Genomic DNA, 70,436 nt, shown 5'->3' on the forward strand with positions numbered 1-70,436 from the left:
TGCGGACTAAAGGGTCCCAGGTTTGATTCCAGTCAAGGGCATGTACCTTGGTTGTGGGCACATCCCAGTAGGGGGTGTGCAGGAGGCAGCTGATCGATGTTTCTAACTCTCTATCCCTCTTCCTTCCTCTCTGTAAAAAATCAATAATATATATTTTTTTATTTTTTTTAAAGAGCTCAGCGAGTCCAGGAGGCAGCTGTTCATTCCCCTTTATTAATATAGGCAGAAAAAACAAGGTATAGTATTAGAGACTTGCCCGTCTCATCTCATGCAGTGAGGTGGAACAGACTTCGTGACATTCTTTCAAGCCAGGGCCTCCTCCCAAAGATGACCCAGCCTTCCACACCCACACTCCAGACCTGCCTAGGCCTGTCGTTGCTGCCCAGGGAGCTAAGGCTCCTCCCCAAACAAACTTGATCCTGTGGAACCAATAAACCTGGCTTTTCCTCTGTGCTCTTTCTGTTTCATCCTCTTCTCCCTTTCCCCTGCTCTCTGTCCTGTCTTCTGCAGGTCTTGGCTTGGTATCAGGAAAGGGGTTCCATCCCATGGCCTCCCACTCTGGGGAGCCAGGGCTCCTGCCCTGTGGATCCTGTGACATGGTTTTCCGCTCCTGGGCCCTGTTGGCCACTCACACTCAGCGTTTCTGCATTGGCCGTTTGACACGGGAGGTGACGCTTGGAGCACAGCCCTCAAAAGCCTCGGAACCACAAGGTCCCATGGTAAGGGCCTCCTCCATGGCCATGGCTGGGTATTCAAGCCACCCTGACCCTCAGGATTCCTCATCCCACATGCTGTATCCAGGTTGTGTCACAAGAACACCAGGGCTTTCCAGAGCAGGGAGCCAGCAAATCAGCTTTAAGGAAGCTAACAGAAGAGGTACACTGGGCGCTACCCACGGGCTCAAAACTGAGCATCCTCCCCAAACCTATAGATCAAGGTCAGATTACCCCTACATGGGGGTCGCGGGTTACTGTTCTCTCTAGGTGCAGGGCCTGCGGCTGTACTTGGAGGAAATGCAACCCTGGATAACAGCAATTCCCAGGCAGTCCGTGGAGAACGCCCCCAGCCAGGGCCCCAACTCCGCGGCTGCCGGGAGCCCCAGCGAGCGGCTGCGGGCCCTGCAACGGACTCACACAATGCGCGTGGCAGAGACAGAGGCACAGAGCCTGGCCCTGGAGCTACGCGGTGAAGGTGAGGGGAAAGGATTGCAGGGAGGGGGACGAAGTACTCGCCCCTTGGTCTGAGGTTGCTTGAACCCATTCTCACCCGGTCCCTTAGAACTGAACCGGCGCCTCCAAGGTTTGGCCCGCAACCGGGGCGGTAGATCACGCCTATCAGACCTGGAGCGGGAGCTTGTAGACCTGCGGGCGGAGGCCGGGAGGACCAGGGGAGCTCTGGAGGTGCTGGGAACGCGCCTTCAGCAGCTACAGCCTGAGCCCGGGTGAGATGGGGCGCAGGAGCCCTGAGCGCCGCACGCGTCAGCTAGCAGGCCGGGGTTTGGGAAGTCGGGGGGAGGGGGAGGGGGAGGGGGCAACGCGGACCAGATGTGGGTTCGGAAGCAGGGGGAAGAAAGCCCGGGTGAGTTCGGGATGGGGCGATCGGCCGCAGGTGAGGATCATCATTAACAACGTCTCCCCGTGGGTCGCCCCCAGCTCCAGGACTGGGCTGAACTCCTTGCAAGGGGCAGAACTCTGCTGGCCGGTGCTCCAGTCCAACCCAGGGACTCTGGCTGCTGAGATTGGGTGAGGTCCGGGCCCGGGGTCGGGCGTTGGGCGAAGCACTGGGCAGTCTTGAAAGGACGGTGTTGCCTTCTTGTCCCCTGCTCACTAGGGCCCTGCGTGAGGCCTATATTCGAGGTGGGGGTCGGGACCCCGGCGTTCTGGGCCAGATATGGCAGCTGCAAGTGGAGACATGTGCTCTGGAGCTTCGACGGTCACGTGCCCACAGGGGTGAACAGGAGGGGCCAGCCAGGAGGGTCTCGCGGGAAGCGGTGGTCTTAGTTTTGGAAGGAGAAAAGGGCGGGGAGGGAGGGAATATTTGGCATGGGAACCCCCTAAGCAAAAGCTCTGAGAGAGAAAACCTGGGTGGCCTTTGAGGCAGTGACTAGGATGTTAGCTCAGAAGTCCACCCTCTCCGGGGAGTCCTAAGGGCTGAGAGCTGCTCAGAACTGGATTAAGCTGGTCACCAGAGGTCAAAAGTGACAGGTCAGACTTGTTCATCACAGGAAGGCGGGCAGGTTCCACATCTGGGAAACTTCTAGCAGTGGAGACCGAAAACCGGCGTCTGGAGGCAGAAATTCTGGCTTTGCAGATGCAGAGGGGTGCAGGCCGGGCACCCTGGGGTCAGTGAGCATCCCAGTCCCACCCCAGGCTTAGAGGAAGGTGTTAGGCTATGCATGGGGAGTGAAAAGTGTGTTTGTGCCCATCTGTCTGTGTCCATGTGCATCTCCAGGTGTTTGTCTGTGTGTGTGTGTGTGTGTGTGGGGCGGGGAGGTGGTGTTGGCTCTCAGGCAGGGGTGTCTCAGTCCAGTTACTTGTTGCTTCCTGCTCAGGAACTCCCTACTCTTCCTCTGCACCTAGGGTCCAGAGAGCCACAATTTGTGGCCAGTCCCAGCCTACGCCTGAGAAGGGAAGATCCCCCATGCCTCCCACCACCGGTGGCTCCCCCGCTGCCTCCCCCGCTGCCACCGCTTCCACACTCCACAGGCGTCCTATGCTTGGGTGGCACAGAGAAGACTGTGAGGACCCAGGGGTTGGGTGGGGGGCAGCTCTGCTCTGTGTAGTTGGGGAAGCATAAGTACCCAGGAAGCTTTCTAGAGTACTCAACTCTTCCCCACAGCCACAGCTTCCTGGAGCCATGACCAGGAACCTGGGCCTGGATCCACACTTTGTCCTGCCCACAACTGATGTTCTGGGCCCTGCTCCCTACGACCCTGGGTGAGGCCTGTTCCCTCCTTTGACATCTCTGTGACTTGGGTCACCACTGCTGGTTACGGTCCAGCGAGTGTTGGGGAGCTGACTAGGGGGGTGGAGGGAGGTGGTGAGGAGTGTGTGTGGAGGCTCACTGAGACCTGTGTTCCCAGGGCTGGCCTGGTCATTTTCTATGACTTCCTGCGGGGCCTTGAGGCTTCTTGGATTTGGGTGCAACTAATGACTGTCTTGGCCCGAGATGGACAGGATACAGGAGGGACCACAGCTTTGCCCCCAGCCCTTTGTTTGCCCCCTCCTCCAGCTCCTGGGCCCATGGGCAACTGTGCCATCCTTGCCAGCAGGCAGCCTGTACCCAGGTCAGTAGGTGGGAATTGACTTTGGTGCCCCTTGCCATAAATTTTCTCATTTGTATACAGGGCTACTGGCTCTGAAGGCCAAGTTCTAGGAAGGGAGTAGAACCAGTTCTGGCTTCTGACACCTTTTTCATTTCATTGTTTTAGACTACTACCCTCACCATCACTATCCCTGCTCTGTGAGTTACAAGCCTGGCAGGGGCTGGCAGGGGCTAGGGCACCACAACCAAAGGCCTGGGCCTCACTGGTGCTCTTTGACCGGGACCAGAGGGTACTAAGTGGTCGTTGGCGTCTCCCACTTCGGGTCCTTCCTCGGGATCCCAGCCTTAGCCTTGGGCAGCTGAATGGAATTCCCCAGGTGAGTGTGGAAAATGGAGACTGGGTCAACTCGAAGGTATGGATACAGTATCATTTCACCTCTCCACAGGTAGGTCAGGCTGAGCTCTTTCTGCGGCTGGTGAATGCAAGAGATGCAGATGTCCAAACACTGGCAGAGATCAATCCAGCCAGTGCCCACGAGTACCAGTATCCACCGCTGGTGAGGGCTCAACTAGAGCTAGGGTCACCGTGGGTGTGGTTGGTGTGGTAACAGCCAGCCAAATGCTTTCTGTGGCTTGTGACCCTCACACACCCAGTAGGTAGTATGTAAACAGATAAGGAAATCAGAGCACAGTGGGGTTAACTTGGTTCAGTTCGTTGAGATTCTAAGGTAGTCCAGTCCAACTCCAGAACCTGTGCTAACCTCTACATAAACCTGCTTAAGATCTGTCTTCTCCATTCTACAGGTGCCCAGCTCAGCTTCACTCGAAGCCAACTCCCTTGCACCAACAGCTGGCTTTGTTGACCCCCCTCCTCCTGCAGAAGAGCCCCTTGACAGCAGAGTCAAGGGTAGAGATGAAGGTTTGGGCCCCACAGCTTAGACCCATCCCCACGGGCTGAGTCCAGAATGTGGGTATGAATAGCTTAACATGTACAGAAATAGGTCCTAATTGAGGCCTATTCCCAGTAAAGCAGAACAGCTTTACTACTGTTCCGAGGGTCTAGAAGTAAAAAGCAGATGAGCACAAAATGCAAGCTCCACCTCAAGGCTAAAACTATTTGGCCTTTCTTTACCTGTTTTCCCTTTGTAAAACAGATTGAGAGGATTAAATATTGTCAGGTATTTGCAATATCACCTGGTATATAGGAAGTTCTTTGAGAGGTGACTAAAGGAGCACTCTTTAATCACAGCCGTTTTGCTAAAAATCAGTTTTATTGGCACACTTCATTCAAATCCAAGTTTTGCAGGGTATCCTCCAGGAAGCATTGCAGGCTCTCAACAGATCTTGTAGCCATATGTACTTACAGGGTCATGGGCATGGCCCAAACACAAGATTCCTCCCAATTAGGGTGTGTCATGTGAGAAATCTAGCTGAAATTTGATAATGGACCTGGCCCAGACCTGTGTCCACCAAAGATCAAAATCCTGGATGTAAAGTACATCATGACTGTGCCCTCACACCCTCAAAGCTTTAGGACTTGCAATAGAAAGGCATCTTCAGGATAGAGGTTCATGGCTGAATTCTGCAGCCACAGGTTACTATAATCAGCCCAGAGAAACTCCCCAGCCATTTTATTACTTAGAGAAAATAAAAACTCTGAAAAATGGGGTTTACTTGGGAGTCAGTAGAGCTCCCTCTGCCTCCAACATTAAGCATCCAAACAGCAGGTTGTAACCTACTGTACGTCCCATGCAGTCAAGTAGCCTGGTAGGTGGTCAGATTATTAAATCCTCTTAGGTAATGGAGAGCAGGCCCTGTTTGTAATCTGGAGCCAAACAGTGCCCAGTGCAAAGCAGGTTCTTAAACTAAGAGTCAGGTTCAGAGTAAAATGCAGCTCTGCCAGTCTCATACTAGCACTGCGCCCTGGACATCACTGAGGACCTAAATGGGATGGCTTTAGTACTAGATCCCCAAGCAGAATTACTGCCTTTCAACCATAATTCCACACAGAAATGGTCCAGGAAGCCCAGGATCCCCACTCTAAGATCTTTAAACACAAGTCCAGACCAGGAGTGATTTTTTTTTTCCCATCATCTTTATTTGAGAAGTCAAAACTGCAGATGGGTAACAATTCCAAATGTTGATATAGTTCAACCTTTCTGTACAGAAAATAATATAACTCAACCAGCCAGCCTCCCCAGATTCTTCCAACCACACCCAAAGTGTCCATCATGGTCAGTCCCTTAGCCATTTTCAGTCCAGAAAGCTCAATTCTCTACAAGCAGCATACCAGTTTTCCTCAAGAGCCATGCCCCCAAGTTTTCATCAAAGTTTTTTTCCCCCAGGACAGGATTATGGCCCTTGTTGGAGTAGGGGAATAAAAGACAGGTACCAGGTACGACCCAAGGCCTGGCTTAGAGGCTGTTATCAGCTCACAGAGCCCATCACACAGTATCAGCACCAAAGAGTAAGATTGTCACCAAGTCTTGTTTTTGTAGCCCCCAACAAGGGACAGCACCACCGAAGTTTGCAAGACAGCTGCGTTCTGTCAAGTATTTAAAATGGAAAACATATAGCACCATTGGGTCAGCAGCCACACTTGATTTGATCACATCTACATTAAATAGATAGAAATTTGGATTAGAACATTCAACAGAAGGGGGGGGGGGATACTTTTAGTCACTATATAAAACCAACGTGCTTCAAGGCACAGATTCAGTTAAGTATGTAAGAAAAAAGCCATCAAAGCCTCAACCTTTGCATACAATCTTTATTGAAGTTATACAAAATCCCCCAAAAGTGAAAAAATACATTATATACAAAAACACTTTCCCTTGGGAGGAAGGCTCTTTTCCCTCTTAACATGCAGTGCTTTCAACTGTAGCTGCAGCCTCCACTGTCCCCTCCATTGCTGCCCGGCTGTCAGCCTGATTCTCAGCCTGGAAGATAAACAGGGAGCCTGGGCATAAGTGACCCTTGTTCAAGCCATTCCATCTTATACAACTGACTAGGCCTCAGTCAAAACAAGTCCCCTAAACTCTACCTTACTCCCCCACTAAAAGGGCAATGACCAAAGAATAAATCCAACTTCTTAAACACTCTGTAATAGGGCTGACAGAGCCAAGGTTCATACATTACATGGAAAGAAGCAAGCAGAAACGACCCGAGGTCTTGACAATTAAGCCTTCGCATACATTCATAGTGGTGTGTATATAGGTTCCACTGGCCAGTGAGATGTCCTATATATAGTCCATACCAAACTGTTTCCTGAATAACCTCATTGTTTTTATGAAGGTTACACTCAAGCAATCCAAACAGGCTCAGGGTGGGGAACATGCACTTGGGAGGACTGGTTTCCCCAGGCCCTGAGAACAAGGGGAAATGAGGCAAGAGTCCAAGCCCTGCTTTAACTGCCCACCTCCTCCTCCATGTTTTCAGAAACTTCATTTCCACTGGAGACTGCATCCCCACTGCCTCCATTCACCTCCGGCTCTTGTTTGGCTTTCTTTGAATCATCTTTCCGGGGACTCTCTTCCTCTGGTTTCCGCTAAAGATATAATTGTGAAGTCTTCAACAAACGTGTTTAATGTTTTTAAAAGGAAATTTCTTTAACACCCCTCTCCTTTCCGTGTGCAAAGATGTGCAAAGATCCCAAACAGGGGTCATAGCTCTTAGGGTCTTTCTCAACCCACAGGAAGTAAAGCAGAATAAACTGGTCTGTCCCAACATACCAATTCAGCCTCTCTAATGGAAGGGTGGGGTAGGTGTGAGTAGTAGATCTGAACAGTAACCAAATCACAAGTTTAATATACTAAATTTGAATCAGGAAATAAGGAGTTAGACTTTCTCACAAGAGAAAACTATTGCAACCAAAGGCAAAAGGCAGACTCACAGGAGTTCATCAGAAAGTCTGCTACTAAATGACTTGAAAGAAAACCTGCCAGCTTCCTAACAGGAGCCAATCTGACCAATCCTCCTCAACAGCTTTCCTGATGAGTCCTTGGGCCAGGTGAGTTTTGCTTTAAGGGGTACGCAAGGGGAAAATATCTTTTTAAAAATTGACTTTATTTAGAGAGAGGGAGAGGAAGAGAGAAACATCAATTTGTACTGATCTATTTATTCATCCTTTGGTTGATTCTTGTAAGTGCCCTGACTGGGGACTGAATTAGCAACCCTGGCACAGTGGGATGACACTCCAACTGAGCTACCTGGATAAGAATGAAAACTATCTTTACTTGCAAATCCTTATTACCCTTTGCAAATATCTTTGCACCAGGAAAGGTATTCCTTGTGTATTTGGAGAAAAAAAAAAAAAAAAATCACGTAAATTTACCTTCTTTCTGACAAGGTGGGAAATATCAGTCACACAATTTGATGAGGAAGCACCATCTGTTGACTTTCTACTGGCAATCTGGCAAAAAGGAAGCCTTGGTTAGCAATGAATACCTACATGAGACAAAGAGTGAGGTCTAATATTAAAAAGACAAAGCAAAACAAAAACCCAACAAACCTGAATACTCACCATGGAGACTGAAGAGCCTCCTACACTAGGAGTGAAACCTGAAGTAGCGCTCTCTACCTGTGAAGATGACAAACTGCAGTGGGTCCCAGGATAGAAGCCATCAGGTCACCCACAGTCCTACAACAGGTACCCACCATCAAAGCAACTGATTAAGACCTCAAATAATAGTGGCCTCCATAAAGCAGCTACACTGTCTACCCCCTCTGCCTATGCCTGTTACCTGCCAGACCCAACCTGGGGTATATAGGCAGTGTTGAAATTAAACCAAGCCCTGGCCGGTTTGGCACACTGATTCCTTTTAATACACATGATAATGTGTATGAGAAAAAGAACTCCCCCCATTTTTCCATTGTCTACAAAATTCAAAGCCAGCAAGATTACTAAGAAAATGTAAATATGTTACGACCCAAAGTCTTCAACCAACGTGTTTAATGTTTTTAAAAGGACACTTCTTTAACAACCCTCTCCTTGCCGTGTGCAAAGATCCCAAACAAATGCCATAGGGTTTTGATTCCCAGCCAAGGACATATACCTGGGTTGCAGGGGAGTGGGCAAGAGGCAACAGATCAATGTATCTCTCTCACATCAATGTTTCGCTCTCTAAAAATGAATGGGGAGCCCAGCCGGTGTGGCCCAGTGATAGAGTGTCAACCTATGAACCAGAAGGTCACAGTTCGATCCCCAGTGTGGGGTGTGCAGCAGATCAAAGATTCTCTCTCATCACTGCTGTTTCTATCTCTCTCCCTTCCTCTCTGAAATAAAATAATTTTTTTAAAAAATGGATGGGGAAAAAAATATCCTCAGGTGAGGCTTAACTAAAGAAATTAAACCAAATCCTCCATATCCTAGCATCATCCTGACACCCTAGCACTGAAAGGCAGAGCCAGGCAATCTGGGATTAAAAGCCTTCAACACCTCACTAATCTATACACAGGAATTCTCAGAGATGGACACAATAGTTTATAGTTCTTAAACAAATACTATTTGTCTTACACCATTAGGAATATCTTTACAGGTACTATTTTCATCCCCATTTTACACATGAGACAACTAAGGCAAAGAGATGTAAACACTCATGGTCATGTATAGTAAATAGCAAAGATAGGAGTGAAACGCAATCTGGTTCCACAGTGTATTGTCTTAAGCATTATACTATCTGATAGGAATATATAGACAAGTTCTCACATCCCTCTGACTTCCAACTCCCTGGAAACCATGTTATACCTAAGATTCCTAGCCAACAGAACACTAATACCACAATGCCTTCAACAATATTGAACACTAGAGGCCCAGTGCACGAATTCAGGTATGGGTGGGGTCTGGCCTGTTGGGAGCGGGAGACAGCTGGAGGTTGGCCGGCCCGCCCCATCAGAACCAGGCTGACTGTGGGGAAGGGCCGTGGGTGATTGGCTGGCTGACCCTGCCCCTGATCAGGGTGGTGAGGGCCCACTGGGGGCGGGGCCGGCCGGAAGAGTGGCTGCAGGTCGGCCAGCCCTGCCCCCTATTGGGATGGGGGACAATCAGGGGCAGGCTGGTCAGGGGGAAGGGCCGCAAGAGGCGAGGGGGGGCAGCTGGGGGGGAAAGGCCTCAGGAAGTTGGCCAGCCGGCCCCACCCCCTGATCCAGCCAGTTCACTGGCTGCAGTGGGTGTCATAGCGACCGGTAGTTCAGGTGTTCTGGTCGCTGGCTTTTTATATATATAGATATTATCAAAACTTGAAAAGGAAACCAAACCAACCAGAGTTGCTTTCAGAGCCAATTCAGCTACATTCCCACTATGCTGGGACTCCTTTGCATCTTCTATCTTCTCTCTAATTTCAGGTAGCAGTTCCTTCAGCTCCTCAATTTCTTTCTCATATTCAGTACGTGATCCTTCAGCCTCCTTCATCTGCTCATCTAGTACAGCTACAAAGGTTGAAGTGATCAGTAAATTACCACAAAAAGATTTACTTTTACCTTGTCAATTACTGGATGTATCAAAATCATTGTGAAAACAGCTGATGCTCACTCACCCATTCTCTTCTCAATGACTTCAATAGATTTGCCGAACTGTGCCACTGCCTCATCATACTGAGAGTTGTACCCATAGGCCAAGCCCAACTGGTAGTGGGTCTCTGCAAGGAGACGGTCATGGGCTTCCAGGTACTGCTCTTGCAGGTTTAGGCAAGCCTGGAATTCCTCCACAGCTTGGACATAATTCTCTAATGAAGAGAAAAACAATAGCAAGAAAACGAACAGCATTTAATACTATAATACTTCTAAATTTTAGACCATTCTGGAAGAATGCTCCCCCAATTTACATTTCATGACCCTTGATTATAAAAAAAACATCAAAATGACTAAGACTTTCAGTTAGAGTGACTTTTAGGAAAGACTCTTCACTGTTCTAGGGACTATAGGGAACCCAAACCTACTGTTCTTTTCAAGCCAACTGCCCAGACTTTGTGATCAAGCTCAATTTACAGGAATTTGAAAGAGACTGGGTGGGAGTACCTTAGGGGAAGAGTAAAATGGAAGATGTATTACCAGATTCAACACTAACTTCTCCAAGTTTAAGATGTGCCTGTGCAGCATAAAGCTGAGCTTCTTTTGTTTCTTGCCTAAAACGAGGAAGTATGATCAGAAACCGTTAACAGCATTTGTCCAACCATAACTTGGTTCTATTTTCAACCACCAACCTCCCAATCTGAGCCTAGAAGGACCACGAGTTTTACCTTTTAAAAATGATCTTTGCTAAATCCAGCATATCCCAGGCAAGCTCTAGGTTCCCAATCTCCTCCTCTTCATTTTCTTGAAGTGACTAAAGTATATCCAAATCATCAGTATTAGGCAGAAGCACAAAGATAAGCATCTTAAATTACAAACCTAAATATATTTTAGTATGGCCTAATAAAAACCTGACATAGGATTCGAAATTCAGACTTCCCTAAAACCTACAGTGTGGGTCTTAACAATGAGATACTGGGCCCTGTCCTCATAGACAGAACCCCATGGAATCAAAGGGATGCCTAGACATGAATAGCCACACATATACTAACTAGTAAAACTACACCCCTACAATAAGGAAGCAAAATATATTGAGCAAATGATTACCTTGTTTTCAAGAACTGAATCATTTGGTGTTTCTTCAGCCTTGTCATTTTCTTTATCCTCTTCTTCTGAGCCCTCAGTTTCTGCAAGCAAAAATTCCTCAGTATTGAGAATACTACAGTATCTTTTGACTAGTCAGAGATTCCAATAAGCATCTGTGAAATAACTTATATTCTGGGGTAGGACAGGCCAAATGCTAAACCAAACCAGCCAACATTTGAACTGGTTGATATAAGTAAGGCCAGTGATTACAGTCTAATTCAAATCTTATCTTATAGTGTCTACAGTTCAGACCTTCAACAATCAAATGCTAAGTGTTTATTTTCTAAAAGTTGATCTAGATCAGGGGTGAGGAAGGTCTGGCCTGTGGGCCCGTGTAAGGCCTTAGAAATCACTTGGTCTGGCCTTGCCAAGGAAACTGTAGGCAGGACTAGAAACTCAATAAATTTGTTTTTTTTCATAGCAACATAAATTTATATTAAGTGAATTATATTAAGCAAATGATGTTATAATGGCCCTTGGCAGAAAAAAAGATAAAAGGTTCCCCACCCCAGAGTTAGATCATCCAGAAGATGAAGACAGATTAGCTACTGCCTCTTGTTCAATGGCAACAAGTTCCCATCTACTCAGCCAGAAGCAGTTTGGAGGCATCTTCAGCCAGTGTTCCTGGCATCTTTAAGCTCCTTTTTAGATAATACTACTAAAAAGCTGACAAAGTACCAAAAGTTAAATTCTCTAGTTCATTCAGAGCAAGAATACTGAACAGACTAGCTTTTCCACAATGGAGCTGTGGAGAGAAAAGCATAGCCTTTACCAACTCTCACCAATGAGCATGCCACAGACTCCAGCCAGCTTTAGCATGTACAGAATTTGAGTGAAAAGTACTATAACCAGTTATTTTACTCTAGCAACATGTTAAAATCTGCAGCCATATTGACACATTTTACCTAGACATACACTCGCAGGTTGATAACCTATAAGGACTGCTAATAATTAGCTCTAAAAAAGTATGTAAAGTTCAGAATGCCATGCGAACTTTAGATAACAAACAATTCATAAATTGTGTATAATGTGCTACCACCTCTTATATCTTTCACTAATATTGTTAACACCAGTAAAGGAGCTCAAATATTTTCTCCTAACAACCTAATGTGAGCATCTTACCTAATAAGAGAAACATGCAAATTAACCATCACTCCGCTACATCCACAGCCAATCAGAGTATGCAAACTAACCCAACAAAGATGGAGGTTAACCTTTTGCACTCGGATGTCGAGTGTGACTCGACACTGATAACATTAGAATAAAGGAATCAAGAAAAAAGCAAGCGAGTGCAAGGGGTTAATTTGCATATGCAGGCACGGAGTGAAGCCTGCTATGAGGGGAAAGGGGGGTGGCGGATGGAGCTACTGGAGTGGTGATCCAGACAGAAGCAAGGACATGCCTGCTCCTGGGCGGCCAGGGAGCAGGGACGGCTGGGAGTGAAGCCAGGGGCCTATTCTTGCACAAATATCATGCAATGGGCCTCTAGTCTATAATAATAAAAAGGTAATATGCTAATTAGACTGGATATCATTCTGGACAGGGCTGCGAGGGAAGCCTGGGTCCCAGGTGCCAGAGGGAAGCTGGTGCCGGCACCAGGGGAAGGAAGGCCTACTCTTTTTTTTTTTTCTTAAAGTATTTTATTGATTTTTTACAGAGAGGAAGGGAGAGAGACAGTTAGAAACACCGATGAGAGAGGAACATCTATCAGCTGCCTCCTGCACACTCCCCACTGGGGATGTGCCCACAACCAAGGCACATGCCCTTGACCAGAATCGAACCTGGGACCCCCGAGTCCACAGGCTGACGCTCTATCCACTGAGCCAAACCAGTTAGGGCGGAAGGCCTACTCTTGCACGAATTTCGTGCATCAGGCCTCTAGTGTAAATATAGAAATGAATTGATTTTAGAAAGGAAGGGAAACACTGATTTGTTGTTCAACTTATTTATCTATTCATTTGCTGCTTATGTGCCATAACCAGGAATTGAACCTGCAACCTCAGCATATTGGGGTGATACTCTGAGCTACCTGGTCAGGGCTAATTTAGTACTTCTGAAATACAAATACCCATCATCACACAGCATATTTTTCCATACTAAATTTCCAAGTGGTTTGTGTACTTACTTCCCTCATGCTAAACTAGATGAGTGGTTTTATTGACTTGACAATGAAGTCTGTCTTCTAATAGATTATGTAATGACAGGTTGTAAGTATCAATGTAGCCTCTTAACAGACTTTATCTTCTCAATTTGCAGGAAAAATTAACGAAATATTTGTTCTTCAATCTGTTCTTAATGATCTGGTATCTGTTCCTACTCATACCAGAATGTTAGAAGGTGACATCTAATTTGGTATAATATATCTTAATTTTTTTAGTTTTATATTAAATTTTTAAATTATAATCCTTACAACAGTGAAAAAAATACTGGTTTTTCTCAAGCAATCTGTACTACCTTCATGGAATGATGGAGAGGAAGCTAGGTTAATAAGAAAAGCCATTACTTTAAGACACTTTCCAACCTGGTAACCAATACCCAGGTATTAATATAAATGCCCTGAAGTCCATCAGAGAGCTGTTAACATATTTTCCCAGATTCTCTGAAAATGGAATCTTGTGGTATGCCTATCATCTTTCTGAGAAAGGGAGACACTATTTTATATCATTTTTCTGATCTTGTAGCTAAGGCAAAGTAAAGGCAATCTGATTCTTGAGCTATTCTAGCATTCTCACAGGATAAAGTCAGATAATCACTACAGATTGACCAGTATAGTCCATGTGAATGTGGCCAAGCTTTATGCCTCCAATATTAAAATTCTATTAACTTACCACCAATCATATTTAACATGACATTAGAAGTAACACCAGACCAATATTCTTTATTAGGGGTATGCACAGCTCAAGAGGTGGTAAGAAATGGAGTCTTAAGAGAAAACCACAAGATTTCTGCAATAGTGTTGTTACATAAATTTCTGATAAGAGGTGGTTAAGGGAGAAGATAAAAGTTACTTTCCTCAGAATGAGGCTGCTTGGGAAGAACAATACATGCAAGTCAGATCTAGGGTTGGATTCCAGTGTTATGACTTACACTGTTTGACCCTAATCAATTAATGTAACTCTAAACCTAAATTTCCTCATCACTACAACTGAAGTAATACTTATTACATAGCATTATTTTAGAATAAGAGATATGTATGTACGGGAGAGCTCTTAACAACATGTTACTTATGATCCAACTGAATAGTTTCTGAACAAACTGTGGAGAAATATGACATCTCTACTGTAGCTTATAACACAAAGTCCAACTTTAAGAGCCAGCAGAGTTTTTTACTATTCTTGCTCACTACCATTAAAGATCAAGACATGGGAGTTTTTAAAAATTGAGAAATTCAGTTCTGTGCTTTTCCTTAAAGAACTTCTAAAGCTCATGAACAGTCCAATGGTGCTATCATTTAGAGCCAAATTCACTTCTGATTACCATGCTTGTGCTGGCTGGAGTGCAAGGACCTGCACATAGGTACAAGTTTATTAGAATGAGCTACAAATATTGATAATGGGTCTTTAAAAATCTTAGTCTGTCAATTATATGATTAATTGGTATACATTTGTGGTTATTAATACCAACGTTAGATGAACCTTATAGACAGTAGAATCCTCAAATCATAGTACAACTTAATTCAGATGTGCCAATTATATAATTACTAATTAGAGGCTTATACATGTTGGTTAAGTTGAATCAAAAGTAGACTAAATAATACTATATAAAGAAAGCACCCACTTAATAATGTTTAAGTAACAAAAATTTCAGATGGGCAACCAAAGCAAGCATGAGGGGAGAAAGTAGCAAGAAGGCCAATGAAGTTTTTGTTATCTTTTGGAAGGGTCTAATTCTAACTAAATTAAAGAGGGTTACCAAGAATTCTTTCACTCTGGTAATATAGCCTTCAAGAGTGAACTTGAATTTAAATGGCATGCCTGCTTAAGTGTACCAGTTCAGTGGATTCTACTGCTCTAATCCTGCTTCCTAAAGCAGAAAAAAGGAACCATGTGAACAGCAAGTAAAACAATTCAGAGGCATGCAAGTGAACATCCATTCAGCATTCTCTGCCAGCCTAGCCCACTATTTCCCTACTGATCCCACCCCCATCCAGCTTTACTGGCTAGTATGGTACAAGTTACTAATAGCTAGCCAAGTCTCAGAAATCAAAGAAGGTCTATTTTGCAGTTAGTAAAAGCGTTAGTTTATAAGCCAGCTAAAGAAGTCTTGCTTGCTTTTGATTTAACTTGCTCAACTTATCACAACCTTTTTAAACTACCCCATTTTCATTTAGCCCTTTCCTAATCCAAAGGCAGACGGAAAATCCTGAATGGAAGGCTGACTTTTACCCATGATTAGTGAGTCAAATCCAGAATGTACTCCACCCACTGCAGGTCTTGTATATCCCGGTTACCTTCACCCTCTTTCATCTGTTCTTCTCTCTCTTGTGTTTCTTCGTTAGCAGTTATCTTAACTTTGTCTTCAGGGGATTTCTCAGTACCCCCCTGGGCTACCTTGGTCTCAAACCCATTTCCAGCTGCCCCAGATTCTTCTAGAGACAGCTTGGTCTCCTCCTGGTTAGGAACCAACTCTGCCCTGCCCTCTTCTAGTCCTGAGCCAGCTTTTCTTTCTGTTAATCCTTCTGCATTAGTCTCTGGTTCAGGAGTCTGATCTCCTGCAGCTGACAGTCCACTGACTGTACCATCCTTAGAGAGAACTTTGGCCTCCTGCCCAGGCTTCTCAGAGGCTTGTGACCCATCTTTTGCAGCCTCTGTTGTTAACTCTGGTGACTCTTCAGCAGGAGGCATTTCTTGCCCTACCAACTGCTCAGGAACAGCTTTTCCTGGATCATTTTTAGAGGCAGCTACCTGCTCCTTTGGCTCATCCCTACCCACATCCACCGGCTTGACTGTTGAATCTATAGGCTCTGCTTCTACCTCCACTGCAGTGGCCTGCTTTTCTAGAGTCACAGTGGGCTGCTCTTCTGAAGCTTCTTCTGGCTTCTCCTCTAGGTTCACAATTACTTCTTCCTGTTTCTCCTGACCTTTTTCGCTATACTCTTCTTGGATTTCTGTTACAGAAACTGATTTTCCTTCCTCAACATCAGGTGTTTCGTTTTCTGGCTTCTCAGCAATGACCTCAGCTTCAATCAGTCCTTCTGATGCTGCTACTCCTTTTGCCTTTTCAGTGGTTTCAGTTAAGTGATCTGGAGTTGATTCAACTTTTTCCTGTAGTAACTCTGCAGGCTCACTTATATCCATATCTTCTCTTTCACCCTTCTCCTGTTCAGTCTCCTGTTCTTTATCAATTTCAGGCTTTACCAGAGACTTGTCTTCCGTTTTTTTTGCTTCTTTTTCTCCCATGGCGTCATAAACCTGTTCTCTCAACTCTTCCCTTGCTTCCTCTACATGGTTAAAGAACATGAAGCATAAACATGTCTTCGAGTTTAATGATAAAGGCATAAATGGAAACTAAAACATTCCCTTTAAACCCTTCAAACAGCCTGGCTTAAGTTTTAGCAGATGGCCTACAAATTATCTGCCCCTTTAAGAAAAGCAAAGGTAAAGTCCCGTCTAGCAGTGCAACTTATTGCGAAAGAAACCCAAGCTCCCTAAATTAGCTTACTTGAGCATTCTGAATATCAATTAGGTAGAGATGCCAAGCTTTACATTCTCCTCTAAACATTATAGACCTCCATCTGATTGGCCAAACTCAGCTTAGAAATTTAAATTTAAATTTCTGACACACAAAAAATGTAAAAGAGCTCTGAAAGCACTGCTATTAAAATAACCAAGTGGCAGAGAGTTTTTCAAAAATAAGTTATCCTCTGCTACTTCCACTGAAGTCTCCACCCGATGCAGGTTATCACCCAGGCATCTTATAGATGATCCAGGATAGGAAGAGCCTATCTCCGTCACTTGTACACAAGAAATATATGTTGCATCTCCTGAATGCCACATGCAACTCCACATACCATCTATGTTATCATTATTTTCTACCAGAGATTCTTCTTCTGTTTTTTCTCCTTCCTCCTCTTCCACATGCACACCTTCCAGGGCATTTCCCAAAACACCATTCTCCATTCTAGGAGAAAAGAAAAAAGTACTGAAGGTATGATGATTAGAATGTAACAATTTATGAAAGACCGAAATTGTAGTCCTATATTATAAAAGCAACAGAAGAGTAAGCAAATGCAGAGACTATAAAGTAGGTGTTCCTACAAAACTTCTATACATTAAGGCTGGGAGAACAGTGAAGGAAGTATACCCCTTATCCAGCTACCAAAAAGTACTGGTGACTCTTACATATTTCCCTTATAATAGGGCCATATTTCCCGAGCTTCACACCCCTGACATTTCCTTAAATGGGAAAAACCATTCTGGCAAGATTTTTATGACAAATCACCAGAATGTTCTACAAAACTAGAAAACTTACTAAAACTGATATTAAATAGATCATAGATAATTTGCTAGTTTCACGTGCCCTCAATGTATTTTATCCTGGTAACTAATTTCTGGTGGAAACCACACAACACCTTGACAACAATTAAGACTACTTATAAGTTTTATTTGTTAGACATATTCATTTGCTAGTGTTTTCTGACCCCAAAGGCAAATCTTAAGTATAATTTTACTCTTTGCATGCAGTACCTTTCAAAACTTCCATCAATATTTCATGCGGCCCCTAATTTCCTATTTCTTAGTAAAATTAGTATCACTTAGTTCATGTGAAATCTCAAGCTAGTAACAATCTTAGCAAACAAAGTAAAATAGACCATTGCGGTGATACAAAACATTCTAATATAAATTGTGGCTCCAAAGACATACCTTGCCAACTCCAGAAGAGATTTCCCATAGAAAAAGAAAGCTTCTCCACACTCATTAGCCGTCTCTCCATACTTTTTACCTCTATAAAGAGAATAAACATCCAAGATCTGAATTAACACCTACTCTAAAACATTTATTTCTAGTTCTTTAGTTATGACATTCTTCCAGTAACACATTCTTATAGGAAACCAGTACTTCCCTCTCTTGCTTTCCCGTCAAGGTCAAAGGGACCTTGACCTAACAAACAGTGCATAAAATTAATGTTGCTCGTTCTTCAGCTATATATATTATATGTTCTAAATGACATCAATTTGCTACAGTTATCACATATAATCTAAGAGCTAAACTACATCAATAGGGATTTCTTCTGCTATAAGATCGGTGTCAAAATGGGTCAAAGTAGTTAGTTAGTGGACTAACTACTAGTCAGTGGGACCTAAAGGATGAGTAAGGCTCATGGAAAAGTATCATGATATAGTTAAGAGCATTTTTCCTCTGGCAGAATGCCTGGAAAGTTAATCTCACAGTGCCATAGTTTTCTCACCTGTAAAATAGAAATGTTAAGAATGCTCAAAGAGCTACTGCAGGAACTGAGTTAATGTATATAAAAGCACTTAAAATAAGGCTTAGAAATACAGATTTATAGATAAGTTTTAGCTATTATCTAGACAGGGAAGCAGGAAGGAGAAAAATCACTCAAGTATGATAAACGGGAAGGAGGAGGTACTTTATGTCAAGAAACCACTTTCAGCCAAAACCGGTTTGGCTCAGTGGATAGAGCATCGGCCTGCGGACTCAAGGGTCCCAGGTTCGATTCCGGTCAAGGGCATGTACCTTGGTTGCGGGCACATCCCCAGTAGTGGGTGTGCAAGAGGCAGCTTATCGATGTTTCTAACTCTCTATCCCTCTCTCTTCCTCTCTGTAAAAAATCAATAAAATATATTAAAAAAAAAAAAAAAAAAAAAGAAACCACTTTCATGTAATAAAGGATTGGCAGAAGCCATGAAAATAAGGCCAACTACCAGCATTGAGTCTAGTGAGAATAACTAAAGAAACTAAGCAGGAAAAAAAGAAAAGAACCTAATTAAGAAGTATTGTGAAGAAAGTCAAGTTTAAGGGTAGTCTGCTTCATGATAAGCATTTATTTTATAAGGAAGGTTTCTTCAACTCAACTGGATATAATCGATGTATATAAAAGGTTAATATGCTAAGTGTTCCTCCAACCATCCGACTGGTCACTATGACCCGCACTGACCACCAGGGGGCAGACACTCAACACAGGGGCTGCCATGAAGCACAATGGCCATTTACAAAGAAATGGCACCCGGACCTGGTGCCAACAAACCAATACTTGGATTCCCCCAGGTGTGACACAGGCCCCTCCATCACCCCGGAGAAACACCACACCAAATCGCAGCCAACGTTCCCGAGACCCCATGGCGCAAAATGTGGCCCCCAGCCCAGAAACAGTCACTGTGGGTGTCAGGTAATGACATCATGTAGCAACGCCAGGCTTCCTCTCTCTAGTGACTAGCATCCTTGGAATTTCTTCAGCCCAGGAACACGACTTGCTTTATAGCCAGGTACAAATATTTCACTTTAACCAAATGTCTGAGAAGCATTTTCCCGTGCCTCATCTCATTTGATCCTCACAGAAGTCCTAGAGTAGGTAGATAGGAGACTCGGTAGAATCCTATTTTCTATTCATTAGTCAGAAAACAAAGATTTAGAAAGTTTAGAAACTTGACCCCACTGAAAAGAAGAAATGGTGGAACTTGAAAATGACTCCAGGTTTTCTCACTGTGCAGAATATAGTCAAACACTGCTGCAGTTAAATATTTTACCCTTTGTTCTCCCTGCATGAACTACAATCATAATCTGCTGTGTGTTGATATTTACTGCTGTGCTGCTGACAATTACCTGAAAGAGAAGTTGGGGTGCTTCACTGGGATGGAAAAAAGTTTAGCTACATCAGAAAGCAGGTCTAAATGAAGAAGAGAGTAGGAGGATGCTGCACAGACATGCTCCCAGGAACACGCTTGAATTACAACTGAAATGCAGAAAGGCTTCCTGAATAATCAATGGAAAACTCACAGGAGAGAACCCTGATACCCAAGGACCAAAGGTGGAGACCAGAGAGAGACTGGTAGGAGGGGCGGCAGTTCGAAAGGGCTGGCAGGGCACATACAGATGGCAACTGAAGTCCTGCAGAGGTATCTCAGCTGTGGGGGGGTGCCACTGAGAACTCTGGGATCTAATCCCTAAGTTGGACTCCCCAGCACAGAGCACCAAACTGAGGAGGGTACACATGTAACATCAAGCTGTGAAAAGCAGTGGGTTGCTGTCTGCCAGGGAGTGGTGGCTGAAAGTTTGGGCACCCTCTTAAAGGGTCAATGCACAAAAATTCCCTGTGGAGCCACCCACCTTGTTCTCCAGCAGAGGACTGGACCTGTGAGAGCAGAATCCAGGACTGGGGACTTGGGGGATGGAGCTCAGAAGGCAGATACCCCAAGTTTTCTGGGCTGAGTCATTTCCTCACACAACAGAGAACATCCTTCCCACATAGACACCTGCCTTGCCTGAGGGGAAGACAGTCCACACACCCTATAGGAAAACACCTTGCCTTGAGGCTACTTAACAGATTAAAATTAACAATTAGCCTCCAGGCAGAAGCAACTGCCCACCCTGTTGAAAACTTGAAAAATCAGTCTGAGGATAATTCAAGTAGGAATCCTATCAGTCTGTAGACAGAGGCTGTCTCTGAAGGCTTTAAGTCTTAGCCTGATCCAATTAGTCAGAAACAGCCTTTAACACTGTCCTGCACTACAGATTAAGAGGTATAGAGCTGTGGTCGGCAAACTGCGGCTCGAGAGCCACATGAGGCTCTTTGGCCCCTTGAGTGTGGCTCTTCCACAAAATACCATGGCCTGGGCGAGTCTATTTTGAAGAAGTGGCATTAGAAGAAGTTTAAGTTTAAAAAATTTGGCTCTCAAAAGAAATTTCAATCGTTGTACTGTTGATATTTGGCTCTGTTGACTAATGAGTTTCCCGACCACTGGTATAAAGGATCTACCTAAAATATAGTCACAAATCCAAACAGGCAACCAAAATGAGGAAACAAATGGAAGAGCCAGCGAATGAATTCTCCAGAAACGATCAATGAAGCAGAGATAAGAAATTTATCTGAAACAGAGTTCAGAGTAATGAAGTTAAAAATGCTCAACAGTATGAAAAAAGGTAGAGTAACTATGAAAAAAGAACAGTCTGAGATAAAGAATGACATAACACAAATAAAGAACACATTGGAAGGAATATACAGCAGATTAGGGGAAGCTGAGGCTCGATCAGTGAATTAGAAGACAGAGTTGTGAAAGTATCACTCAATTAGAGAACCAAAAAGAAAAAACAATTAAAAAACAGGATGACAGCTTAAGGAAGCTGTTGGACAATGTGAAGTGTAACAATATTAAAATAGAAATGAATAGAGAAGGTGTTTGAAGAAAAAATGGTAGAAAACTTCCCTAACCTGGTGAAGGACAGTCACACAAGTTCAGAAGGCACAGAGAACCCCAAACAAGAAGAACCCAAACACACCCATGCCCAGACACATCATAATTAAAATGCCAAAAATTAAAGACAAAGAGAGAATCTTAAAGGCAGCAACAAGAGAAAAGAAAACTGTTACCTACAAAGGAGCTCCCATAAGGCTGACACCTGATTTCTCATCAGAAACTCTACAGGCCAGAAGGAAAAAGCATGAAGTACTCAAGGTAATGGGAAGCAAGGATCTGAGACCAAGATTACTATATCTAGCAAGGCTATCATTCAAAATAGATGGTCAAATAAAGAGCTTCCCAGAAAAAAAAAAAAAGGCTACACAAGTTCATCACCTGCAAGCTGGCATTACAAGAAATGCTTAAGGGATTGCTGAGAAGAAACAGAGAGAGACCTAGCCATACAGAATTAAAATGGCAATAAGTAACTATCATAATAACCCTAAAGGTAAATGGATTAAATGCTCCAATCAAAAGGTGTAGGGTGGCTGAATGGATACAAAAACATGACCCAACTATATGCTGTCTATAAGAGATCCACCGCAAACCAAAAGACACACACAGGATGAAAGTGAAAGGATGGGGAAAATTTTTCCATTCAAATGAAAAATAAAAAAATAAAAGCTGGAGTAGCAATATTCATATTCGACAAAACAGACTTTAAAAGCATCATGCTAAGGCCAGCTGGGTGTGGCTCAGCAGTTGAGTGTTGACCTAGGAACCAAGAGGTCACTGGCTCAATTCTTGGAAGGGGCATATGCCCAGGTTGCAGGCTCGATCGATCCCCAGGGTGGGGTGTGCAGGAGGCAGCCAATCAATGCAATCAATGATTCTCTCATCATTGATGTCTCCCTCTCTCTCTCTCTCTCTCTCTCTCTCTCTCTCTCTCTCTCTCCCATCCTCTCTGAAATCAATAAAAATATATTTTTAAAAAACTGGACTTAAAAGAAAAAAAATTCTTAAAAAAAAAAAAAAGCATCACGCCAAGCAAAATAAGCAAGTTGGAAAAAGATAAATATCATATGATCTCACTGATTTGTGGAATATAATGAACAACATAAACTGATGAACAAAAATAGAGCCAGAGGGGGTGGGGGAAATAAACTATAATAGAAGTAATCCTGTTATTTGAAGATTTTTAGTATTTCCTACAACTCTTGTGATATCATACTGTTAGTTCAGTTTTGGTAACATTATTATACTTAAAATCTTTTTATTCTTAAAATATTAATGTTTCTTGCATGTAACACTATCATATTTAAAATAGTTTTTCTTGAAATAAAAAAAACTGGGGAAAAAAGAAAGCTGGTCTAATTAAGCAAGTTTATTTTATATCTATAAATGGCTAACTTGACTAGCGCGTGGGCAATACATATAAAGCTCTCGCTGGCGCCACTAACACGTGTATGTTTTGATCTGTCATTGCGATCGTGAATTTAGTTGACACTTCTATTATAAAAGGTGAATAGCGATATTAAAATATTTCTTCTAATTAATTTTCTTTCAATGTGTATGAATCCGTGCACCGGGCCACTAGTGTAACAATTAGCTAATTAAGAAAGCTGAGACTTCCATTGCTACTGGTAATTATATCTTAGAAGGAACTAGCTCAAACCAAGTCACAGGCTGAAAGGCTAATGCTTGAATGAAGATTTAACTTTCTCAGCGTATAGAAGTGCATTAAAGCCTTTGGTTAAAATCAATCCATTTTGAAGCACTAAAGCTAACCTGTTTCCCCAAGATACTTACAGATACACTAGAGGCCCGATCCACGAAAATTCTGCAAGAGTAAGCCTTCCTTCCCCTGGCTGCAGGCACCGGATTCCCTCCCACCTCGGCTTCGTCGGGAAGGATGTCCAGTCTAATTAGCATATTACCCTTTTATTATTATAGATTATTATTATAATAGATATGATCAGCTGGTGGTCATTACCAACTTCCTAATAGAACAGATAACAAAGTGATAAGAGTAAGAAAAATCCTGTGCTAATAATAACATTAATGTTAGGGTGGCCAACCATCATGGTTTACTTGGGACTGAGTTTCTCCAGATACAGAATTTCCAATGCTAAAAATGGAAAAGTCCTGGAATTAACCAGGACAAGTTGGTCACCCTAATTAGCAATGACTAGAAAACAGATTATCTTAGGAAAATCAAAGGCTACAATTGCTCAGTTATATGTAGGTTTTATAGTTATAGAACTTGTACATGAAAAATAATCTTTTTTAACTCTTACACTTGATTTTTCTCATAAAACAACTTCTTATGACTCAAGTTTATTAGAAACATAGGATTACATTTTAGCAAAACAGAGTACTTACAAAAGACTAGATGCTTCCTGGAAAGCATTGACAGCTGCTGGAATATCCCCCATCACCAGATGCTTCTGTCCTAAGCCCAATAGCTTCTTAGCTTCACTATCCACATCCAAACTGCCAGAAAAAATTTTTTCATGGATTAAATACTTTTCAAGTCAATATTTCTTGAAAACCTGTTACATTTAAACCATAATTCCTCTTAAAGGATTATTTACTCACCAACAACAAATAAACTTGGTTTCTATGATTGTGGAGGGAAGCCTCCCCAAAAGATACTGGCATTGCAGGAGCTGCAGGAGGCCCTGGAGTTGGCTTGGCTGCTGTGTTCCAGCTAACGGTCCAATTTTTGAACTAGCAGGCCCTGTCAAAGTGATTGAGGGACCCTCCAAGCAAGTATCAACTCCACAGGGATATGGTATTGTCACAGCTATTGCAGCCACTGCCAGCATTGCTGGAGCCCCAACTCAGTAGCCATGGGTTGATGGGACTACCCACACACTTGTAGGCTGGGCAACACCCCCCTCCAGGCATTATGGCTACTCTACCTGGTATGAGACCACCCATGGGCCCATCAATTAGGCTAGCTCCTCCCCCCCCATTCCCCTCTGCTTAAGGGACACCAACAGACATGTCTCCTCCTGGAATGAGACCTCCTCCCCCACGAATGCATCCACCAAGACCCTAGAATACTATTGGTCCTTGGTCACTCCTTTCCTACAATGTGTTTTGTGAAACTGTAGAATGTTTGTGAGCTTCTGTCCCCTCTTTACTGCATTAATATATATGGTAATAAAGCAATAAAAAAAAACACATGAAAATATTCTATAGGAGGATTAAATAAAATTTGAAACAGTGATTCTCAACTTAAGTGAACTTAAGAATTAATAGAAAGCTTTCCCAACACACAAACCTGAATTCTATCTGAAACTAAACAAAATTTCCAGGGATGCAACTCAGGCATATACCTTTTGGATAAGCTTTCTAGTTATTACCTCTGCTTAAGAATCATGGTCACATCAAGATGGGGAAGTTATAATGAAGTAGATGTGGGCTCAATAGAAAATTTAAAACATTTAAACTACAATAACAACAATATTGAAAATGGGAACCTTATAACGAAGAAATCTATATCAACAGAAATATTTTTAAAAAATGTTAACATTTGTTAGTCATGATGTATTAGGAATAAGAAGCATAACTAAACTTTCAATTCTAGTATTTTATTCAAATGGAAAAAAAGACATCATTGTCTGGACACCATACTCTGATTTACAAATACAGTAGGCCCTCGGGTTACATCGGAGATCCATTCCTAAGGCGTGACGAAACTCGATTTTCACCGTAAGTCAGAACCCACCTACATAAGCACCTAAGTCACTCACATGGAGCACATACACAGTAGTAATGAAGTGAAACAGTAAAAAACATGTAAAAGAAAGATATCAATTCCTGACCTTTACTTGTGGTAAATAAATAATAAATATAAAGCACATATGTACATACGTCGAAATGAGGGAATTTTTTAAATATAAATAAATGGGAGATGGCGACATAGTAACCATGAAAAGACGACGTACGAGTACCTTAATATTCAGTTTTATTTGTTACCTATTAAACATAATGAAACTGACTCCTCCCCATGGCTGCCACACCAAAGCCTGGCCCAGGAAGGGGAAGCCCTTTTAAGCTCCTAGAAATTTTAGATGTCAAGAACATTCCCTATGTACCTACTCAGTATTATATGGTTCATTAGAATATATTGTGGCTGGCCTTGGACATCTCTTGTTAACTAGGAGAATTAAAAGATGCACATATGGCACTCGCTGGTTTGGTTCCGTGAATAGAATGTCGGCATGCAGACTGGAAGGTCCCGGGTTCGATTCCTGTCAAGGGCACATGCCCCAGTTGTGGGCTCAATCCCCAGTAGGGGGTATGCAGGAGGTAACTGATCAATGATTCTCTCTCATCATTGATGATTCTATCTCTCCTCCTCCTTCCTCTCATGTGATGTTGGAGTATCTTGGTGTCTTTAGGACACTGGTTCCATTGTAGGTATAATTACGTAAAACTAAGAATCCAGGAAAGAACAGCCAGAGAAGGAATTAAAAATAGGATTTTATATGAGAGTATCCACCCTAGATCCCGAAACAAATAGCAACAGCAGCAACTGAGCAGAGCCTAGAGCATAAAAACCCAAATACAGCTCACTGACGTCAGTGTGAACAAAGTTGAGATCAACTATGTAAAACATCATTCATACCATTATGAAAGCTTTCAAACCAGTAAATAAAGTATGTGTAAGTTCCAAAAAACACCCAATGAATGTACTTAGATCCAAACCTAACTATACCAGGTAAATAATCTTACCTCTCCACTTTATCTGCAGAGGTAGAAGGAGCAGGAGCATCATCTTCAATTCTGTAATGAAAAAATAAGGGGGGGAGTAAATATGCAGGGCCCTAGCTGGTTTGGCTCAGTGGATAGAGCATCAGCCTGCAGACTGAGGGGTTCCAGGTTCGATTCCGGTCAAGGGCACATGCCTGGGTTTCAGGCTCAAAACCCCAGTAGGAGGCATGCAGGAGGCAACCAATCAATGATTCTCTATCATCATCAATGTTTCTATCTCTCCCCCTTCTCCCTTCTCTGAAAACAATCCTATCTAATAAAGAGGGGATATGCTAATTGACCCTCATGCCGTAGCAGATGGCAGCACCAACAGCCAATAAGACTGGAATATGCTAATTGACTGCCCCGCCCTCAATGACCCATGCACCAGGTCACTAGTTTGATTATTGGTCAGGGCACATGCCTGAGTTTCAGGCTAGATCCCCCCACAGCAGGGGGGCATGCAGGAGACAGACTAATGATGTTTTTTCTCCCTCTTTCTCTAAAATAAATAAAAACATTTTTAAAAAAAGAATCAACCAATGAATGCATAAATAGGTGGGCCAACAAATTGCTGTTTCTCTCTTTGAGAGAATTATTGATCTGCTGCCTCCTGCACACCCCATACAAGGTATCAAGCCTGCAACCTGGGCATGTGCCCCAACTGGGAATTGAATGGTGACCTCCTGGTTCATATGTTGACACTCAACCACTGAGTCACCGCAGCCTATCAAGTAACAAATTTAATCCTACTCATTCAAATCTCTTAAACATTTATTTGCTAGGTATGAGGCATACTACAAACAAGACAGTCACATAGTAGCTTCGAGTTTACAATCAGATGAAAGAGAATGCAGCATTTCTGTTATAATGTGATATATGCATTCTTGGCAAATCTCACATTCTACAAAACTGCTCACTAAAGATAAGTTGTTGTTTTTTTAAATAAAGGAAGAAGCAGTTTCCCAGAACATTCATTTGTTAAACATCCTAATAAATATTTTTTTATTCTTTTTTTTTTTTCAAGAGAGAGAGGGGAAGGAAGGGAGAGAGGGAGAAGGACAAAGGGAAACATTGATCTCTTGCCTCCAGTACATACTCAGACCCAGGACACCCACAATCTAGGTATGTATGTCCCTGACCAAGAATCAAACCCACAACCTTTTAGTGTAATGAACTATATAATCCAACTAACTGGGCCACCCAGCCAGACTTTCTGATTCAGCAGGTCTACTATGAGGCCCAGGATTTGCATTTCTAACAACTTCCCAGATGATGCTATACTGCTTGGTTTTAGTCCCACACTCTTAAGAATCACTGAATTAGAACAAAAATTATAAACTAGAGGCCCGGTGCATGAAATTCATGCATGGGTAGGGTCCCTAGGCCTGGCTGGCCATCAGGGCAGGCAGAGGTCTTCCTTCATTCCATGCCGGCCCCTGGTGGTCAGCGCACATCATAGCGAGCAGTTGAACTCCCTAGGGGACACTTTGCACATTAGCCTAGTATTATTATTATTAGAGAGAGAGGTGCATGTCCTATCCAGGTCAGAGACAGGTTATCCACTGTTATTTTTTATGTTTATCATAATAGTTCTACATTTAAAACTATGAAGATATCACATAGAAATCTGATTTCTGATTCTCTTGAAAAATCATCATGTAAAATATAAATCCAGAAAAGTACTAGAGAAAATTATGGTTGAAATACTTTGTAACACATCTGGAGAAGGCCTTTTTAAACTCAGAAACCATGAAAGATTAATTCTATACCACCTAGTTAATTTTACAAAAGGTCAACTTAACACAGCTGTGGCTCAGTGGTTGAGCGCCAACTCATGCACCTAGAGGCCACCGGTTCGATTCCTGGTCAGGACACATGCCTTGGATTTCTGGCTTGATCCCAATAGGCAGCTAATCGTGCATGGGCAGCTGACTGATGTTTCTATCTCTCTCTCAATAAAAACAAAAATTTTATAAATAAAAACTTCTTTTTAAAAGGTCAACTTAGCATCTATACACAGAATCTCAGCAATCAACATGGAAAAAAAGCCCACGATTACAAACACATTCACAGAAAACATGAACAGCTCAAACATTTGAAAACATGTTCAGGCTCCTTAAGAGAAACAAACAAAAGCCCAGACAATGTGGTTCAGTGGTTGAGCATTGGCCTATGAACCAGGAGGTCATGGTTCAATTCCGGTTAGGGAACACGCCTGGGTTGCAGGCTCCATCCCAAGCCCCAGGTATGGCAAGTGTGCAACAGATGACTGTGTCTCTCACATGCTTATCTCTCTCTCCTCTCCACTCTTAAAAAATCAATGGAAAAAATATCCTCAGGTAAGGATTAACAAAAAAACACCCTGTGGCAGGTGGCAATATTCATATTTTACAGAGAAGGCACTTAACCAATTAACTTTGTAACCTACATGACCCCCCCCCCCCCAATCACAATTCATACTGTATTCCAATTTCCTATTGTCTTTCTGTATTCCCCAGAATACAGGATTTAATTCTAAGTAAAGAAACCATGTGTACTTTACCTTAGCTATAGCCTAGCACCAAGCACAAGGTCTGGCACCTAAATCAGTTATTTGTTAAAATAAGGAATGGTGCCCTAACCGGTTTGGCTCAGTGGGTAGAGCGTCGGCCTAGGGCCTGAAGGGTCCCAAGTTTGATTCCAGTCAAGGGCATGTGCCTTGGTTGCGGGCACATCCCCAGTAGGTGTGCAGGAGGCAGCTGATCGATGATTCTCTCCCATCGATGTTTCTGACTCTCTATCCCTCTCTCCCTTCCTCTCTGTAAAAGAATCAATAAAATATATTTAAAAAATAAAATAAAATAAGGAATGGTCCTGGATGGTGTGGCTAAGTTGCTTGAAGTTGATTCCTGGTAAAGCACATACTCAGGTTGTAGGTTCCATGGATATTTCTTGCTCATTCTTCCCTTCCCCCCACTCCTCTCTAAAATCAATTTAAAAAATAAAGGGGGCAATTCTGAATACCTATTCTGAAGCACTATGGTAGGATTAGAGCAAGTAATTAGCATGTATATGCCAGAACTTTATTATTGAGCTAAACTACCTTTTTTTGGGTCATCTTCTAAAGCAATGGATAAGCAGCTCAGGAATTATAACTGGGAAGCCAAAATTCAATGCCTCCACATAAGACTTCTTTTTCTAAACTTTCTCATTTCTTCTTACCACTACAGTACAAACTCTTATGTGCTTTACATTTTCTAACATTAAAGCCGTAAAAACTAATTAAAAAGATAACTATAATGAGGACTGATTTAGCATTTAGACAACTATTACCATTAGCCATGTTGTTTAAATGGCAGGAGGAAGAGAAGCCAAATTGAAGCTCTTTACAAAAGACAAGCTCTTTACAGAAAACAAAACTGTGGCCCAACATCACTGCTTAAGCAATGAAGCTGGTATCCAAAAAATAAAATCAACCCTGAATTGAGGTTTATTTCTCATTCCACCTTTCCTCTTTAGTGGTTTGGAAGTTATATTCTTATCCTTTCAGTGGTTGGGCTGGAATTACAATGTGCATTCTTATTCAAGTCTAAACTCAGAAGGCATTTTCTTTACACTCCCCCTTCAGCGCCTTAGGGGCTTGACCTCTGAATAGTCTCAACCAAGACTTAACTTTCCAATGCGGCCTTTTATTATTTTCTGACTAGCTAATTAGGTTTTCATGCAATTTCCTCTCAGATAAAGCTTTTGGGTAGGTAATGACATGGGTTTAAGGGCTACAGAAATTCATAAAAACCTCACAGCAACCTCCCCCTGTACAGTGCACAAAGAAAAGTAAATAAATAAAAAGTGCACAAAGAAAAAATAACAAAGCCCCTGAGAAAAAGGAAAGATTGAGAAGTTAGACGTACTAGATGGGAAAGAGCACTTGTTTTCTTTAATGAAATGTTTTCCCTATTGAGCGTTCGATTCCCTGACCAATGGTTCTCTCTCATCGTTGTTTCTCTCTCTCTCTCTCTGAAATAAATAAATAAAAAAAACCATTAAAAACACTTTTCACTATTCAAGAAATACCTCAGGTCTGAGTGGCATTGTGCCACTTTCGAAACAATCGTATCTTCTATCATTCCCTCGTCATTCTGTGCATATTACTGCTCCTTCACCTACCAACCAAAACACCGCTGCCAGTGCGCAAAGCTGCAGGCAGCTCTGGGCGAAGATGCTTCACATCCCGAAGAAGCCCCAGAAACAGCGTCTCTCGCTAACACGCCCACAGTCCAAAGAACCTCGATGCTCTCCACCACAGGCCCCAGAACCGGCACGCTGAAGGTAGGAGGGCACGAGGTGAGCCCTGAGACCGCGGGCAACCCGCTTCACCGGGCCCCACTGCGGAAATCCTAGGCTCCGGCCGCACAGCCCCAAACAATGGGAAGTTTTCCCGCCTCCTCAGGGCCCCGCCCCCTGCTCCAGCGCTGGCGGAGGCCGGCGAACACGGGCGCAAGATCCCGCCCCTGAAGCCCCGCCCACCGGCCCCACCGGTCCAGCGTCTCCTGCAGGGCTTTTCTTTCTCTTTTTTTTTTTTTTGGCGCCAAATCTCTATTGGTTATTTTCTCAGGTTGTTTTGAGGATCCTACCGGAGGCGCGCGCCAGCAGTGCGGGGGCAGTAGGCTGTAGCTCCGAGAAGACACAAGGGTGCGCTGGGCCCCGCCTCCCCGCCGATAGCCCCCGGCCGGGGGAGGAAGAAGAGGGGCTGGCGAAGCAGACAGACGCCGCTGCCCCCGGCAAGATGGCGGCCGCGAAAAGCGGGGCAGGGGGCGACAGCCAACCGGCGTAACTGCTAGTGCGCGAGACTTTACGCAAGAGGTGGACTTCTCCAGCGTCCAGGCCTCCCCAAACAGCGATGGTTGTTCACTGGGAGGCAAGCCCTCCAACCCACTGGTCTCCCCTCCCGGTGAGCCCCAGCCTGCCCGCCGCCACCACCCCCCCCCACCCCGCGAACTGGCCAATGCCTCAAGCTTTCCGTGGTCCTGCTTACTTGTCGGCAGAAGCCAGCTCCGCAGAGATGGCGGCAGTGGCTGTGGACTCTGCGTCCATCGTTCCCCTGAGGTGGTGGTCCAGCGGACGAAATACAGCCTGTGAGGAAACAGCGAATTTGGGACGCCAAAGATTCACACAGGGACAGAAAATGGCAGATTGGAGACCCCGCGCGGCTGGGCCCTCTCATATATCAGGGCCCTTCGCCCCGCCCATCCACTTCCGGATCCTCCCCCTCTGGTTTAAAGGACCAGAATCCAGCCCAGTCTAGCCCAAGGACACCCTCATCCTCGCTTCTGGCTCTCGGTGTACCTTTCCTCCCTGACCGGTTTTCGCCCCAAAAAAGCAACTTCCAGCTTCTCTAGCAAGTCGCATAAGAACTGGAACCTTGGTTCTACAACTCCTGAGTGGGCGGTAGCCAGCGGCTTCCACAGAAAGGGGAGCTGGGGCTGCTCTGCATATTTGGAGCGAAGAGCGGAGGGTCTATTTCCGGCCCGGATAATGCGGGAGGTGTCTGAGACTGGGTCCTCGCAGTCGTAACGGATGGACACGCAAGAGCCGAGCACGGGTACAGCAGCAACGGCCAAAACTGATCTCGGCGTGAGACGCGTGGCTGTGAGCCTCAGCAACAACGGACCGAAGGAAATGCCATTCTGGGATTGGCTACCGCAGACACTACCGCGCTCGATTCAAAGCTCAGTTCTGCCGTGGTACACGGCCGGCCCCACCCTCCGTGCCCGCCCCCTCGGGCTGGCCCAATAGGCTGACGCCATCAGCTTAGGCCCTACCCAGACTCCTAATCTACCCAGCTTAGTGGTCCCAGCTCTTTCCCCTCCGCTCCTCGCTAAGATTTGTTTGCCTACTACAAGCGAGGGGACTGTGCTTAGACACTTCTAGCGATTAGCAGTCATATATACGTAATCTTAACCACACTACTAGTCAGATCGGTGTTATCAACTCCGTTTGGTAGAAGTCGAAAACACAGTTCAGGAAAGGTGGGACTTGCTCAGAAAGTTGCAAGCCAAGTGGGTTCTGGAAAGCAGTGCGCTTCCTTTTCTGCAACTGAGTGGAAAGATAACTGGCAAACTGAAGTGGCTGCACTTACCCACACCTGGCGCATCATCCACCTTAGCCTTGCCGACAGTGATCAGAATAGGATTTTATTTACGTCCAGGTTCAGGCACACTGGTAAAGATTCCTGGTGGGTATTATTTCAGTCTGCCATGGCTCAGGCAGATTGAAATCTTTTGGGGTATAGAGCTGGATTGAAAATGTCAGTTCCTGTGGCAAAGAGACGTGGGCTCTTCCGTTATTAGCTGGGTGGACTGAGCCAAGTCATGTAACCTTTTAAGATTAAATGTAGTCCAGGCCGGTGTGAGTCAGTTGGTTGGAACATCGTCAGGTACACCGGAAGGTGGTGGGATCCAATCCCGGTCAGGGTATATACCTGGGTTGAGGGTCCAATCCCTGATCAGGGCGTATGCAGGGGGCAGCCAGCGATGGTGTGTCTCTCTCTCTTCCTCTCTAAAAGCCATTAAAAAAAAACAGCCCCCCAAATAATAAAAAGATAAAAACACGCACAAAAAAAAAAAAAAGAAAAATTTACAAAATTAGCCTTGGCTGGTGTGGTTGATTGGAGTTGGGCTTCCTTCCTTGCACCGAAAGATTACCGGTTTACCGGTTCTATTCCAGATCAGGGCACATGACCAGGTTGCAGGCTGGATCACAAGGTTGGAGGCATGTAGGAAGCAGTCCATGGATATTTTGCTTTCACATAAATGCTCTTTTCCTCTCCCTTCCTCTCTCTAAAAATCAATAAAAAATATTTTAAAAAAGATTAAATGTGCCTGACTGGCTGGTGTGGCTCAGTGGTTGAGTGTGGGCTTTTGAAGCAGGAGGTCAAGGTTCGATTCTCGTCAGGGCACATGCCTGGATTGTAGGCTCAATCCCCAGTGCAGGGTGTGCAGGAGGCAGCTGATCGATGATTCTTTCTCATCATTGATGTTTCTGTCTCTCTCTCCTTTCCTCCCTGAAATCAATTTTTAATTTTTTTTAAAGATTAAATGTAGCCCTGGCTGGTTTGGCTCAGTGGCTAGAGCGTTGGCCTGCAGACTGAAGGGTCCCGGGTTCGATTCCAGTCAAGGGCATGTACCTTGGTTGTGGGCACATCCCCAGTGTGGGGGGGGGGGTGTGTGTGTGCAAGAGGCAGCTGATAGATGTTTCTCTCTCATCTCATCGATGTTTCTAACTCTCTATCCCTCTCCCTTCCTCTCTGTAAAAATCAATAAAATATATTTTAAAAAAAGATTAAATGTAAAATGAGGACACATTAGTATTCACCCCTTAAGGATATTGTAAGAATTATGTGCCTGGCCTGGCAGATGTGACTCAGTGGTTGAGCATGGAACCATGAGCCAGGAGGTCACAATTGGATTCCCAGTCAGGGCACATGCCTGGGTTTCAGGGTCAATCCCCATTAGGGGATGTGCAGGAGGCAGCCAATTGATGATTCTGTCTCATCATTGATATTTCTATCTCTCTATCCTTCTCCCTTCATCTCTCTAAAAAAATTAACAAATTTTTTTTTTCAAAAAGTATGTGCCTAGATCATGCTACCACAGTCTGATAACATGGTGACTGGAGGGGGTAGTGTTGGGGAAAGGGGGCGGGGGGAGTCTCTCCAGAGTCCTTGGAAGCCAGGGCCAAGACCTAAAAAACAAAAGTCCAGTATCTTGTGTGACCATTAAACTAATATTCACTGAGCAATTATAATGTGCAAACCTTTGTACTTGGTCCTAAGGACAAAAGACATGGTCTCTGCCTTTGAGGAACTCAGTCTTATGAAAAAAAAAAAATTTGTTTTAATTAAAAATATTTTAAAATTGTTTTTAAATCTATTCACTTCTCTAAGTCTTTACTACCACCACTCTGATCCAAGGTTAGCCACCATTACCTTGCCCGTACTACTATAGCCTTTGGTCTCTGCTTAACCCTCTCCAGAAAAGTGTTTTTTAAATGTAGATCAAATTACTGAATGTCACTTTCCTTATCATTGCCTACAGGTCCTACATGATCTGGCTCCATTCACCTCTCCAAATTCATCTCATACTACTCTCTTCCTTAACCGAGTCATTCAAACCTGTAGAGAATTCTTGTGAGTTTATTTGACCAAACTGTTAAAAATTGCCAGGAAGCAAAATCTCAAGGCATTGAGATAACACTCCAGAGAATCACAGGTTTGCACCTTATTTTAGACATTACAATTAAACGAGAATACATAATTGGATTACATTAAATACATTGGTGGTAGATTTGGGAGGTAGGAGAAAGCAAAGCAGGGAAACCTCTGGGATTGGATGAAAAGTAAAATGATAGACACATACATCTTTCACATAGGTGGGTACAGGGTAGCTAACAGTCAACAATTAACATGGTAACAATAACAATGAGAAGGATTTATGGTCTCTGCCCTGGGTGCACTGGTTGTGCCCTGAGGGGTCTAGAAAAAGGGGAGTAACACTGACATTCCACAGGACAATAGACAGGTTAAGGAAAAGACTGACTTTTTTTCAGGGAAGATTCTAGCCTAGGACATAACTACCTTCCATAAACTGCTTTTAGTTAAAAAGTTTAATTTCAGACCATCTTTTATGGTTACTTTAGGTCTCTGAGTTTCTGAGGCCACCATGCAGGCCTTACCTCATCAGGTTAGCATGTGGCCCCTTTTTGTCCACAACCATATTCTTTTTTTAAAAAAACCCACATATTTTATTGACTTTATACAGAGAGGAAGAGAGAGTTAGTTAGAAGCATCCATGAGAGAGAAACATCAATCAGCTGCCCCCTGCACCCCTCAGTAGAATGGGCCAAGGAGTACAATATTCTAGGTAGAAAGGGCCAGAGACAAAAGACTAACTTCCAACACGCCTCCCTCCATTTCCTTATCCACTGCACCAGGGTTGTTTCTATGACATAAAGCACGCCATGTTATTCCCTCAAAACTCTTCCATGGCTGGCTTCCCGCAGCATTCAGGATTAAAAACACCCAAACACATCTTAACCCACTCTCCTAGGCCCTCAGTCACCAGCCTCTGCCTAATTCTAGCATTACTTTGTCATTCTACCTTTGTTCACCTTCAGTTTCTTTCACACAAGCCTTAAGTTTTCCCACTTCTTCCAGTTTCAAGGCCTTTCCCTCAAGCTACCCAATTTGCACAGAACACTATTCCTACTCTCACCTCATTTAACTAATTAATCCCTATTCATCCTTCAGATCTCAGTAGATAAAAACAGGCTTCTCACTGTATTTTTGTGCAGCACTTCTTCCAACTGTAATTAAACTAATTATGCAATTACTTTAAAGTCTTTTCTGAAGTAGACTACAGGGACCTATGTGTCTTGGTTATATCTATATCCCCAGGGTCTAGCATTGTGCCTAAACCACATAAGTACTCAATAATTATTTATTCAGTGAAGAGCAGTGTTTTGACTGGAAAACCAAAATGAGTTTTGTGTGACTGGAGTTTGTAGAGATTTTCTTTTCTTTTTCTTTTTTTAATATATATATTTTTATTTCAGAGAGGAAGGGAGAGGGAGAGAGATAAACATCAATGATGAGAATCAATGATCAGCTGCCTCCTGCACAGCCTCTACTGGGGATCAAGTGCACAAACCAGGCATGTGCCTTTGACTGGAATCGAACCTGGGACTCTTCAGTCCACAGGCCAATGCTCTATCCACTGAGCAAAACCAGCTAGGACTTTAAATATATTTTTATTTATTTTAGAGAGAGGAAGGGAGAGGGATAGAGATAAAAACATTGATGAGAGAGAAACATCAATCAGCTGCCTCCTGCATGCCCCCAACTGCGGATCAAGTCTGCAACTAAGATACATGCCCTTGACTGGAATTGAACCCGGGACCCTTCAGTCCACAGGCCGAGGCTCTATGCACTGAGCCAAACCAGCTAGGGCTACAGGGATTTTCACAAAAGCCTCTGAAAAATTTCAGTGCCCTTTAATGGGACTATTAAGTATATAAAATAGGACCTTAGGTGCAGAGTGACAAGCTTTGGGGCTGACTCTGCCCCCTTTGATAGCTATGCACACAGATTGTCCTGTGTGACAGAAAAAGCCCGTGTCCCCTTTCCATGATTTTGCAAGCTATTAAGTTGGCTCTTCATATTCCTAAGCCTGGGCACTGACCAAGGTAAGGAATGGGGTGGGAACTCAAGACTCAGGCTCAACAATGCACAGAACTCTCAGTGCCTTGTTACCAATACTGAGGTGACCAATTTTATGGATTCTCAGTAAGAAAGCTGGGGGCCATGGGGTGGCAGCATGCAGTGCCCAGAGCTGCCTGTAGATGGCGGACCAGTTCAGAAAAGCACAAACTGAATTCAGCTCCATTTTGATTCCTCCAGAATGAAGAATAAGGGAGTTTGGGCTCCGGGCAGGTAGTACCCAGTATCCTCAAAGGAAACGGTTCCATCCCGGGTCCTACCAGCCAAACAACACAATAAGCAGTGTAGATGTTTCAATGGTTTTATTAAATCTTTCTGGGGGTGGCAGTACCTCACAGCTGGAGAGATAGAAAGGAAGCTGTGGTTTCAGTACGGGTCATTAAAGGGGTACAGAGGGTGTCCTGCGTCTCTTGGGACCCTCTTCCCATCCACCTGGAAAAGAGACAGACATATGACCCTATTAGGAGTTAATATTTCAAAGATGCAGGGCATCTTTTCCCAAAACTTCCTGAACCTCACTTGTGTACGGCATGATGCCAAATGGCAATAACAAGGCCCCAGCCTCATAGAATGCCAGTGTCAACAGCATTCCCACTAAACCCATAGCCTGGTACATAAAGTTTGCAGTCTCAGCTGGGAAGGAACTATTTATTTCCTTATGTGCAATAGGCTGCAACCCAATTTCAACCCCTCTAAGAAGGCCGAGAATGCCTTCTAGGCTCCCCTCATTTATATCATTTACTAAGATTTTTCTATGTGTCAGGAACTATTTTAAAAATTTTAAAAATAGGAAGCTTAGGCTTGGAGAAGTTAAATAACATCTAGCTTACAAGATATAGAAAAGCAAGACTGGGACTCACTTGTTATACTTCTTATCCCTGAGCCACTATTTCCTCCCAAGCTGAATAAAAAGACCCCACTGTGTCCAGGGCAGTAATCCTACCAACTACACCATTCTTCCTCTCTCTGATCAGCAATATTGAGGCCAGGCTTGGGTCAGAATCCTGCTCCAAATCTAACATTCGCCGACTCTGGGGGTGTGAAACATACTCACTGTAAGCATGGGCACGATGTATCGCCAATTTTTATTCAGGGAATCCAGCTGCTTCATCTCTTCTGGACTAAAGGTGAAGTCAAAAACCTGGGGATAGGTAGTAGAGGTCAGGAAAGCCAGCTTTGTGAGTGAAAATCGGGGTTCCAAATCACTGCCTTCTTAGCCTGGCAGAGTTGGGGCCAGATTGTGTCCCAATGGCCTAAAGACAGGACCCATCACCAAGTACCTGGATGTTCTCAAGGATACGGGAAGGCGTGATACTCTTAGGGATGGAGATCACTTTTCGTTGGACCTGCCACCTGCGGTGGGGGGTTAAGGTAGATGAGAAAGAGGAGTCAGTACTCATAAGCATTGTTTTGTCTTCCATGCAGCCTTTTCTTTAAGCTCCTGAGCCCCCCCTGGATTGGGGAACATGATTCAGAGTGGCCTCTCCCAGATCACATGGCAAGAGTCTTAGCCTCATCCAGGCACTTGGATAAGGAACCCCTAAACCCTTACCTCCCAACCCAAGAACCCTTTCTCTGACCTGACCTTCTTTCCCCAAGATTGCCCTCACCTGAGCAAGATCTGGGCTGGAGACCGGCCATACTTTTCAGCCAGTGCCAGGACCACTGGCTCCTCAAGCAGGACAGGCTCTTTAGGATCACGCCAAGCACGATCAGAGGAGCCCAGAGGGCTGTAAGCAGTCACCTCCAGGCCGCGTGCTTGGCAGTGAGCAATCAGCTCGTGCTGAGCCAAATATGGGTGGCATTCCACCTGAGCCAAGAAATAACCCATCACTATGGGGTGGCGACATCCAGCTTGCCTAGCTGTGCCATCCGGACCAACCTGCACTGCTGACCCTCCCCTACTTCCCTTCAGTACTTTTTTTTTTTTAAATACTTATTTTTTTATTGATTTCAGAGAGGGAGAGGGAGAGGGAGAGGGAGAGGGACAGGGAGAGGGAGAGGGAGAGAGAGAGAGAGAGGGAAGGGAGAGGGAGAGGGAGAGGGAGAGGGAGAGGGAGAGGGAGAGGGAGAGGGAGAGAGAGAGAGAGAGAGAGAGAGAGAGAGAGAGAGAGAGAGAGAGAAACATCCATGATAAGAGAGAGTCATGGACCGGCTGCCTCCTGCACGCCCCACACTGGGGATGGAGCCCACAACCCGGGCATGTGCCCTGGCCGGGAAGTGAACCGTGACCTCCTGGTTCATAGGTCAACGCTCAACCACCGAGCCACGCACACTGGGCCCTTCAATCCTCTTATCACTGTTTCCCACTGTCCGTTTCATTCTTGTCCCACACTTCAATGTCCTTCTTTATGTAGAGGAATTCTACACCAACATTTCTGACAACTTGCTAGCCATTTCCATGAAGTAGACCCATCACCTGCTCACTCATGCTCTTGCACATATACCTCACCCCCAAACAACTGACCTGCTATGCTGTGCTCACCTGCAGGACAGCTGGGCGCACAGAGGCCACACTGAGAAGATCATCAATCTGCCGACTGCTGAAGTTGGACAGGCCCAGTGCCCGCACCAGCCCCTTAGCCACCAGTGCCTCCAGAGCCTTCCAGGTCTCCTTGTAGTCAATGAAGTCATAGCGGACAGTCCCATCAGCATTCTTAGGAAAAGGGTCATCTCCCCGCCTGAGTGAAAGACAGCCTCTCAAGAGTGGGCACAAATGCCAGGCTTCTGCCTTACCTGCCCACCCAGCCACTCTATGTCCCATACTCCAAGCCCAGAGAGGGGAAAGGTCCAAGATTGAGAAACAAGCATGGCTTTACACCCTTCCAGATCATGACCCAGGTGTTTACTCTATATGGAATGGCCATTTGCCCTCTTCTTCTTCCCAGGGGCAGATTATATCTCCTCTTCTCTGGGAAGGCTTCCTTATTGCCTTCCTCCTCAGAGAGTTTACATGCTCTTGCAGCCTTCTTCTGGCACAGGGCACAGGGCAGATGGTAGGCTCCTCTCACACCCTCGGCTAGAACTTATTATTTATTTCAACCTGGGCCTAGTTCAGCAGAAGCTAGTAGCTTACCTGAATGAATACAGGAGCAGTAGAACCACTCATGCATACCCTAAGATAGAACCCATGTGAAGCTGCACTCCTTTTTCTTTTTTTTTATTTTAAATATATTTTATTGATTCTTCACAGAGAGGAAGGGAGATAGAGAGCTAGAAACATCGATGAGAGAGAAACATCAATCAGCTGCCTCCTGCACCCCCCCCCCCCCCCACTGGAGATGTGCCCGCAACCAAGGTACGTGCCCTTGACCAGAATCGAACCTGGGACCCTTGAGTCTGCAGGCCGACGCTCTATCCACTAAGCCAAACCGGTTTCAGCTGCACTCCTTTTTCTGTAGCTAAATTCCTGGATGCTGTAGCAGAAAGGGCTGAGTTCCCATGCCAAGTTCCTCAGCTTGCCACACAGATAGTGTTCCTATCCTGCTCCGCTACTGTGACTTACGGTAAGTTACTAACATGACTGGCTCCCCCAACCTCTAATTCCCTGGATAAAAACACTGGCAAAGCTCACTCAAAGGCATAAGGCCAGTGTATCAGGTACAGGTCCAAATACTCCAGCTGGAGGTCGGCCAGTGTCTTCCGGAGGGCAGGCTCCACATCCTCGGGGTGGTGCTTAGTGTTCCACAGCTTGGAAGTCACAAATAGCTCCTCCCGAGACAGCGCCTGGTGCAGGGGGCAGGGCCCATAATGAGAAGAGCCAATGGGCACCCAGTCTTATCCATCCTCACCTCTGGGAGAGGAATTAGAAAGGAGCTGATGCCAGACCCCTCCAGCCAGGCCCCAATCCCCCCCTACCCCTCGCCTCTTAGATCTCTCATCCCATCCCTCGGTAGCCCCAGTCCTCACCTTGCCGGGCCCCACAGTCTCCTTCAAGGCCTCCCCAATTTCAGTCTCATTGCCGTAGATAGCAGCACAATCAATGTGGCGGTAGCCTACACTCAGGGCATGCTTAACAGCTGCTTTTACCTGCCAGGTGAGAGAAGCAGAGGGATTCAGCTCTGTTGGTCTGGGCCAGAAGCTGCCCTTTGGAGGGTCACTGGTGGCGGGAGGGGGCAGGAACATACCACTGCAGTCATCCATGCAGTGGGGGAGAGATGATGGAAAATGATTCTAGTCTAGGGGAAGGGACCAGAAGCCTCAAACCCTTTGTCCCCATCCCATTAACCGCCAAGGCTCCTTCCTACCCAACAATCTCAGCAGTGCCCAGCAAAAAACTAACGTGTTCCCAGCTACATGCTCAGAAGACGAATACATTGACCGAGGGCAGAAGTATAGGTCACGGAGCCAGGTTCCCTACCTGAGGAGCTGGTTAGGGAAACATGATACACAGGTAAATATGCCTAGGCCAAGGCCATTGTGAGAGAGACCCTCAGGGAGCCATATAACCAAGCACGCTCTGGGGGATCAGGCAAGCAAAAGAAGTGAGGGGGGAGAAAATTAAGGAAATAGAGATGTGAGATGGAAGCTAAGCCCAGAGCCTCCTTCCAGAAGACAAAAAAGCAGGTATCAAGTAGGAGGCCAGGTCCAGTTAATTTGCTAAAAACTTGACTATAAACATGGCATCAGAGGCAGAACCAGACGCCAGGCCCTTGGCATTCAAGAGCCCCATCTAGGTGCAGCTCTTACTACCCAGACATATTTCCCAACCCCTGTCCCTACTACCCTTGCTGCTTCATTCTGCCTGCCTCCTTGTTGGCCCTGTCTCTGACCTCCACCCCTTGCCTTCATCTAGCTGCTGGACTTGTCCTGCCATGTCAGTGCCTGCCTGGAGCACAAAGATCCCAGCTCCACAGTCCTAGGCAGCTATAGGAAGGAAATCAAAGGGGAAAAAGGCAGTCATCCAACCACACCACAAACACTAGCCAAAATCCCAGAGAGAAGAGGCTGTTCTCGATGCCTGAGCCCCTCCCAAACATAATCCCCAAACTTCTCCAAACTCTGACTCAGATGCCCAAGGAACAATGGCATAGCGCTGGGGAGATGCCCAACACTAGGTGGATGCTGCATTTCTAGCTATCGATCCTAGGAAAGCGGGTCTCCATTCCCAGGCCCCCCAGGCTGGAAGGGTTTACATCAGGGGTCAATAAACTCCAGCTCATAGCTGCCTTTTGTTTTTTGTCAGCCCTGAGCTATGAACTTTTTTTATATTTTTAAATGGCTACATAAGTACATAATCACCTCCATTTTGCAATCTGTCCAGCAAAATCTAAATTGTTAACCATCTGGTTCATCAAAAAAAAGTTTGCCCTGGCCAGTGAGACTCAGTGTTTGAGCATAAACCTATGAAGCAGGAGGTCATGGTTCAATTCCCGGTCAGGGCACATGCCCAGGTTGCAGGCTCAGTCCCCAGTGTGGGGCACCCAGCCGATTGGTGATACATTGATGTTTGTATCTCTCTCTCCGTCTCTCCCTCTCCCTGACTCTCTGAAATCAATTAAAAAATATATATATATATATAAATATATTTAAATATATTTTATTGATTTTAGAGAGGAAGGGAGAGGGAGAGAGTGATAGAAACATCAATGATGAGAGTCATTGATTGGCTGCCTCCTGCACTCCCCCTACTGGGGGATCAAGCCCGCAACCTAGGCATGTGTCCTTGGCCGGAATAGAACCTGGGACCCTTCAGTCCATAGGCCAACGCTCTATCCACTGAGCCTAACCAGCTAGGGCTATATATTTTTTTTTAAAGAAAAAGTTTGCACCCTAGCCAGTTTGGCTTCCCAGCCTTGGTTGGGTTGCATGTAGGAGGAAACCAATTGATGTGTCTCTCTCACATTGATGTTTTTCTCTATCTCTTCCCCTCCCTTCCACCTTCTCTCTGAAAATCACTGGAAAAACATCCTTGGGCCTTAGCAGGTTTGTTTCAGTTGACAGAGTGTCAGCCTGCAGACTGAAAGGTCCCAGGTTCGATTCCAGCCAAGAGCACATGCCTAGGTTGTGGGCTCAATCCTCAGTGTATGGGCATGCAGGAGGCAACTGATTGGTGATTCTCTCTCATCATTGATGTTTCTAGCTCTCTCTCCCTCTCTGAAATCAATAAAAATGTATTTTAAATATATATATATATATATATATATATATATATATATCTCCTCAGTTGAGGATTAACAAAAAAAGTTTGTTAACCCTTAGTCTTGACCTAGTTATTCTTCAAACCCTGACTGATACCTTCTGTGTGACTACCTCTGGAATGAGAGAGGCCCAGCCTTCAATGAACCCAGTGATGATCAGATCACAGCACAGGGTGATGACATATTAGGGGTCAGCAATGGGCCAGATACAGAGGGGTCCCACATCTGCCAAAGGATTCAGTGTCGATCCAGTTAGGGAAAGGGTTCTTTCCTATGACCTTGCCCTGCTGACCCTCTCAGCCCCTCCTCTGAGTCAGCTGGCTAAGGACATGTTACCAGGCCCTTCTTCCCTTGTTTTTCCCACTGCCCTCCAGGCTCATCCCACCTTAAGTGGAGTACAGGGATGGGGCTGCTAGGGAAAATGCAGGGACTCTCTCCCAAATACTGCCTTTTCCCTAGCAGTGGTACAAGAAGCCCTCCTCCTCTTTCCCCATCCCTCACCTGGCCAGGATTGCTCTTCCAGGTGCCCAGTCCAATCAGGGGCATCTTCTGCCCAGTGTGCAGGAGGAGACAGGAAGCTGCCATTGCCTCCTGAAACAGAAATGGGAAAAGAATGATGTGGGGATCAGTGCTGCTTGGGCTTCAAGACTCCTGTCAATCATGGGTGACAAAGGAGGCACAGAGGTGATGAGAACAAACTTGTGGTTGTGTGTATATGCCCAGAAGCAACCAAAGTCAGTAGCTCCTGGACAAACATTAACCAGACCACCAGCCTGGCTGCTCTTCCTTTCACCGGCTAAAGGTCTGTGTAAAAGAGCTCCAATACCTAAAAACAAAGGCAGGGTGGCTTCCCAGAAGTGCCTAGCCTTGACTACATAAGGTCTCAAGCCAGTAAGACAGGCAAAGGCCATTATGAGTCAATGTGAGAAAGGGTGACAGAATAGGCTCAGAAAAGGGTTACTTCTCTGAGGATGAAATGAACATTCCCAGGAATTTGTCAGAACTACAGAGACTCTCTGAGTTCCTCTCACAGAGGTCTGATACACCATGCTGCTAGGCCTGAGTGGGCTCTTACAAGGGAAGTATAATATTTTGTAGATGAAAAAACAGGCATAGAGAGATCAAGTTATTTGCCCCAAATCAACAGCTAAGTTGGCAGAGCCAAGGATTCAAGAACTAATGGAAAAGGGCAGGTAAACACAGACTATAAAATATATGTGTTGACAGTAGACAATGTGTGTACAATGTGCTACAGAAAGCAAGTAACTTCTGTAGAGCAAGAACCAGAGAATATTGACATTGGCTTTTAAGAATGAGTTGGATTTTCCCTGGAGTCAAGGGGAAGTCTTTCCAGTAAGGTGAATTAGACACAGGATTTCAGTGCAGCAGACAGCAAAAAATTTCAGATGCAAGAAAATTTCCAGCCCTAACCCGTTTAGCTCAGTGGATAGAGCATCGGCCTGCGGACTGAAGGGTCCCGGATTTTATTCCGATCTTGGGCATGTGCTTTGGTTGCAGGCACATCCCCAGTGAGAGGTGTGCAGAGGGCGGCTGATCGATGTTTCTACCTCTCTATCCCTCTCCCTTCTTCTCTGTAAAAAGCTAATAAAATATATATTTTTTAAAATTTCCAACTGAACAAAAGTAGGTGGGTGATTGGAGCAACCCCTTTGAAGAGCTATGAAAATTAGAAGTTTCCAAATGGCTCTAGAATGAATACTCATTCAGTCAGCAAATGATGAATATCCAGGCCTTGTGCTAGACTCAGATATTCAAATAGAGTCCCTGCCCTCTTGGAGCTAATGGTCTGGTGGAGGAGAGGGGAGGGCAGTTGATATGGGTGCAATATATAAGGAATATGATCAAAATCTGCACAAGTGCTATAAAAAAAAGAGTGCGCTGGCTAGGATGGCTTCTTGGAGGTGCTCAGTCAAGTCTTAATGCACAGGAGTTATCCAAGTGAAAGGGAAAGGAGAAAGAATGCTCACCCCCAAAGTAAGTAAAGTAGAAAGCTTTTCACTTGATCTCATCAGTACTGTAAGTATCACTCTCTCAGGATTGATTTCATTGTCAGCAATACCTTTTAAATATAACCTTTGTTTCCAAGTTCTGAAAGGACATCAAGAATATTATCGTTGCCCAGCTGGTGTGGCTTGGAGGTTAAGTGTAGACCCATGAACCAAGAGGTCACTAGTTCAATTCTTGGTCAGGGCACATGCCCAGTTGCAGGCTTGTAGGGAGCGTGCAGGAGGCAGCAAATCAATGATTCTCTCTCATCATTGATGTTTCTCTCTCTCTCTCTTTCTCCCTTCCTCTCTGAAATCAATAAAATTTTTTTAAAAAGCAAGCAAAACAATTAAAATATAGGCACTTCTCTATGAGTGTAAAATTTCTTCTTTGTATAAGCTTATATCAGTTAACTTTTAAGATTCTTGTTTACAATATTTTAAATTGAAATGTGTCAATTTAAGTGGTCATTTTAAACTATATTTTTATTGATTTCAGAGAGGAAGGGAGAGGAGAGAGAGACAGAAACATCAATGATGAGAGAGAATCATTGATTGGCTGCCTCTTGCACACCCCCTACTGGGGATTGAGCCCACAACCCCAGGCATGTGCCCTTGACGGGAATCAAACCTGGGACCCTTCAGTCCACAGGCTGACGCTCTATCCACTGAGCCAAACCAGCAAGGGCAATAAAAACATTTTTTTTTTAAAAGATTATGGTAAAGCAGATAATAAGGGAAGTTGTGTGTACAACCTACACACCAAAATTGTCTTTCCTAATACTTCTGACTCAGGAAGAATTTTACAGTCCGTCTAGCACAACCAGTTATGGAGACCACTTCTTTCTGCTAAAACAAAAATGGTCAATCTGGGAAGCAAACCAAAGATTGCTGAGAGCAATTCTCTGTTACCCAACTTTCCAGGGATCAGGCAAGTATGTCTGGAGTTCACAGGAGGAACTAGCTTTCCATTTAACATCAGAGTCTGTGGCTGATTTCCTGGGCTTGATCCCCAAACAAGTGACCTGTTGGCCTCTCTAAGATTTCCCAGCACACAGGGGAGGGCTCTGAAATTACAACTGGGCTGAGAGCTTGAACAAAAACCAGGCTTAAGGGTAAAAGGAAGAAGAAACTTGATGCTTGTTTCTCCCTTTCTTTTGTTGGTGAAACTGAAAACCAAAAGGTCTGAGGCTTGGGAGTGTAGTGGGGGGAGATCATGGAGGTAGGAAGACCTAACAAAGATCTGCAAAGAACAAGAGCTACAAAGAAGTAAATGCAGGGGCCCCAGCAGAAGACAGATGTTTTTCTCTAGGACAGGAAGTCATCCTCTTCCAGTTCTTGACTTCCTCATCTTCTGCCTGAGGCAACAGCTTTCCAGCCTAGCCCTGCATTAATAGGTTCTGAGCTTGTCAGGAATTGCCTCACTGAACCTCGGCAGCACTCAGAAACCCTCATGTTATATTGGGAGAGGTTCTAAATATAAAAGAAAGAGAAGCTGTGTATGCATGAGGAGATGTGGAAGAGGGTAGCATTGGGAGTCAGGTTTTATTGGAACTTACGTTCTTTCACACTGGGGTTCAGTCTTCCCTTCTCAAAGGAGGGCTTTACAGCTGCTGGCTGGATGTGGGGAACTAGAAAACACAGGAAAAAGAGGAAGCAGCATTTGGATGAGTGTTCCATTTATGGGCCTTTCCTCAGCCTCCCATAAATGTTGGTGTCCCTTGAGATTCTGTCCCCAATCCTCTTCTCACTCCCTAGTAGAGCTCATGTCTTCAGCTATCAACTTAAGTACTCATTCTTCCCACCCCAGTTCTGTATATTCAACTCCCCCTGTTCATCTCCACAGGAGTGTCCTACAGGTATCTGAGACTCAACATGTCCAAACTGTACTTGTCAAATCCAGCAGCAGAGCACAGAGGAAACAATTCAAGGTCTGGGGTTCCACAGACCTGGGTTTGAATCTCAGCCCCATCTTGTGGAGAGATACTATATCTAAAGCACTTTACACAGTGCCTTACCCATGATCTTTCTGTATATTTTTTTCTCAACAGGGACTCAGGGCCCTAGTGAGAAAACAAACCAGACAACATGCTACTTTTGAGGAGCACGTCTACAGTTTCATAGAAAGGCCAGATCTCCTGGAAAAAAAATCGTTAGTCAGCAAACAAAATGGAAGATGGCAACTAAAACTTACTGAGCATCTAATATGTATACCAAACTCTTTAAAAGCTTTATCTCATTTAATTCACTGGGTCTTTAAAAAGCCATCTAAATAAAGCATTTCAGTTCATTTGAAGTATTTTTTAGTATTATCAGATTATGATTTCGATAGGTGACGGGGAAGAGAGTAGATCTTCTCCTGTACTTCTAATAAGCCAGCATATATATGTAACGGTGATCAAGATTTGGTCTATTAGGCTGGGTTAAAAAAAACCTGTTAGTACTTGTATATATAAAGAAAGATATTATTTGCTCTAAACTGTAATGTAAAACCTAAAACTACAACAACACTTCACATACTTCTTGATGTGAAAAAAAAACCCCACAAAACTTAAAAAAAATACATTTCCTAAATATTTCTCCAGTCTATCCATAGTTACCTCTGCTGCCACTGCTCTAGTTCTGACCACCCTTACCTGAACCAGGGATCTCTCTGCTTCCAGTGTGGTCCCTCTCCCCACAATCCACTCACTTCATCTGACCATGTGACTCCCAGGTTCAAACTCTTCCAGCAGCTCTCTCCTACCCAGGACAAAGTCCAGACTCCTTAGTATACCCTTCGTAACCTGGCTCCTACAGTCCTCATTTTTCCTCCTCATTTCGGACTCCATGTTTCTGAGTTTGCAGAGTGAGCCACCAGTTACTTGATTCCAGGCCTCTGCACACTTTCCTTCCCCAAGTCCCAATCTTACCTGGCTAATTGCTGCTCATCCTTCAGCTAGCACTTTAAACTTCTGGCTCCTCCATGTACTGACAGCTAGTGCACACAGCTGCAGTTGTCTGTTTATATAAAGTTTCTTCCCACAAACCTGGGTACTCCTTGAGGTCAGAGCCTGTCATCTGTCTGAACCCCTCACTCCTAGACTGCCCGCCCCAAACATACATATACACACACACACACACACACACACACACACACAACACATACACACAGAGGCAAAGGGGAGAGATCTTGACAGCTGGGTATTTGAGAAAGTCACTGCCTTCTTCCTTTCCCTTCTTGGGTAACCTGGAAAGAATCACCTCTGGAAAATATCAAAGAACTTTACTATCTCTGCCCCTCACCTCCCAATAAAATCCCAATGGCTCCAGAGAGAATGCTATCGAGATTACTCCTGTACAAATAAAAATAAAAAAAACCTGAGACCTTGGGGAAAATAACAGGCGCCTGATCAGAACCATAAAGACTCTGCTAAGGTAGGAGGTCCTGCAGCCCTGCTTACGGTCAAACTGAAGGGAAGAGTTAATAACAGCCCCATTCTACAGAGTCTCACTGTAACAGAGCTCCGAGGCCACCAAAAAGCACGCCCTGACTTTCCCAAACTCAAGGCAGGTGCCCAAGCAAGCAAACTGTCACCCCTCCTGCTACTTTTGAGAAGCATGTCTACAATTCCATAGAAAGACCAGATCTCCTGGGGAAAAAAAAATCGCGTTAGTAAGCAAACAAAATGGAAGATGGCAACTAAAACTTACTGAGCATCTAATATGTGCCGAACTCTTTAAAAGCTTTATCTCATTTAATTCTCCCTACCGTTCTGATGTAGGAACTCATTTTACCGCTGTGGAAATTGAGGTCCAGAGAAACAGAGCGAATAAGAGGACGAGTTCACATCTGAAACCAAGGCTGGCCCCCTCCAGAACCTGCGCTCTCCACTCTGCCCCGGGGCGGACACCTCTGTAGCGAAGGATCAAGGCCAACTCCTCTGTAAGAAAAGATGGGGCCTCAGCAGGAGAAACTCACCCTCGCACCAGCGCTGAGCGCGAAGAAGGTGGTAAAACCGCGGCTCAGGCCTGAGCCCAGCTCGTGATCCAAGGAGCCTCGGCTTCCGGGATGGGAGGGCTGCACGGGAAGTCCGCCTGACCGTGAAGGCAGGAACCCGGTCCTAGTCCGACCGAACTCCTCCCAGAAGAGGGGCGAGGGCTGGGCACTCGGCCTCTCTAACAGTGGTGCACCCCGCCCCAGCCCCCCGCGGAGGGACTTGGGGGTGGAGAGCTGGGCGGCCGCACCATCTCCTCCTCGGGGCGCGGATGGCCGGACTGGCCGAAGCTTAGATACAATTGGCCACGCGGGTTTGGAGAAGGCGCGGGCAGAGGGAAACCTGCGCTGCGGTCACGTGGGAGGCCTGGGGCGGGGCCAGGCCGCGCCTCTGCGGGCCCACGCTGCACCGCGCGCCGCGCTCTACGCCGCTCGAGCTCCTGCCAGAGGAAGGAGGGTCCCCAGTGCCACTTTCTTCTGGTGTCAGGTCACCTTCCTGATTCATTCATCTAACTCGCTCCATTCTCGCTTACCGGCAGGTTGGCCGGGTTCCCAGAATATACTAAGCTGAGCCCGGTGTTTGGCCAGGTAAACAGACTCCAAGAGCTGGAGAGTCCGTGGTTCCTGCTGGCCTGTGGACCCTAACCACGCATTTATGTGCCAGGCACTGTGCTAGACTTTATAAGCGTGATTTTATCGAATCTTTATAACAACCCTGGATGGCGAATGTTCTTAATTTTACTTCTTGTAAGTCTTTATTGAAGTATATAGTATATAGCATACGTACAAAAAAAAAAAAGTACAAATCTTAAATTTGCAGCTCTTAATTTTTTGGGGAATGTAATTATCATCCAGGTGAGGATAACTGATATTACCAGAATACTTAAAGCCTGTGAGAAGTATTCGCTGTCTATTTTACAGATTGGACAGATTCAGCAAGGTAAAATAGCTTGCCCAAAGTCACACAGCTGTTAAGTTACAGATTTTAAATTTGAAATAGAGCCTGCTTTTTAGGCTGAGAGGTGTCTTGCATTTATATGTGTCAATGTAAGAAACTTTCAAACCTGTGAAGATTTTTTTGTGAGTTATATGAGCCAACCTGTGGGAAACATCACATTGAGATAAAACTCAAGCGAATAGCAGTTTTGTACCTTGTTTTATACAATATAATCAAAAGAGAAGACATAACCCAGCTGGCATGGCTTGTTGTATCGCAAATCAGTGAGCTGGACAAGACACCTTAATCAGCCAATTAGTTAGGAGTCATCTTTATTGTGCACGGGTTCAGAGCAGATTACCTCTGTCAAATTCTGAACAAACACAGGAGGGAGTATTTCCTTTTTATATCCTTCCAGTTCTTTGTGTAAAACAGCTTGTAATCTTGAATATATATATCATGTCTAACAAACACCTGTCATATCTATACAGACAACTTGTAACTTTGAGTACATATATCTATATAGACACCTATAACCTTGGATGAACAAACACTTAGCAGAATTTGGGAATTATTATCAGTATCACTGTATCAGCCACTTTAGATGGCTAGCTTGCAAGGTCAGACAGTTAAGTTTATCTTTTCTACTAGTGACCCAGTGCATGAAATTTGTGCACGGGGATGGGGAGGGTCCCTCAGCCTGGCCTGCACCCTCTCCAATCTGGGACCCCTCGAAGGATGTCCTACTACTGGTTTACAGGGATCGGGCCTAAACCAGCAGTCGGACATCCCTCTCGCAATCCGAGACTGCTGGCTCCTAACCGCTCACCTGTCTGCCTGATTGCCCCTAACCACTCTCCCTGCCGGCCTGTTCGCCCCCAACTGCCCCCCGCCACTGGCCTGCTCACCCCCAAATGCACCCTCCCAAGCCTGATCTTCCCCAACTGCTCCCCATGCCAATGTGCTCGCCCCCAACTGCCCCCCCCCCGCTGGCCTGCTCGCCCCCACATCCCCTCCCCACTGGCCTGCTCACCCCCAACTGCCCCCTTGCTGGCCTGCTCACTCCAAACTGCCCCCCCTCCCGCGCTGCCTGATCACCTCCAACTAACCCCCACTGACGTCCTGCTTGCCCCCAACTGGTCCCCCTGCTGGTCTGCTTATCCCCAATGGTCCCACCCCCCACCAGTCTGATCACCCACAACTGCCCTCTCCTCTTGGCCTCTAACCGCCTCTACCTCAGCCCCGCCACCATGGCTTTGTCCAGAAGAACGTCCGGAAGGTCTCCTGGAAGGTCTCCCAGTCTAATTAGCATATTACACTTTTATTAGTATAGATAGAGGCCTGGTGCACGGGTGGGGGCCGGCTGGTTTGCCCTGAAGGGTGTCCCGGATCAGGGTGGGGGTTCCTTGGGGGGTGGGGCAGCCTGGGCGAGGGGCCTGTGGTGGTTTGCAAGCCAGCCACGCCCCCATGGGGTGAGGGTCCCCGCTGGGGGGGGCGTGGCCATCCTGGGTGAGAGGCTAAGGGCTGTTTTCAAGCTGGCCACACCCCCTTCAGGGTGGGGGTCCCCACTGGGGCTGATGGCTGTTTGCAGGCTGGCCACACCCCCTTCAGGGTGAGGGTCCCCACTGGGGTGCCTGGCCAGCCTGGGTGAGGGGCTGATGGCTGTTTGCAGGCTGGCCACAGTCCCTTCAGGGTGGGGGGTCCTTGCTGGGGTGCCAGCCAACCTGGGTGAGGGTCTGATGGCTCCCAGCCCCTCCTTTTTTTTGTCTCTTTTTTTTTTTTTTCAGTGCCTCCTTGAGTGGAGGCCAGGGCCAGCTGGAAGCAAGTATCTGGGATTTATTTATCTTCTATAATTGAAACTTTGTAGCCTTGAGTGGAGGTTAGGGCTGGCTGGTAGCCTGGGTTGCCCCTGGAAACCCAGGCTCCCAGCCCCTCCTTGAGCAGAGGCCAGTGCCAGCCAGGGCGGGTGGGAAGCTTGGCTTCCTCCATCGCCAGGGGCAACCCAAGCCTCCTGCTCGCTCCAGATCTGTGGCCGCTGCCATATTTGTTGGGTTAATTTGCATACTTGCTCCTGATTGGCTGGTGGGCGTGGCTAGTGGTTGTGGTAGAGGTACGGTCAATTTGCATGTTTCTATTTTATTAGTGTAGACTAGAGACCTGGTACACAAAATTTGTGCATGGGTGGGGGATCTCTAAGACCTACCTGCACCCTCTCCAATCTGGGAGCCTTCAGGGAATGTTCTACTGACAGCTTAGGCACGCTCCCCATGGTTCTCTGCTCTCTGTGGGGCCAGTCTGTTCCACACCATGGCGATGGGCAAGCAGGCCCTGCTGGGTGCTGCTTGTGGGCCACAATTGCCTGCTCACAGGTTGCCACGGCTATAGCCAAGCAGGCCTTGCTGTCTGTTGTCAAGCTGCGTGGCCGCCATTGCCTCCTGGGTCTGGTGATGGTCCTGGGAGGCTACCTGTCCCCAGACTCAGTCCACTTGGCACCGCTCCACCCCCGACTGCGTGGCGCCAGTGTATGCAAATTAACCCACCATCTTTGTTGTGTTAATTTGCATACTCACTCTTGATTGGCTGGTGGGCATCGCGGAGGTATGATCAATTTGCATCTTTCTCTTTTATTAGTGTAGATTATTCAAGCTAAAAACAAAGTTATATTTTATAGAATAAGAGACTATCTAAATATAACAGAGTAATTCAAACAGCAGTTTTAAACAGCAGTTTTCCAAAGGAGGGACCACCATGCTTCAGGCTCAGTGGTTGAGCCTACACCTGTGAACCAGGAGGTCACGGTTCAATTCCTGGTCAGGTCACATGCCCAGGTTGTGGGCTGGATCCCCAGGGTAGGGTGTGCAGGAGGCAGCCAATCAATGATTCTCATAATTGATATTTCTCTCTCTCTGTCTCTCTCTCCCTCTCCCTCTCTGAAATCAATAAAAAAATATTTTTTTAAAATGCCTACAAGACATAAAAGAAAAGAGCCAAGTAGGCTGTTAGATATATGAGTCTGGAGCACAGTGGTGTGAAGTCAGGGCTGTATAAATGTTTAAGGTCCTGAAACTGGAAGAGCTTACCTAGGGAGTGAGACATTAGAGAAATGAGGGCCAAGGATTCTGCTCTGGAACACCCTGCAACATTTAGAATTCAGGAAGAGGATCCACAGAAGGAACAACCAATAAAATGAAAGAAAATTCAGGAGAGTGTCAAATCCAGAAGCCAGGTAAAGGAAGCATTTTTTAAAAAATATATATTTTTATTGATTTCAGAGAGGAAGGGAGAGGGAGAGAGAGATAGAAACATCAATGATGAGAGGGGATCTTTGATTGGCTTCCTCTGGTAGGCCCCCTACTGGAGCTAGGGCTAAATTTAGGAAGCATTTTAAGGAGAGAATGAGCAACAAAGATAAATGCTGCTGAGAGGTAATTTAAGATGATGATTGAAGTGCTCGCTTCGGCAGCACATATACTAAAATTGGAACAATACAGAGATTAGCATGGCCCCAGTGCAAGGATGACAGGCAAATTTGTGAAGGGTTCCATATTTTATTTTAAAAAAAAGAAGAAGCCCTAGACGGTTTGGCTCAGTGGATAGAGCATCGGCCTGGGGACTCAAGGGTCCCGGGTTCGATTCCAGTCAAGGGCATGTACCTTGGTTGTGGGCACATTCCAGTGGGGAGTGTGCAGGATGCAGCTGATCGATGTTCCTAACTCTCTATCCTTCTCCCTCCCTCTCTGTAAAAAAAAAAAAATCAATAAAATGTATTTTTAAAAAATAAATAAATAAAAAAGAAGAAGAAGAAGAAGCCCAGCTGGTGTGGTTCAGTGGTTGAGCATCGACCTATGAACCAGGAGGTCATGGTTCGATTCCCGGTCAGGGCACATGCCCGGGTTGCAGGTTCGATCCTCAGTGTGGGGTGTGCAGGAGGAACCCGATCAATGATTCTCTCTCTCTTCCTCTCCCTTCCTCTCTCTGAAATCAATAAAAACACATATTAAAAAAAAAAAAAAAGATGATGACTGAGGCTTGCTATGGATTTGGCATAATGGCAGCCATTAATGATCTTGACAATAGAGACATCGGTAAAATGGTATGCACAAAAAATTATTAGAGTGAATTTGAGAAAAGAATTGGATGTAAGGAAGTAGACAAAGTGCATATAGGCAGTCCTTTTAGGAATTCTGCTATAGCAAAATGGACAGTAGTTGGAGGAATAATTAAGTCAATGGTGGGATTTTCTCCCCTGTGAATTGAAAGATACACTATTACAGTGGATCATGTGCTGATCCAGCATAGTGAGAAAAATGGAAAATTCAGTAGAAAGAGAAAATAACTACAGGAGCAGTAAGTATCCTTGAGAGTTTGTGCATTCCAGACCTTAGATAGGAGAGCAGACTAATAAATACTTTTTAAAGTCATTGATAGGTAGTTAGCTCAGCGGATAGAGTGCCGGCCTGTGGACTGAAGGGTCTCAGGTTCGATTCCCTTCAAGGGCACATACCTGGGGTGCAGGCTCGATGCCCAGTAGAGCGCATACAGGAGGCAGCCTATTGGTGATTCTCTCTCATCGATGTTTCTATCTCTCTCTTCCTCTCTGAAATCAATAAAAGCATATATTTAAAAAAGGAAAGTTGCCACACTCAGCTAAACGTAAGTCCAAAACAGCCCCTCCCAACTTCCTCTTTTCCTCTATAAAAGCAAACCCAGCTGGGACTTGCCTATGATTCCGCCATAGTTTGCCTGCCCTCCGTTGAAATTCCTCTGCTATTTCAGAAAAAAATACATTTTGCTGGTAAAATAACTGGCTCTTTGTCTTTTTTAAGGTCAACAGATTAAATGAAACAATGGATGTAAAGTGCCTGGCAGTACATAGTAGGACTTGGTGAATGGTAGTGATTATTATCTGTATTCAGAACAAACTGTTGCAAGCTCGGCAGGGGGAGGGAGAACTATCCCCTCCTCACCCAGTGAAGCTGCTGAAACTCTTCCCCAGATTCAGGAGAGATAGCCGGACTTCTGAATGGAGGAGGATTCTGCAGGATTGCCCTCTCTCTCCCTCTCTCCCTCTCTCTCCCTCTCTCTCACACTCCCACATGTGTGTGCACACACATTTATGTAGCACTCCAGGTGTTGGTATAGAAACTAATTATAATTAGGGCAGGAATCACAGTCACACAGAACAATGCTGCAGTAAAGTGGAAGAAAGGAGGCTGCAGCCAAAGGAAACCATTAGTCTGGGGCTGGAAAGGGGAAGGGAAGAGGATGGAGTGGTATGGGCTGGGCGGGGCTGGCAAGACAAGGCAGAACCACAGCAGGAAGCTGACAGATTAAGTCGTATGGCAGTGTGGATTTCTCCTGCGTACTTTACTTCCCAATTTTACATCTTTCCATTGCACATCACCCACAGAGGCCACTCTGTGCTAAAAGTGGGTAGAAGTGATTGATTTATTCATTTAATCAACAAACATTGAATCCTACCTACCATACGCCAGGAACTTTATGGAAGGATAAACAATTGGATTTAAAGGTAGCTGGGAGGGGTGGTGTGGGCAGAGGAACTAACATGTGGAATGAAGCTGGCAGGATGTTACCTTCCAGGAACTATATGTGGCTTGATAAGGAGGGAGCATAGGATTCCTGGGAGAAAAGTAGGAGATGAAACTGGAGAGGTAGGATGAGGCCAGTTCATAAAGAGCCTGAGAGGCACATTAAATGTCTAGCTAATTGACTAACCATTTCGGGGGTGGGTGTGGGGGATTAAACTCCTATTTCATACTAAACACAAAAGTAAATTTTAGAAAGTTTAAAGATTTGAATATTAAAATACTAAAAGAAGAAATAAGAGACTATGTGTATAATCTTGGGGTGGAGAAGGCCTTTTTAAAAATTTATTGATTTTATTGATTTACTTTTATTTTTTAGTACAAGGAAATAGGACTTTTATTAGCATTGTTAAAGATGTTGCATTACATAGGAACCGATCCTTAGCATGTACACCACCAACTGAGCTTTGAGGAGATAAATCATAGAAGAAATAAAATCAACATGGAATTTCAAATAGAAGTTGGAAGTTCACCTTAAAAAAAGACAAAAAGAAAACCCCTTTTTACTGTGAGGTTCGAGGGGCAGGGAACAAAGACAGAGTCCAGGCCAGTCAAAAGGAAGAACTTTTTTTTAAAAATATATTTTATTGATTTTTTACAGAGAGGAAGGGAGCGGGATAGAGAGTTAGAAACATCGATGAGAGAGAAACTTCGAACAGCTGCCTCCTGCACACCCCCCACTGGGGATGTGCCCGCAACCAAGGTACATGCCCTTGACCGGAATCGAACCTGGGACCTTTCAGTCCGCAGGCCAATTCTCTATCCACTGAGCCAAACCAGTTAGGGCAAAAGGAAGAACTTTTAATCTTACGCTCCTGGGCAAGGTTCACCGGTCCTGAGGGTAGGGCTGGAGAAGTTGCATTGGGCACTTTTTTAATACAGGTGTTCAGTGAGGGCGGAGGACCATGAGCTGAGGGCTGGTGGAATTTCTGCCGTGGGCAGGGGTTCCAGGAATGGAGCCAATTTGCCTGAAGCACTGGTTCCAGGAAAGGACCAGCATTTGTGTCGCCATCTGTCTGGTGCACTAGTCTGTTATCTGCGTCACCATCGGTTGCATGCATCGGCTTCTGGAATTCCTCTGACCTAACATTTACATCTTAAGCAGCAGAACATTTCAAATATGAAAGTTTGCCCAATTACCTTTCCATCATGCTTGAATCCTTGAGTACACTAGAGATTACTTGATTTATTTTTTTTAAGCTTAAAGATTTGTGTAGGGAGCAGCTATAGGGTCAAGAAACAAGTCCCAGCTTGGAGGGCAGGGCCACAAACAAGTCCCAGCTTGGAGGGCAGATCCCTCCTAGCATGATTAAGCTTGAGCTTATACTTCTCCCTAGTTCCTTCCTAGGTAGCTAATGGGCTGTGGGAGGTGCAGCAAGTGCTGCCAAAACAAGGTGAAACTCACAAGAACATTGTAAACATGTTGACCACTTCCCTGGTTTTGCTTTGTGTGCTCTGACAAAAATAAAGCTTCGGCTTGCAGGCTGGGTCTCTCTCTGTCAGAGATCCACCTAGCCCCAGCTGTATTCTCTTTGTCTGTCTTCTTTAATCCTTCACCACCCCTCAGCTCACCGAACCTGGCTGTGCTGAACATGGCACAATTTGTGTCTATCTTTTGTGGCGCTTTATGTTATCATTTTTTATTCTCTTGAATTTTGTGAAGTGTTAGCAGAATAAGTGTAAAATCTAGTGCCTTGCACACAGAGATCGAGTGAGGCAGGGCCCAGCTTCTATCCCACTATCCTCTTGGAGCTGGTGTAGGACCGTGTGGCTGCAGCATTCACCTTGGCCCAGCCCTGTGGGGTCTTTATGAATTGGGCTGGCTCTGATGAGGCGGGAAATCTGGTCCAGCCTGGAGCCCCTTCTCACAGACATCCTATGGAAGACACTCCCTGGCTGTTCCTCCCACCCAGAGAGGATGGCAGTAGCTCTGTTTTTGGCTGTGGTTACAGATAGAATGGACAAGACAAGACTGACATAGGACTGAGGGCACCTCCCGAGTTGCAGACTCATGATGGCCTACCAGCTTAAGATCCTTTTGAGGAAAGGTGGTGAGTGTGGGAGTGGGAGTGTGCCATGTGGGAGAGCTCTGGAGTCCTGGAGATGGCCTCTCAGTCCTCACTCTGCTCCCTCTTTGCTCCTGAGGATAATGAAGGCCAGCGAGGGGACAGCTTATCTTTGCTGGGGACTTATGGCCAATTAATGGTAGAGTTGGGACCAGAGGCCAGGCCTCCTGTTCCAACACACTGCTTTTCCTGTTTCAACGGGGATAGGTGGCCCAGTTCTTCCTGGTGCTGGGAGACCTGGGAGCTGGGGATACATGGCTGCCCCAGTCTTCTGGGCAGCTCTCTGACCCCTAGGTCGCACTAGCTGTCATCACTAAACTGGTCCTTGTGGGCAGACATTTCCTTCCCATTTTCTTCTCATCGTCTCCCACAGGGGTTTGTGATTCTAGAAGGTTTCAGGTGCAGAGTTGGGCTTCCCCCTCAGATGGAAGAGGTAGACCCTGGGGTGTGAGCTCCAGAAGGGCAAGGTCTCACTGTTTTATTCACAGTTCTAGCTCTTGTCCCTAGAATGTGGCCTGGCTACAGGACACTCACTACATTTAAAAAATACTTTTATTGATTTTCAGAGAGAGAGGAAAGGAGGGAGAGAGAGAGAAAAACATGGATGTTTCCCTCTCACATCTATTAGTTGCCTCCTACATGCCCCCTTACTAGGGATTACACTTGAAACTGGGGCTTGTGCCCCAACCAGGAATCACACTAGCAACCCTTCAGTGAAGGGGACAATGAACACCCAACCAACTGAGCCACTCCAGCCAGGACAGAACACTCACTACACTTTCAAAAAGGGAGTGAAGAAATGAGTAAATGACTGTCTCATAGGGGCTGGCTCTGAGCAAAACTGTAAAGTGGACCAAGTGTGCTCTGAGGGGACTTCAAGTCCAATGTTGTTGTGTCTGTCCCTCCCAGGGTCACTTTCCTGCCCTGCGGCACCTGGTCACAGAGGCTGCATGTGACCCACCCCGCCATCCTAAGGTACTACTTCTGACTTAGACGATGACACTCAGAGAAAGGAAAAGGTATCTCAGGAGGGAGGTTCAGATGATGGTGAAGTTCCTGTCAACATTTTTGGGTAGCAAAGAAGTCTGATTTCTCCTGAGTTTTAGGAAAGGGTGGCCTTGGTCTGAATGCATCAAATACTAAAGGTAAGAGAGTCCAGAGGGTGAGCTGTGAGGGACCCTGCTGGAGGCTAATTCCAGCATGTCATAATAAATGCCAGAAGTTCATCAAAAAGTTGATGGAACTTGAAGCTTCAGCAGGGTTGAATCATATTACCCACTGCTAGAATAGCTGAAAGCAAACCTGAAGATCTGCATATATGATTGCCTGCTGCCAGACAGATGAGGGCAGTTCCCCAGCCTGATAATCTTACTGTTTACCAAACTTTACCTTTGATATGTATATCTGCTTTGCTATAGGGAAAAATGTGGGAATAAAAAGCCCTGGGTGCGGAGATTTGAGGAACTTAGTTACTAAAGTTAAGCTCCATCTGGCTGCCCCCAAAATGCCTTCAAAATTTATATGTTTTGTCTAGTCTAGTTTAATTTACTTGTAGCCCCTTCTCCAGATTCCTGAACCCTAGTAGATGCAGGATAACACCCTGGCAGGCCCTCAGGAACCTTGAGCTGTGGCCTGTGAGGAGGAGGATGGAGCAGCCAGCAGCAGTGGCTGTTTAAGCAGGACTCGCTTCTCTACCTCCCCCCAGTTGGGGGCCTGGACTCACCTGACTCAGCTTTGACTTCTCATCAGAAGTGGGGATCCTGGACACACTGGAGAGGACTGAACCTGGTCACACACACCCCAGGGCTTGGCAGGTGGTGCTCGCAACCAGCCCCTGGACATCAGGCTCTGCAGCTGCACCTAGTGTTGTTCCATAAACTGCTCATGCTTTTGCTTGTCCAGCCTGAAGCTGAGGCAGGCCTGGTGCATTGCCTGTGGCACAACCTGCTCACTACTGTTCCCTGCCTGGGTGGTCATGAACACACATACGTGGCACTTGGGAGTCTTGAGGTAGCCATTCTCTAGGCAGGGACCCCAGAGCCATGAGGCCTAGACTAGAAACAGTTAAGTTCTCCCTGCAGAGGTGTTCAGTTCCTGTCCTCTCTGGACCAGCGCCGTCTTCACTGGAGCACTGAGGACAAGGCTGCAGACCAGCTGGGGCAGGACGCACAGGGCAGTAACATGTCCAACAGCATGACAGTGTATCACTTGGCCCTATTGATTTGTGGGAGAGAGAGAGATCAATTCGTTGTTCCACTTATTTATGCATTCATTAATTGATTCTTGTATGTGTCCTGTCTGAGAATTGAATCTGCAACCTTGGTGTATCGTGATGAGACTCTAATCAATTGAGCTCTGGTCAGGGCGAGAAAGCCTTTCTTAACTTTACAACCAAAGTTAGAAGTTATAAAGGAAAATATTGCCAGTTTTCACTACCTAAAAGTGAAAGTTGGTCAGCAAAAGTCAGCATAAGTAAGATTAAAAGACAAATGACAAAATAGGAAAAGACTGCAATATTTAATGGTTGAAGGGTTTATTACTTTGTAAAGAACTGATATAGCCCTAGCTAGTTTGGCTCCATGGATAGAGCATGAGCCTGTGGACTGAAGGGTTCCAGGTTCAATTCAGGTAAAGGGCACATGCTCGGGTTGCAGGCTCAATCCCCAGTAGGGGGCGTGCAGGAGGCAGCCAATCAAAGATTCTCAGCATTGATGTTTCTATCTCTCCCTTCTTATCTGAAATCAATAAAAATAAAAGCACTGATATAAAATCAATAAGAAAAAGACAAATGTTTTGGTAAAAAATAGTTTTTAACAGGTACTTCTCAAGAGAAGAAAAATGGCTATAAAAAGATTCTTGAAACACACTAATGATGAAAGAATCATTACAAATCACTTTTTTCATTAGATTGATAAAATTAAAATATCAAACCCCAGTGTTTTGGACAGTATGAAAAAAAGGATCTATATTATACACTGTTGATGGGAGTGCAAATAGTATATATTGTTGTGTGTGTGTGTTTTTTCAAACTGTAAGATAAAGTTTATTTAGAAAGTCATAGAGGTAGAAGAAATTTGGCTCAAGTTACAGAGGCAAAAGAAAGGCCGTTTGAGCTTAGGAGAAAGAAAGAAGGAAGAAAAACATATCTGGGGGAAGAGAATAGGAAAAGGAGATGAGGGAAGGGAGTGTGGGAGGGTGGAGAAAAGCCAGGGTATGCTCCATAGAGAGAACTGCCTATCCTATATAATAAAAGGCTATTATGCAAATAGACCTAACGGCAGAACAACTAAACAACCGGTCTCTTATGACGTGTGCTGACCACCAGGGGGCGTGCGCAGAACATGGCGTGCGTTGGCAGCAGGTGGCAGAGCGCAGAATATGGCGGCGTCAGCTGCGGTGGGATGGTGGAGCAGGTGAGCAGGGGCACCAGACCAAGGTGGGGCGCCAGTCACTGTCATCAGGGTGAGCCTCTGGTGGTTACTAAAAATTCTTTGCTCCCACACACCGCGATCCCACCCGGTGCTTGCACCCACTGATGGCACCAGAGCCACCACTCACACCCACTGCCTGTGCCCAGCACCAGCCGTGATCGCTCGCCCCTGAGGGCTTCCCTACATCCCCCTGCTCCTGAGGGGCGATCGGGGCCGGCAGCTGCCATTCACATCTGCTGCTGGTGCTGGAGCTGCCGCTCACACCCACTGCTGGTGCCCCGGTACCAGTCCCGATCGCTCGGCGCCATCAGTGGGTGCAAGCGGCTGCTGGCCCGATTGCCCCTGAGGGCTTCTCCACCTACCCCTGCTCCTGAGGGGCGATCAGGGCAGCAGCCACCACTTGCACCCGCTGATAGAGCTGGCCCCCTCCCACCTGCTGCTGGTGCTGGCCCCAATCGCTCCACACTGTCAGCAGGTGCGAGTGAGGCCGGTGCTATCAGCGTGTGGGAGTGGCGGTGGTGAGAGTGGGGCTGCCAGCAGATGGAGGTCTGGGAGCCACCGCGGGAGGGGCTGGGCGGGGGTGTAGAGGATGGGCCAAGACCTGCTCCTGTGTCCACCACACCCTCACAGCCCACAATTCCTTTCAAGGTGCACGAATTTGTGCACTGGGCCCCTAGTAAGATATAATTTTTATAGGGTAATTTGGTAATATATATTAAAATTTTAAGTGTGTATTCCTTCTGATTCAGCAATTTTAAGGAATTTAGCCAAAGGAAATAATAAAAATGTAACAAGGATAGTTACTGTGTTGTTTATAGGAAAGAAAAATTACCCAAATGCTCATAATAAGTTAATTATTGTGCATCTGTATAATGAAAACTATATAGTCACAAGGATAAAGTAGATATATAAGTGTTATAGTGGGAAAATGTCCATGATATGTTGTTAAATGGGAAAATTAAAAAAAACAATAAAGGTTACAAAAAGCAGGGTTGGTATTAGCTGTGTTCAGCTAATTCCATTTCAAAGACCAAAGTCCTAGGGCTTCAGAAGGCCAGGGTGCCAGTTCCTGCCCCTGGATCTAGGTTGTGCAATCTGAGGGAGGAGGCTGGCCATGAGCCCACAGTAGGGGTGGGAATTTCTTCTCCAACTTCTGCAATCATTACAGAGCCCAAGAGCCAGATCCCTGCAACGGGAGCCTGGATTTCCTTCTCTGGGCAGAATGTGGGTGAGGGTTAAAGTCCTGTGTAGGTATTGGTGCCCTTCCCATTTCATTAGAGTAAGTAGGTGATGTCTCTGAGTTCTGCTAGTGTTGGGCTTTGGGAATCTGATTTCCTTTTACTAGGAAATCTAGCAGATAAGCCTTTGCCATAAAGCTGCTCTTTTAGTCATAGACCAACTATAGACGAGCGACTTGTCTTGATCATGTTCTATTAGAGAACAGACATTTGAGCCCATTTCTGAGAGGCAAGAGGATCATTAGATTTCAGAGTGCCCAGGAATAAAATAGTAGGCTCTTGATAAAGACTGATTAAGCTTCACATAAACCTGGGCTTCCATGGAGATTCTAGGAAGCAAAATAGTTTCTTCATTATATGAAATATTTAGAGATCTGAACATTAGAAAGACCAAGCTATTATTACTTAAATGGCCAATTAGTAGCAAATTAGAGCTCTGGGACTCCCTGGCCAGGCCCTGTCTGGAAATATTCTTGGGACTGAGGTAGTAAATCAGTTTATAACACTTACTGATCAAAAACATCCTCCAGCCCTAGCCAGTTTGGCTCAGTGTGTAGAACGTCAGCCTGTGGACTGAAGGGTCCCACATTCGATTCTGGTCAAGGGCATGTACCAAGGTTGCAGGCTCGATCCTCAGCCCTGGTCGGCCTTGGTAGAGGTGCGTGGGGGAGGCAACCAATCGATGTGTCCCTCTCACATCGAAGTTTCTTTTTATCTCTCCATCTCCCTTTCACTCTCTCTAAAAAAATCAATGGAAAAATATCCTTGGATGAGTATTAACATCAAAAAATACATTTTCCAGCTGGTTGGAGCAATGTCCCTTACACCAAAGGTTGCAGGCTCAATTTACAGTCAGGGCACATATCTAGGTTTTGGGTTTGATCCTGGTGGGGCACATACTATTATGGGAGGCAACTGATTGATGTTTTTCTCTCACATTAATGATTCTCTCTCTTCCCTTCCTCTCTCTAAAAAAATTAATTAAAAAATAATAATGATTAAAAAATATTCTCCAGTGAAAATCCCCATGCTGGCTTTTCCCACCTAAGGTACTAATGGCCCAATTCTTAAACACTTAAATAATGCCTGCAGCTCGGCTGGAGTGGCTCAGTTGGTTGAAGCGTCATCAAAGGTTGCCAGTTAGATTCCAGGTCATAGCACATACCTGGATTGTGGATTCGATCCTTGCTTGGGGTGTGTTAAGGAAGGCAACCTATCAATGTTTCTCTCTCTTTCTCTCCCTTCCTCTCTCTCTAAAAATCAATAAAACATATCTTCAGGTGAGGAATAAAAATATGATCACCAAAAGTGTGTCTAGTCCCCTGAGAGCAATGCCTGATGCATTCATGCATTTATTCCACATTCATTGAGCACTAACTGTTGCAGGCCAAATGCTGGAGATTTGGAGGTGAAGATGTGGCACTGTCCTTAAGGAATGTACAGTCTAATGCAATTGTTCTCAATCTTTTTTCTCTTCAATGCTGTGAGGTATTACTACCACCATAACTTGATCTATCAAGGGTTCTTCTAGGAGACAGAAAAACAATAATTATAGAATGAAGTGACAAATGCTATCAGTGATAGAAATAAGCATACGATATAGTGGAAATACAGAGGAAGGACTACTGAATGTCAGATTGGTAATGGGGAGATTGTCAGGAAAGGTATTCCAGAATGGTGACAATTGAGCCCAGTTTGGAGAGATAAGCAAGAGGCAAAAAAAGAATAAGCAAATAGATCTGTAGTATCATGATACACCTAGGGATAGTATTCAATGCTATATTGTTAGAGCAACATAAGGTGAACATGAAGGAAGAAAGACAAGGCATCAGATAATGGAGGGCCTGTATGTCAAGATAAGATTATGCTGAACATTATGCTAAGCTAAATGCTATGTCAGCAAGGGGTTTGGAAATCATGTCACATAAGGAACAGTTGTGGAAATGGAGCTATTCAAACAGTTGAAGAAGAGTCCTGGCCAGGTAGCTCAATTGGCTAGAGCATTGTCCTGTTACACTAAGGTTGCAGGTTTGAACCCCAGTCAGGGCACATACAAGAATCAACCAATGAGTGCGTAAATAAGTGGAACAACAAATCGGTGTTTCTCTTTCTCTCTCTCCCTCTCTCTTTAAAATCAATAAACAAAAAAAAAATTTTTTTTTGTTTAATGTTAAACAGTTGAAGAAAAGACTTAGAGGAGAAAAATCTTCTGGTTTATAACATTGCAGAGTTTTTTTATTTTGTGTTACTTCAGAATTAGAAAGGGTCAACTTTTATCCTGGCTTGATGAGCAGGTTAGGGGCAGGTACCAGACCTCTACTAACCTCTTTGATCGGTGCCCAAACTGCAATCATATGGGATGGCCCTGGCTCCTATCCCACTCTGGTCAGAGTTTTCAAATTAGGGTCCACTTTTCAGCCCAGATGTTCCTCTGGAGAAGGTGAAAGGAGAGAACATAGAGAAGCCTCTAGTTGCAGAACTGTGGCTTGCAGAGAGGCAAGGCAATATGACTAAGGGCACCATTTACAGGCATGTTCCCAGCTTGTGGTGATAGGTGTGGTTGAGGCTAGGAATGAATCAGTGAAGCCTTCTTGCACAGAGGTAAAGCTCTCTTTTTCCATCTGTAAGCCTTCTCAGAGCCTTTTGTCCTTTGTTTCCCATTCTCTCCCATCTGTCAGTGTCAGAAGAACAAGCCAGAGAGTCATTACAATGGGTGTGATTCTTTCTAGTTCCAACATCATCACTCTCCTAATTGCCATGATTCTGACAAGCAAAGCACTCTTTTCTGGAAGCTTTGGCCAAAATGTCTAGAAATAAAGTATGAATTATGAGAGAATGAAAGGAATCACCCCCCCCCCCCACCCCACCCCCACTTCCAGGCAGAGAAGACACTACCAGCCAGGACAAATGAAATGGCAAATGGGCCAGAAGGTTAGACAGGCTAGAGGTCCTCAAGTAATTTATTTGACTTTCTCTAACTCAGAGGTTCTCAACCTGGGGCAATTTTGTCCTCCCAGGGGACATTTGGCCTTGTATGTGTGGGGTGCTACTGGCATCTAGAAGGCAGGATATTGCTAAACATCTTATTATGCACAGTATAGCCCCCTACACACAGACACACACACACACACACACACACACACACACACACACAGAATTATCAGATTCAAGATGTTCATAGCAGTGAGGTTGAGAAATAACTGATAAATCCTATGTTTATAAGGATTTGGTTGTAGGAAGGGATTTGAGCATTAGTCCTTGAGGCATCAGGTGGCTATAAGTAAAAACCAAGTTTAATTCTATAAACGTAGACTGCAAGTCCCCTGATAGTCTGGCTTATACCTATGCTATGATTGATCCAGTTTGGGCACTTCCCCTTTACTGCTCTGGTCTGGATTGTATATGTGCATTCATTCCAGCTCTCCTAATATTGGAGGGGAAGGAAGATGAAGTAAAAGAAGAGAAATCAACACTTTTATTATATTTCTAGTTAGGTGTAGGAGCATGTAAACTTGAGCCTAAAATAAAGAATTCAATGTCCTACATGCATGCCTCATTTAATTATGAACAGCAGCTCAGTATAAAACATGACAGCTCAGCTGGGTATGGCTCAGTGCTTAAACATCCACTCAGGAACCAAGAGGCCACCGGTTTGATTCCCAGTTGGGGCATATGCCCAGGTTGTGGGGGTCTATCTCCAGTGTGGGGCATGCAGGAGACAGCTGATCAATGATTCTCTCTCATCATTGATGTTTCTACCTATCTCTCCCTCACTCTCTCTGAAATCATTAAAAAAATATTAAAATAAATAAATAAAACAGAACAATGACAGAAGATAACAGATATCAAATCATGCTTGAATTTAAGGTAGAAGTCTGATTAAAAATGTAGAAATTTGGATGTTAGATTTGTAACAATGCAAACCGTAAATTTGAATAGAAATAAGTTCAGCTGAAACCTGTTTGACTCAGTGGATAGAGCGTCGGCCAGCGGACTGAAGGGTCCCGGGTTCGATTCCGGTCAAGGGCATGTACATTGGTTGCGGGCACATCCCCAGTGGCTGGTGTGCAGGAGGCAGCTGGTTGATGTTTCTCTCTCATCGATGTTTCTGACTCTCTATCCCTCTCTCTTCCTCTCTGTAAAAAATCAATAAAATATATTTAAAAAAAGAAAAGAAAAAAGAAAAAACACACACAAAACCAGTAGAGTCTTTTAACATGCTTACATGCTCCCAATCAGAATTCTAAGTTTCTCCTTTCAAATTCCATCAAGGTTCATCACTCTACTTGCCTATCCAATATCCTTTTCCCTTCCTAACAAAATCTTAATTGTATTAGGAGTGGAAGTATGCCCAACTAATAGAAATAATTTCCAGCCTCCCTTACAGCTATGAGAAGCCATGTGACATAGTTCTGGCATATGGTATGCAATCAGAAGGTTTCTGGGAATGCTTTGCTTCATCATTATAGTACCTAGTCACTTCTGGCTGCCTTTTCCTTTCTCCCTGCCTGGAATATAGGTATAAGATGGGAAGTAGAACAGACATTATATGACTATAAGTTAATTATAAGAATGAAAGTGCATATGCTAGGGTTTTGAGAACAGACATCAAAAGAAGTCTGAATCACTGACAGCAGCATGGAATCCCCATACCAGTCTTGGACTGCCCACTTGTTAAATGGGAAAAATTAATCCTTTATTTGGTTAAGCTTGTTATTTGAGTTTAATCTGTTATTTGCAGCTGTATTAAACTCTAACAACCATATCATCCTTGATAACAGTATTTCTCAAAATGGTATCTGTTGTGTCCCAAATAGAATTTTTTAAAAATGTATTTTATTGATTTTTTACAGAGAGGAAGGGAGAGGGATAGAGAGTTAGAAACATCGATGAGAGAGAAACATCTATCAGCTGCCTTCTGCACACCCCCCACTGGGGATGCACCCGCAACCAAGGTACATGCCCCTGACCGGAATCGAACCCGGGACCCTCCAGTCCACAGGCCGACACTCTATCCACTGAGCCAAACCGGTTTCGGCCCAAATATAATTTTATAAATTAAATTCTTGTAAATGTAAGGACTCAAGTGTTCTTTGAGAACTGTTAAATGTAATGTTTTCTTTCTGTAATAATTAAAAAAATTAGCTTGGTCAATGTGGCTCAGTGATTGAGCTCAAGCCATGCATCAAGAGGTCACGATCGCCCTAGCTGGTTTGGCTCAGTGGATAGAGCATCAGCCTACTGACTGAAGGGTCTGGGGTTCAATTCCAATCAAGGGCACATGCCTGGGTTGCAGGATCGATCCTCAGCAGGAGACATGCAAGAGGCAGCTGATTGATGTTGATGTTTCTCTCTCATTGATGTTTCTATCTCTCTCTCCCTTTCCCTTCTCTCTCTAAAAATCAATTAAAATATATTTTAAAAATTTAGCATAAACATATTATGAATCATCTGGATGTCCTCATAATTGAGTTCTGTCCTGTAATTTTGTTGTTACAATTACAGGAAAGCATTTAGCTTTAATGGTTTATAGGTTTAACTTTAATGGTTTACAGGTTTAACTCTAATGGTTTATAAGTATACACAAGTTGTGGTTAGTAAGAACTAATGTTAAAGTGATTACTGTTTTAGGACTTCTGCTTTAAACTCATATTGACTTGCCTTACCTGTTGTATCTAGTTAGCTATCAAGAGGGGAAATGGCTGTCGATGAATCAAGTTAACTGTCTACCACAGCAACTCAGTGCAGTGATGTAACTACTGCTTTGTTAAGTGAAGGCCAGATGATGTCAAAGAACACTGTTTGAACAAAGGTTTCATGCTAGCTTGAGCAAAGAAAAGTGGTAGGAGAATTGTGTCACCATTCCAAGCCAGAGGCAGTCTAGGTATGAGGAACCCAGAAGAAGATGTACTATAGCATTAGGACTATATTTATGTTCATGGAGGATATTGCTTATAGGAAATTCATCTTGTATATTCCACCTTACAATAAATGGTTTAGCAGCAGCAAGAGTAATAGTAATTAACAAAGAAAACATTTTCATAAACAGATTTAGATTATTTTCAACACTGCATCTGGGGTAACCTATTAAAATATTAAATAATCTGAATAAAAAATGAAATACTGGAAACTTAAATTTATTTTTATTTTATTTATTTATTTATTTATTGGAAACTTAAATTTAAATAATTTAAGTTAATAAATAAAACCAATTGGGGGTTCCTCAAGAATAGTTTTCCTCTCACAAAGGACCTCAGGCTACTCTAAAGTTTGAGAATATTACTTTAAGATAATAGATGGAGGGAGCTAAATCCTCTGAAGAACTGGACAGTGCCTCACCCAGTAAAGAATCATATTTATTTGTGAAAAAAATTTAAGGACCTAACTTCTGAGAAATAGAGCAAAATATGATTCATGTAAGCATTTTCTCAGTAGCTTCTCTGACCCCAAGCAAGTCTTCCTAACAAAGCCCCAACATAAAACCCTCAGCCAGTAACATTTTTTTTTTTTTAATTTAAAGGATTTTAGAGAAAATGTACTAAGTAAAATTTTCAGGGGGTGGCTTGTATATCTACTAATTGATTTCTTAACTCATTCCTTTTTTATTTTCATTTATTAAAAAAAATATATTTTTTCTTCTTTTTTATTTTTATTTTCTTCTTCTTTTTAAAAATAAATCTTTATTGTTCAGATTATTACAGTTGTTCCTCTTTTTCCCCCCCATAGCTCCCCTCCACCCAGTTCCCACCCCACCCTCTGCCCTTACCGCCCCCGCACTGTCCTCATCCATAGGTGTAGGATTTTTGTCCAGTCTCTTCCTGCACCCCCACACCCCTTCCCCCCCAAGAATTGTCAGTCCACTCCCTTTCTATGCCCCTGATTCTATTATATTCACCAGTTTATTCTGTTCATCAGATTTTTTATTCACTTGATTTTTAGATTCACTTGTTGATAGATATGTATTTGTTGTTCATAATTTTTTAAAATATATTTTATTGATTTTTTACAGAGGAAGAGAGAGGGATAGAGAGTCAGAAACATCGATGAGAGAGAGACATTGATCAGCTGCCTCCTGTACACCCCCCACCGGGGATGTGCCCGCAACCAAGGTACATGCCCTTGACCGGAATCGAACCCGGGACCCTTCAGTCTGCAGGTCGACGCTCTATCCACTGAGCCACACCGGTCAGGGCTGTTGTTCATAATTTTTATCTTTACTTTTTTATTCTTCTTCCTCTTCTTAAAGAATACCTTTCAGCATTTCATATAATTCTGGTTTGGCGGTGATGAACTCCTTTAGCTTTTTCTTGTCTGTAAAGCTCTTTATCTGACCTTCAATTTTGAATGATAGCTTTGCTGGGTAGAGTAATCTTGGTTGTAGGTTCTTGCTATTCATCACTCTGAATATTTCTTGCCACTCCCATCTGGCCTGCAGAGTTTCTGTTGAGAAATCAGCTGACAGTCGTGTGGGTACTCCCTTGTAGGTAACTAACTGTTTTTCTCTTGCTGCTTTTAAGATTCTCTCGTTGTCTTTTGCTCTTGGCATTTTAATTATGATGTGTTTTGGTATGGTCCTCTTTGGATTCCTCTTGTTTGTGGTTCTCTGTGCTTCCTGGACTTGTAAGTCAATTTCTTTCACCAGGTAGAGGAAGTTTTCTGTCATTATTTCTTCAAATAGGTTTTCAATATCTTGCTCTCTTTCTTCTTCTGGCACCCCCATAATTTGGATGTTGGTATGCTTGAAGTTGTCCCAGAGGCTCCTTACACTATCTTCATATTTTTGGATTCTTTTTTCTTTTTGCTCTTCTGGTTGGGTGTTTTTTGCTTCCTTGTATTTCAAATCATTGACTTGATTCTTGGGATCCTCTAGTCTACTGTTGGATCTCTGTATATTATTCTTTATTTCAGTCAGTGTATGCTTAATTTCTGACTGGTCCTTTTCCATTTTTTTGGCATTCTCACTAAGATCCTTGAAGGTCTCACTAAGTTCCTCTGAGGTTTCTAGAAGATTCTTGAGTAACCTTATTACTGTGGTTTTGAACTCTATATCCAGTAGTTTACTTTCTTCCATTTCATTCATTTGTGACATGTTTCTTTGTCTCCACATTTTGGCTGCTTCCCTGTGTTTGCTTCTATGTATTGGGTAGATCTGCTATGTCTCCTTGAGTTGATAGAATGGCCTTGTGTGTTAGGTGTCCTATAGGGCCCAGTGGCTCAGCCTCCCCATACACCTTAGGTAGACACTCTTGGTGCACCCCTTTGTGGGTTGTGAGCACAGTCTTGTTGTAGTTGAACCTTGATTGCTGTTCGTGTCATTGTGGGGAATTGATCTTCAGGCCAATTGGCTGTGGGGGCCAGCTGCGACTACAGTGAGAGAGCTGCTGTGCAGGAGACACTCTTATGGGGCAGGGCTTGCTTCAGTGGGGCTTTGGTGCTCACTGAGTCTGCCTGTTGGGTGTGTCACTTATGGATGTGAAGAGTTGTAATCTGGTATAGTCTCACACTGACCACTGGGTACACTGGCTCTTGGGTCTCCAGGGAGGTGCAAAGTCAGCCACTGCCTGGGGCCACCCAGCAGGAGCTACAGGGAGAACTTCAGATTCCTTTTCTTTGGATTGGGTTTGGAAGTGTCCATGCAAGGCCCAGCTATGAAGCAAGGCAGGCTGGTGCTAGTGCTGGCCTTGGGCCTTTTATTGATAGCTTTGGGGCTCCCTGACCCAGCTGCAGCTTGTTTGACAAG

At 44.7% G+C, this 70,436-nt stretch overlaps 3 protein-coding genes and 1 non-coding gene across 7 annotated transcripts; 2 read left to right on the forward strand and 2 right to left on the reverse strand.

The window, feature by feature from the left end:
- The first annotated feature begins 545 nt into the window (after window positions 1–545).
- CCDC17 (coiled-coil domain containing 17) lies at window positions 546–4,203 on the forward strand. The gene is made up of 13 exons (XM_028160114.2): window positions 546–719; window positions 802–876; window positions 984–1,191; window positions 1,279–1,441; window positions 1,659–1,742; window positions 1,831–1,949; window positions 2,225–2,341; window positions 2,580–2,737; window positions 2,839–2,936; window positions 3,083–3,286; window positions 3,431–3,641; window positions 3,711–3,821; window positions 4,069–4,203. The coding sequence occupies exons 1-13, from the start codon at window positions 546–548 to the stop codon at window positions 4,201–4,203; spliced, it is 1,857 nt and encodes a 618-aa protein (XP_028015915.2).
- A 1,813-nt stretch (window positions 4,204–6,016) lies between these two features.
- NASP (nuclear autoantigenic sperm protein) lies at window positions 6,017–32,559 on the reverse strand. Of its 4 annotated transcripts, none has more exons than XM_008151200.3 (16): window positions 32,502–32,559; window positions 31,056–31,153; window positions 26,021–26,071; window positions 23,657–23,767; window positions 17,781–17,861; window positions 16,928–17,037; window positions 15,368–16,357; window positions 10,879–10,958; window positions 10,500–10,585; window positions 10,312–10,385; window positions 9,798–9,986; window positions 9,524–9,690; window positions 7,787–7,843; window positions 7,598–7,675; window positions 6,683–6,811; window positions 6,017–6,203 (listed from the first exon to the last, which is right to left on the reverse strand). In XM_008151200.3, exons 2-16 carry the CDS (start codon window positions 31,112–31,114, stop codon window positions 6,123–6,125), a joined length of 2,343 nt encoding a protein of 780 aa, XP_008149422.2. In that variant the 5' UTR covers window positions 31,115–31,153; window positions 32,502–32,559; the 3' UTR covers window positions 6,017–6,122. The 4 variants fall into 4 exon arrangements, with proteins under 4 accessions (XP_008149422.2, XP_054576377.1, XP_054576376.1 ...); XM_054720402.1 differs by lacking the exon at window positions 32,502–32,559 and adding an exon at window positions 31,367–31,463 and having other exon boundaries at window positions 6,749–6,811; XM_054720401.1 differs by lacking the exon at window positions 32,502–32,559 and adding an exon at window positions 31,367–31,461.
- A 4,024-nt stretch (window positions 32,560–36,583) lies between these two features.
- AKR1A1 (aldo-keto reductase family 1 member A1) lies at window positions 36,584–48,770 on the reverse strand. The gene is made up of 10 exons (XM_008151203.3): window positions 48,404–48,770; window positions 46,002–46,073; window positions 42,938–43,027; window positions 40,206–40,325; window positions 39,871–40,022; window positions 38,782–38,977; window positions 37,907–38,106; window positions 37,577–37,649; window positions 37,351–37,437; window positions 36,584–36,728 (listed from the first exon to the last, which is right to left on the reverse strand). Exons 3-10 carry the CDS (start codon window positions 43,019–43,021, stop codon window positions 36,663–36,665), a joined length of 978 nt encoding a protein of 325 aa, XP_008149425.1. The 5' UTR covers window positions 43,022–43,027; window positions 46,002–46,073; window positions 48,404–48,770; the 3' UTR covers window positions 36,584–36,662.
- A 4,032-nt stretch (window positions 48,771–52,802) lies between these two features.
- LOC129150399 (U6 spliceosomal RNA) lies at window positions 52,803–52,906 on the forward strand. The gene has a single exon (XR_008557149.1). It is a non-coding gene; the product is annotated as a U6 spliceosomal RNA (small nuclear RNA).
- Window positions 52,907–70,436: the final 17,530 nt, after the last annotated feature.

This window comes from Eptesicus fuscus, chromosome 9 (assembly GCF_027574615.1).
Source record: "Eptesicus fuscus isolate TK198812 chromosome 9, DD_ASM_mEF_20220401, whole genome shotgun sequence".
Taxonomy (NCBI): domain Eukaryota; kingdom Metazoa; phylum Chordata; class Mammalia; order Chiroptera; family Vespertilionidae; genus Eptesicus; species Eptesicus fuscus.

Coding starts and splice junctions, on each gene's coding strand:
- AKR1A1 (XM_008151203.3), bottom strand. CDS start 43,021: ATGGCAGCTTCCTGTCTCCTCCTGCACACTGGGCAGAAGATGCCCCTG. Junction 38,978..39,870: donor CACTGGCCTTATGCCTTTGA/GTGAGCTTTGCC, acceptor TCTTTCACTCAG/GCGGGGAGATGACCCTTTTC. Junction 37,650..37,906: donor CCAGCCCAGATCTTGCTCAG/GTGAGGGCAATC, acceptor CCCCCACCGCAG/GTGGCAGGTCCAACGAAAAG.
- CCDC17 (XM_028160114.2), top strand. CDS start 546: ATGGCCTCCCACTCTGGGGAGCCAGGGCTCCTGCCCTGTGGATCCTGT. Junction 720..801: donor CGGAACCACAAGGTCCCATG/GTAAGGGCCTCC, acceptor TGCTGTATCCAG/GTTGTGTCACAAGAACACCA. Junction 1,950..2,224: donor ACGGTCACGTGCCCACAGGG/GTGAACAGGAGG, acceptor TGTTCATCACAG/GAAGGCGGGCAGGTTCCACA.
- NASP (XM_054720401.1), bottom strand. CDS start 31,429: ATGCGACTTGCTAGAGAAGCTGGAAGTTGCTTTTTTGGGGCGAAAACC. Junction 31,154..31,366: donor AAACCGGTCAGGGAGGAAAG/GTACACCGAGAG, acceptor GTTTCCTCACAG/GCTGTATTTCGTCCGCTGGA. Junction 10,586..10,878: donor ATTCAGTTCTTGAAAACAAG/GTAATCATTTGC, acceptor GATATACTTTAG/TCACTTCAAGAAAATGAAGA.